The 51,936-nt window shown below is 39.7% G+C and overlaps 1 long non-coding RNA gene across 1 annotated transcript; it reads left to right on the top strand.

Moving 5' to 3' along the window:
- The first annotated feature begins 2,281 nt into the window (after positions 1-2,281).
- LOC120324600 lies at positions 2,282-40,850 on the top strand. Its single transcript, XR_005566039.1, has 3 exons — positions 2,282-2,410; positions 32,238-37,300; positions 39,376-40,850. It is a non-coding gene; the product is annotated as an uncharacterized LOC120324600 (long non-coding RNA).
- The last annotated feature ends 11,086 nt before the right edge of the window (positions 40,851-51,936 follow it).

The following is a 51,936-nucleotide window of genomic DNA, read 5'->3' as shown; positions in this document are numbered from 1 at the left end:
GTGCTTAGATGTAACTTTAATATATCCAAACCATTTTCATACATTGTTAAAGACATATTTCTTTTTGTGATTACTTCTAGGTACAACAAAATTAAAGACTTCTTAAATATAATTGCCTGGAAAAGGGAGTTGTTGATGCACTTTTAAGTAAGTCCCATGACTGACATCTCTAGCATGTTGAAATAAATACACAAATATAGTTAATCGCTACATGGTTTAAGCAGTGAAGGACTTGCCATAACTTTTATATATGACTACATTACAACGTTTAGATAAATTGCCTTATGTAGATCAGTAAAGGGGGACCAATTCATTTTTGTCTGTCTTAAAAAGGGCCTCGGAAAAACATGATTCCTCACCAAACATCCACTGAAAGGACAACTCACTGTAATACACTGAGATAAAAAATGGGTTCAGCAGGGGAACATGCTTATTTATCTGGTGGGTCTATTATCTTAGTTATCCTTGACAGTCAATGAAGAGTCACATAAAGTTTACATTAATTAATTTTGTTGTTAATCTGCTTGAAATTTTGTCAGTCAAAAGGAAAAAAAACACCTGAAAAACACTTAATCACTCACTTTATATAGTGTTTAGCTGTACAAAAATACTGTTCTTCTAGAGATCTGATCACCAGCAAGCTGCAGAATGCTTTGCAAGTTGTACATACACTTTTCTTTAGTCTAAAACCACAGACTGTCTACATTTTGCTTTGCTGCGTCTAACGTTGATGTTTCACCACTATGGGCTGCAATGTTACATTACAGTGGTGCTGACCCCACCCACCCCTAACATCTCTTTGCATGAGGCCATCTCTCAACAGTGCTGGGGATAGCCTGTAACATAACAAAAAAGCTTTCTCAGTACAGGAAGATGCAAACACAGGAGATTTCAGTGCAAAACTACACAAAAAAGACCTTACTATAGTCATGTGTTTCTGTGTGTCTCATTAGCTAAGACAGAAAACTACAGAGTAAAGAAAATCTCTACTCAGAGGAAACTTCATTAGTTTCCCTTATTTCTTTTCTGGCAACTGGTGTTAGAAGTGCTGTGATGACTGAATAAATTCTAACTGATTAACACTTTAACCTCTCTACATATTGCCTTCAATAATACATCCAGATAGTCAGCAGAGTAAGATGTTAGCTGTGTTCTGGAACTGAATATTATCTACTTATAAAAGACTTCAGTGATATAGCATTGCTAATCAGAGGTGGGCAAAATTCTTGATTAAAGTAATTTATTTATCAGAATTTTGCATAAACAATTTTTCTTTTAATTCCACAAATGTAATGAAACTTTTTTTTTGTCTTTAGATGAAACTTCTTTTTTTTCTTGGTTTTTAGAGTCAATCCTAAAAGATCAATCAAGACACTTTTAATTGTGCATTGTTTCTGAATACCTAATACCAGTTTCAGTGAATTTGCAGTGTATACCTAGAGTCAAATTTGCTTATGCTAATTGTCAACAATTTAGGTGATGATCATTTCGTCAACAGCAAACTTGGTTCCTGGGGGTTTGATTTGAAGGGAGAACAATCACTTCTGCCTGCAGATGAAGGTGTTCCACTGTGTTAGCCTCGTGTCAAAATGGGTCAACACAGTGTAACCCATGGCCATAATTGCTACAAGAGTAGCATTTCTAAATGAAAGGTCCTGACAAAGAAAGGGGAATGAAATCCTGTTACAGAAAGCAGCTTTTCTTTGCTCACTCCCATTAAATTACCCAGCTCATCGAGGACAGACGTTCACTGCATGCACACATCTGGCCCAGCCTCTCTTCGTGTAACATCATTCATCATGTCCTGTCATGTTAGCCATGCTGCCCACATTCCCCCAGCACGACACAGAAAACTTTCCTCTCAGCACCTTACATTTCACTCCCTCGTAGGCATCCTTTGTTCATTCTAACAACAAAATGGTGCCATTCAGGAGCTGTAGCAAGATAATTGGTAGTTTAAACAGCACAGTCCTCCGGTCACCAAGAGGTCTGTGAGTGCGTGGTCATGCTAGGATTGCTGCAGTGTCATTCACTGCTCCAAAAAATTGCAAACTAATATTTTTGTGATTCTTTTTGTCTCTGTGATTTCAAGAATGCTTTGTAAGTATTCATTCTCTCCATGTATGTAGTAGGTGAAGCTGGGAAGTATTAAGTCTCTGTGGAATATGAGAGTAAAAAACCATAATTATACTTGTCTCATTGATGCTATATAGATGTTGTGAACACAGGTGGTCAAACCCACTGTTTCTGTTCTTTGAATGTAATTTCAGATTTTTCCACTTTGTACTTCAGCCCTGACAGCAAAGTAGTACAGTGCATTGCAAGTTTATGACTATTGAGACCAGAATCATGGAGATGGAGGTGTCCTGCTGCCCGTGAAATGGAAGGCTGCAAGAGCAATGCCTCCCAGGTATGACCTCCATGGAAGGAGCATGGACAGGACCATCAGGCAACCCATGCCATTGAGAGGTTGGGCCACTCCTCAAAGGCTAATATTTTAACTTTTATTTTTATTGCATTTTGTCTATTGAATACCTGTCTGAGGCTTCCATCACTTATATAGCTCATTATCAGTGAGGACAAGGGGAGAAGTTCCTTACTTGTGTACTTTAATACACAGTCCAATCAGTTCATGGGGAGAAGTTCCTTACTTGTGTACTTTAATACACAGTCCAATCAGTTCATGAATAGATGGATTAGGGAAATGTGAGGTACTTGCAGTGTCCTAGTTCCTTTTTCCCCATTGTGGTTCTTGATGGTTTTGTTTGTTTGTTTTCTTCTATTTCTACACCTGTTTTTCAATTTCATCTTCTCCTACTGCCCCTCAAAGCCTGTTTTTTGCCTCTTGGCTTTATCCAGCACCCTTGCCCCTGCTGCTTTCTCCGCTGCTGGCTCTGGATGACTACATTAGACTGTCATTCTTCAAAACAAAAGTATGTTATTTTTTCCTCTTAATTTTCTCCGTCACATCCCATTTGTCTCTTCAGTCATCTCAACTCTCTTATCAGGCTCAAAACCTTGGCACCATCATTAGGTATTTGCCAGTATCTATTCCACTACTCAGTATTATAGATAACCTTCTCCCAGTACATCTGTTTTCACCTCTTTCATCTTCTTCTCGCTGTTCAAACTGTGGAGTGACTCAGCTTTATGCAGTCTTTTCTTCACATGGTTCTTTTTGTATTTGTTTAATAAGGTTCACCTCAAAAAGTCATTTAAAATTTAGGCATGTAGACAGATAGACCAGTAGGTCTAGCACCCTGTGAATCACCTGGATCACTCTTGGAGTTGAACAAATAGCAATTAACTCAAAAATAATAAGCTGTTGAGATTTACACAGAACCAAACAGTTCTTCCAGCATTACACTGTAGACAAACAGAGCATTGTTTTTTTCATGAACACCAAACTAATCTACATATTTCAGAAGAAAAATTATTTGTTCACGATCTATGTTCTTTCCCCAATATTTGACGTGCAACAATACCGTGTCACCATGCCTTGAATATCTTGCTGCTGGCCTGTGACACAGTCCACGAGGCACAACAGCTATGAAATGTGGATCCTTCTGAGACATTTCATGCTTGTCAGGTTGGCAACAGATTTGTGCTGGTGATGAGACTTGTCTGAGTTGCTGGGCATTGCAGGCCTGTTTCTGTTTACCTTGCCAGCCCATTTGCAGCCAGCTGTTCTCCAGCAGGAGACAATGTTAAAGCAAACACACACATGGAAATTGTCCATAATAATTAAAATCCCAAGGCAGCAAGTCCTTTAAACACGTGCTTAAATATGTTTAATCAGGTGACCAGTCTGAAGCTTCTTCTGAAATGTCTTCTACAGTTGTCCAACCTATTAAAATCTCCTCAAGGTGATAAAAAATTAATTACTTAGGTCTTCCATGCATATGTCATCCAGAAATTCTCACCTGGCTTCAGAGTGGGCATTTTCCTGCAGCTGTTTCAGAAGTTCTTTCGTATTTTTGATTCCTCTCCCCTGTTGATTCTTTGACAGTACTTCTGCTTGCCAAATTCTCAATTTGTTGATAATTTATCTTCTCACTCTTTACACCTTTTGTTATTTAACACTAGAAAGAGACTCTTCATTCATGTTAATAAAACCATTTAAATATGTCTTGTCTCTGCACCCAAAGATACTAAGGCTTATGTGCCTTGTGGAAATAAATGTGCTTAATAATTGTGTTTGAACATTATCATCTTAGTCGTTATCATTAGTACTTAGGAGATGGATTTCCCCATATTTTGGGTGCATGTATTACAAGATAAGGAGTTGTTCATATACAAAAATGGGAGTAGATATCTGTAGCAACTAGTAGTCTTGGAGGAAACCTACCAAACAAATAGATTATAAATCCAGATGTAATAAAAGGTCTTAAGAGACATGACTTATAAAGTAGACAGAGCCAATCACGGACTCCAACATTTTTCTGAGGGACAACCATTGTCAGACCATTTTCTGCTCCGTGTTTTTACAAATTCCCAATTTGGGTCTGCCAGGTGAAGTACTTTGGTAAAACAGTTGCCCCTGTGGAAGAGAAAAGCTCTGGTGGGTTATGAAGCTTCAAGGACGTGGAACAAAAATGTCGGGTCTCCCCAAAAGGGTGTCACTTGTCAGGGACACCAAAACAGAGGGTTGATGTACCTGGGCAAATCTGACCTGCCTGAAATACGAGCAGGTTCACGTGAGCTTTGCTGGAGCTTTTAGCTAGCAAAACCCTGAGCTCTGGGTAGTCTGTTTTCATCTTAAGCAGAGGTAAGAAAGACTATCAGTAGTTTTAGAGGTGGAATTGTCTAAGAGGAAGAGATTTAAGAGTCTGACCAGCCTTTACTGCAAAGCTTTTCTGGACATTACTGCTCTGGATGAAAGTCTATCACAAAGTTAAGGTAAAAAAGCAAATACAACCCTCATGACAAGTTTCTCCACCACATTTAATTCTTACTCAGCCTGCTACACAATATATACACTGAAAACAATCCTTCTCAGGATCTGAATATCAAAAACTTCCTCATCTAAAAGCTTACCTCAGACAGCTGTATGCAAACCAAAATGTCCTGCTTGGTCATTGGCTCCCATGCAAATAGAGAGAAGGTTAGCTGCTCCTTTCCCCTCCTAACAGACTCCCCAAACCTTCCACAGTGGTTTGAGGAAATACCAGAGCAGACATCTCAGCACCACGCCGTGTGCATCTGGAAAAATAACCCATGTCACCAAAAAAAGGAAAGAAATCTCCAGAATCGTTACTGTCAAATGCCATTAACCTGCTATCAACAAAAAACTACACCACTGCATGACAACAAATCAGTGTTTCTGTGTATGATGATGCACAGTGGAGAGATCTGCTCATGATGTGTGGCCTAAATGTTGGGCTGCAAGAGCATCTGAAAAACTTGCTGGACGTTTCTGAATGTCCCATCTCTACTACAGATGTTTCCCCTTGTGTAGTAGTGAGGTGCTGTGCATCTGAGATACCACAGCATTTGCAACTTCTCAATCTCTTTTATGGGTGGTCTTAATCATTTGCAACCACTATTCTTCCCCTCCTGACTGGATGGCATGAGATACTTTACTAGTGGTAGTTCATTGCTACAGTAACTGTCAGAGGGCTTCAGCCTGCTGAAATGTTGCTATCAGAAAAAAAAGGACAATAGTGTTCCAAATACTTCCCTTGAGGGGCTGTAGCAGTGGTGCCACTGTGGCAGCGGAGCAAGAAAAGGTTGCTGATTTCTGTGAGGAAGGTCCATTTGTCCCCCCTTCACCCCCCAAAAAACCACACTGGGGATGGTGCACATTTCTGTAGCTCCACACTCTCCTGCTGCTCAGGGCACTGATCCCTCTTCCTGCCTAAGGGGAATCTCAAAGAGGAATGTGGGGCAAGTCCCCAGAACAAAGAACTGAACAGCTAAGAAACTGAATTTCAATGTTGTGGAGGATATCCCCCCAAAAAAATCATGAAAATTGAATTCTAGAATTAGGAACTCTTAGCCAGCACTTTTAGACATCATGGATGCTTATTATCATGTCCACATTGGAGAGCTTTTGATAATCTATGATGTAATGTAGATATAGTCACAGAGACTTTACCTGCCTGCATTTATCATTCTGGAAAGATCATGTCTATTAATCATAGGTAAGAGCACAGCCTATTGTGTCCCTGACAATTAGAGCTCTCTGCCAAAAGAGCAGACACAAATACCAAGATGAACAAAATGTAAGGGCTCTTTACAGGGTTTGGATTGTTTTGTTTTTTTTTTTCTTCAGAAAACCTTGTACATGCTCTAAGTAGGGTCTTGAATTTTTTGGTGTTCTGTAAGTGAATCTTCAGCAGGGAAGGGAGGGCAAATACCTGTTTCTAACCACCACAGAGATCTGTTGGAACTTTAAATTGGGTTGGAGGTTTTCCTCATCTTTGAGAGCTGTGCTAGAGAGAACTCACAAAACACGGGTTTGAATATACAGGAGCTGACCTGACATCCCAGCACTAAGCACATGCAAGTTCCCTGCATTCGGAGGCAAGGGGAATGACTTGAACGAGGGCAAGAAACCTTTTCTGAACCCCTAAGGCTTATCAAAAATTTGTAAAAGTTAGCTGCTGTGTGCTGGGATAAGACAAAATCACTTTATTTAAAAAAAAAGAAAGAGATAAAAAAAAGGTTAAAAAAAGACAACCTTTGTGGGGAAAAAAAAACACCATTGTAAAATGTGAGTAGAAAGGAGAAACCATAGCAGAAAAAGCAAAAGGAACAAATAAATTGATAAACAGATCATAGATCCATGGTTCTGCAGGTCATGATATGAACTGTTTGAGTGGACTGGGGACAGCAGCCACTTCCAGGCAGATCTCACCTGTTCTGAGTCTGTTACCCTTCTTCTAGGCTGGACCAAGTCTACCTATTCTCTTTTACCCATGTTTGTAACTACAAAACACAGCTAAGAAACTTTTCCTGACAAAGGAAACTTGAAACTTTCCTTTGAAAATCTCTCATTTTGACAAATAAGCATGAACAAATTATCTAATCAGAAAGACCCCAACTACTGAAAACAATCTACCCATTTATGCCTGAGCAAGATCAAACCTGTCAGTATTTGGCTGTGCATTTCACAATTTAAACTTCACTTTGCCTAGATGAATAGTACTACAAAACAGCATTTTGACCAAGGTTTTTTTGTCAGAACTTCACATGGCTTTGCTACCTTCCTAAGTATTAAGCTAATTTAAAAAAAAAGAACAGACAGTGAGCTTGCTACTGAATGACCACAGACAGGGAGACATTTTGAGACTATTTGGTTTTTTGAGTTTTGCACATGTGAAAATAAACATTTATTCTTTGTTGCTATATATCTCCCCTGTATTTATTTTCAAATCAGCTGGGTTCTCTGCAGAAAACAGAACTCTCCTTTTCTTTCCATTTTATAGAAGGATGTATTTATATTTTAATTCAGGAAGGTTGACATCTGGAAAGAGTAGAAGTTCTAGGAGGAATGTTGCATCATGTCATTGGGGTAATTGTGTATATTGTAGCACTAGTCCAGGCAAATATGAGTGTTGGCTTGCTTGTGAATAGAGAAGTCTTTGGCATTCTGGGTTCTGATACAAGTTCTTCTGAAAAACATTAGTCTTGCACACACTATTTTCCCAGTTAAAAATCCGTCCTCTGCTCCTGCGCCTGCTTTCACTGCAACACTCCTTTGGAGTGAATCCACTAGCCAGTGCAGTGGTATGAAGGAGGAATTCAGCTCTGTGGCCCTTGTTACTTGGGGGAGGGACAAGCAGTAGCAAGAGAGACCCCATGTCATGCAGGGAAAGCTCTCACTGGAGACCATGCTGCTGAGGGAGGAGCCAAGTGCTCTGGCAGAAGGGAAAGAGGTGTTCCTATTTAGTTAAAATGGTAAGTAGCAACATTATTACAGCAATGCAGGCAGTAGTTTTCTTCCATAAAGATAAATATTTTGCCCTGCATTTTTAGTTTACCCTTGTATATCAGATTTTATCTCACCAACAAAACCCTGTCATCCCATGAACCAGATCCTGACCAGTCTCAGTATCCCATCAGAACTCTTAAGAAGCTTCTGATATTCATGAAAATTATGGGTTTTATAAGATACTGGTATTTTTTTCATTATTAGGTATCATAAGATGGGTAATTTTAAACTGTTGGGTTTGGAATGAAATTTCTCCCTTCTGACCATTCAGAAAAAATGAAAGGTAAACTGAAAAGTTGATTTTAGCTGCAGCTTATGGATCATTTATAAGATCTAGTCCTCTTTTTTTTTTTTAATTTAGATAATTTACCTTTAAATAAATAATTCTTATATCCAACTGAGCCCTAAATAATCCAGAGCTTTGGAAACGTCCTTTGAAAGAGAAGGATTTCTCTACATCTGAGAAATGCTTTCAAAAATGTCAAGAGTAACAATGAAGTCTCTGGAAAAGGCAAATAAGTGAAAATTTGTTGGAAGAAATAAATAGGGGTTCACAGTTGCTTTCTGGGACTGGGATTGTTTGGGGTCTTGTAAACAGAGCACAGCTCTCTGTCGCTGAGATGAATTGATGTCACCTCAGCAGAGGCTGAAACCCAATTGCAGCTCACATCTGTTAGGAGGCCTGTGCAAAGTGAGCTGTCAGTGTTGATGCAGCCTTTAGCCAATAAGGGTTATCATATGTGTGGCATCCTTCATTGTGTTACACAGGGATTTAGGAACCAATGTGGCTTAACCTGAGTCACATAGAGGGGACAGGAAAGGCGAAGTCAGATGTGGTCTGTGGCTAATCAAAAGGCTCTGAAACTCCTCTAGAGACAGAGCAGATTTGTGTCTGAAAAAGTGTATTAACATTTTTATTAAAATATTCTTTCAGTCTCGTGTTCAGGGACATGTCCACTTGCACAGGCAGATGTGCAACTAAAACATCTGAAAATGCAGCAATAAAATGTCTAGGAATGTGGATTAGTATATATATAAAGACCTCGATTTAAGCATTTTCCCCTGCATATTTCTGCACCCTGTGGTTTTACTCACACTCCTAAAGCTAGACTGAATTGGAAGCCAAAAGGTACCACCCACACAAGCCTTCCTCCACTCAGCATTAGAGACACCAGGAACAAAAGGTAACCCACTCTTCCGAGGACAAAACCTGTTAAATTACATACATGCAACCAGGGCATGTGGAAAGCCAAGCACTGTACTGTGCTCTGGTATATGCTGCAGCTTTGTGAATTTGGCCCATCCTGTCACGATAAGGAATGAAAATACTTTAGAGCCAAGTTAAAGGGATGAATTGCAGATTGAAAGTCCTTGGGTTGTTGATGCTCCTTAGGCCAGATGAAACAAATAATAGAGCTCAATGGAATGGAAATCTCCATAGTCTGCCATACATTGAATTTGTTTACGGTTCACTTGGCACAATTTTTTTTTCTACTTTGGCACTAAATAGACTTTTAAACTGAAAGTTAATTTTTATATTAAAAAAGCTCTGGCTATAAGAAATGGAAAAATTAACAGCAATGAGCACTTTCACACGGGAGAAAATGATTCATTAACTGCTCTTTCGCCATTGTAGAAGAGCCCATTGTTGGCTAGTCCTCAGAGAGTCCAAGGATGCTTATAATACAAGCAACATTTAGAAAAACTTCATTGCACAGAGAAAATTCCAGGCTTCAATTTTCTTCTTCAGAGAGTTCAGTAGTTGCTTTATTCTCCGTGTGTGTGTGTGTTTATAGACAAAATTAGGTTCCAGCAAAGGGAAAGTGCATTTATGCAAAAAGCAATTCATCAACCACTTCTGTGCTCAGAATTCACTGAGGTAATTTAGATACTTTAATGGCAAGGTAGTTTAGTTAAGGTATGCAATAAATATTTCCCCCAACCCCTCCAAACAGTTAGAGTAATGGAAAATGTACTCTCTAAATGAATCTTTTCAGTAAAGTAATTCTCGTTTTAATTATTTATCAGTTAGAAAATATGAAATATAATGACATAGCAAACTTCTCTGGAACCTCTTTTCGTGTTACATTAGCTGGAGTTTTATGCTGGCTGTAACTAAAAGGCTAACATAATGCAGTATGTGGCGCTAATCTGTTTCTCGTAATATTAAATATGCAGCAAGCACCTACTACAGTGAGGAGACCCTTTGGATCTATTGCAATATTTTCACCGTGGCCTTGACCTTAGTGATGTCAGGCATATATTACATCTCCACTTAATTTACTATTGACATCATGGATTAAATTTGTTGTTTCAGCTAATGCAACAGAGCAAGCAAGGTAGATTGTGAAACAAAGCCAGCTGCTGAAATACGAGGGTTGTCAAGTATAAATTTACAAAAGATATTCAGACTGAGCACAGAAGACAAAAATAAATGGACAGAGAAGCTGTTTTTGACAGACTGCAAAGGGCTAGAGACTTAAACTTGAGCATTGTAAATCCAAATGTCACAAAACACTGCTACAGAATGTGAGACATGTCTATTTCTCAGGAATATAAATGGTGATATGAAACCAAACTTTCAAGATGCTGTGCATTTTTGAAAAGTCTATCACTATCTCCTGATAAGAAACTTAGTGATCTTTTCCTCTTAGCTTTAAAAGAAGGAAATTCATCATTTAAATTCAGTGACCAACATAACAACTGTATTTGGGGCAGGTAGATTATAAAAATAGCAAAAAAAGTAAGCTTTGTATAGCTTTCTGGATTTCTAGAAAAATATATTAAACTGGTTAATATGTTCTCTTGGTGAAATGTAGCCAATCACGCCTAACTAATTCTTATTTGGCATTAATATGGATAGATGATGGGCTTCAGCTGTTATGTGTCTGTGGAAGAACAGTACTATATAAAAATAAATTTTTATTTTCATATATGTTATGTCTCATAACTCAGGATTGGTTCTCTTGCCAAGGATTTACTGTGGTTTCTAGGGTGCCATACTACCTGACCACCTGCAGAAAGGACTCAATAAAGCAAGACATACATGGAGCGAGGTGGGCAGCAGTGCTCATGTAGGCCTGCAGCTGAGGCTGGGGAGCATCCTGCAATGGCTTCAGCTTCCAAATTCTCAAATCATGAGATTTGAGAATGGCCAACATGCTGTGCCTCTTTTTTCAGCCTCAGTTACTTGCTTGTAACTGAGGCTGAAAAAAGAGGCACAGCATGTTGGCCAAAGTTTCCACCTTGAAGACTTTCATCTCCATGTTTGACTCAGCAACAAGCATGCTCTTTCTTATTTCTTTACAGCTTGAGGGAATAAGTATAACCTGTGGAAATTAAACCCTGACTCCATGACCTAAATAAGTTGTCAGCACAGATTTAAGAGGAACATATAATAGCCACAGGACCATCAATGAAACAACTGTGGGTTCTACAAAATAACAGAGGGCACTGTTTTGGAATAAACACAGAGATGAGAAAGATACCTTTCTGTGTGACATTTGGAATACCTCCAAACAGATGCATTTTGTGGAACCCTTTCCTCCAGTGCAAATCCAGTTGTGGTCTGAGTGATGGGGTGGCTACCTCTATCACCTCCTCTACCACAGGAGGTGAAATAATGGCTAAAAAGAGCAGGCTTTGTTTCAGAGAAGCACATGGTTTTTTGTTGGGGTTTTTCACTACTCAAAAGTCCTAATTTTAAATAAAAATTGGAATGGGGTAAAACAAGGTTTTGACACATGACTAAAAGCAGTGTTAAGACGAATGGTCTATAGCTTTATCCTGTTGTGGCAAGGATGCTGTGGAAGATGATCAACGTAGGCCAGACACAGAGAGATTCTACACTCCACTCACTGCAAACACCTCTCTGGAGCAGCTCAGATACACAGTGCTGCAAGAGGTAGGAGCAACAGCATGCCACATGAGCTTAGCATTAATTTTGATTCATTTTGCAGGTCAAGCATGAAATGCCTTTTGTAGTGCTCTCTGGTGCTAAACAATTTACACCAGTTTAGAATTTTCCAATCTTAGCATCAATTATTTGTGACAATTTCAGATAGCTATCTAATTTGGCAATGCTGTATTCATACCTAGGACTTCATTCCCTATGTATTGATTTCCTCTAAGCTCTGCTTTTTTGGGAAAACCTTTTACACTTGATACACCTGGCTAGCAGATGTGGCTTAGCTATTATACATGATGCGATTAATCTGGAAGGCTGGCGTCACAGGACTTTCTGTGATGCTGTGGCAGCATTATTGTGATTCATTATTGTCACTTCCTCAGCAAGTTGTAATTGGCAGTGCTATATTGTTTCTGAAAAAAATTAGTCACTGTGGTGGTAGGAAAAAGAATGGCATATTTTCTTTTCTGAGGAAAACAAAGGTTATCCTTGTTTACACTCTAATGTATATGTAAAATGAACAAGCTCCATTCTTAATTTACCTCTTCTACCTCACTGCAAAGCCTAGGTATTAGAGGACAGTGTTGAGATGCATTCACCAGACAAAAAGTGTTTCCTATTATTAATGGCTGGAGGAGCTCTCTGTGTAATCAAAGGGCACAGCTGCAGTGATATACGGCCAGTGACAAACGGAGAGATCTTTCCTTCTCGCTGCTACAAGCTTACCAGCTTGCAGCCAGCAACTTCCAGCGCTGTATATCTGCAAGATAAATAGCATAAGATATGAATATACGCAGTGCTTACAGTCTTGAGAAGTATTGTTATATCCCCCACATACAATCATTCTAAATATGACTCGAGTGCATTTTTCACAATTTCAGAGCTGCTCTTGCTGTTTGTAAATAGATACAGTGTCTGAGCAGAGATGTAAAACCCTCTAACAATGCTGCTTTCGGAGGTCTGATTTGGAAGCAGGCATAGTACAGCTGATGGTGTCAAAAAAGCAGCTTTCATGAGATTCACAGCTCTCTTTTGCAGTGAGAAGCAGCACTGAACTTTTCTGTGAAAGAAATTAGCTAAAGAATGTACAAGAAATCACTTTTTTTTCTTACACACCTATGCCAAAGCAATCTAAGGGAAGAACTCATTCTCTTCAATAAAAATAGGGAGCAACTGCCAGTGAAAAGTGAAGCAAACAAAGGTGCTTGGTAAATAAAAAATTATGTGCCCTTTTGCCTCGTCTGACTTTGTTGCTGTTGGTATAAGTGGGTCCAGATTTCCACAAACACAAAACTAAAGCTGTCAGGGGGAAGGGCCAGCCCTTCCATGTACTCAGCGGCAGGAAGGTGTCCCCACGCACACAGACCCACGTGCAGGCACACAGGCACACGCACACACGGAGGAAGTTGGTGCCGCTCCGCGACCTTTCCGTGAACTTTCTAGGAGATGCAAAGATCAGTCAAGAAGCCAAAGGTCGGCATTCATGGGGGTCACAAGCAAAAATCAGATTTAACCAGTCACTGGAAGAGTGTTTCTGGCCCTTGAGTCATCTCAGTAAAATACTAATAAATGCATTTTTTATAGTGAAAAATTGACTCAGTCAGTGTTTAATGTCTCAGCATGGCTCAGTCTTGCTGCACTCATTTGACAACTTGTTAGAAGCTATGTTCACTTTTCCCCTGTAATATATCTATGCAGGAGAATGATGGAGTTAATATGAAGGAAGTGGCACAATGTGAGAAGAATCTGGGAATTCAGAGTGAACAGTGCTACTGCTGGTGTTTGTGAGACACAAAAGTATGAGCTGAAGAAAGGAAATTACATGTTGATTGCCTATGAAGAAAAACATTGAGTTAAAAGCAAGGCAACAGTAAAGGAAGTCTGCAATTTCAGTTGTAATTGACTTGTCCAGCCTCTTGCACAGTACTTGGTATCAGATTATACCACAGTGGTATCTTTGTTTAAATCAGAGTTTAAAAAAAAGAATCACAATGAAATATACAAGTAATATAATCCTACTTTCAGCAAGTCAGAAGTGAAAACAAATGTGGTGATTTTGTTTCTGCTGTAGCCTGAGGTGGACGTTTGCCCAAGTGACAGCATATGAGATACATTTTAGCACAAAACTCCCATTGACTTCAACAAGACCCTGATCAAACCCAGACACAGCAAGTACTGCATCATAGAAGAAGCACAAACCTCTAACTATATGAGTGTCCTTACTACAGCAGGCTGGGAGGATCTTGTTCTAAGAAATGCGTTATTAGGAACATTATGTTGTTTCCCCTTGCCTTTGCTTTCCTCACTGCACAGTCCAATAAACTAATGCAAACAGTTACGTTCCACTTAGAAAAAACAATGAGTGAAACTCAAGAATTAGAGATGTGAAATTTTGATTATGGATTGGAAAGGATACCTTTTGGTTTTAACAGTGTACTTTAATAATGGCAAGTGGTTCATCAATACACTTTTATCTAACATATTATGAAATTTCTCAATATATTCTTCAACTAAGAAAGTTTTCCAAGTAAAAAAAGTAAAAAACATAAAATATTTTGCCCATGCTAACTTATTGGTGACTTCAATTATTTCTCATGCTAGTTCTTTTTTTGAGTCATCTGGATTATTTTGACCACTTCCCCACATCTTTTAATTCCTAAAACAAATGGTCTTTCGTCAATAATTGCTCACTCGGGGGCTGGTTTTACTGTGATTTCTTTTGTAAACTAAACGAAAAAAAACCCAAAAGGAAACAAAACAAAAGAAGATAAAAAGATCTGGGTTTGTTCTCCAGTTTTTGCAGTAGAATATGAGTGAAAATGTTTCTGCATGAACCAAACACTGCAGCACTTCCTGCCCAGTCACTGAACTGAAGTTCTTTTCAGAACAGGGTCAGGAGCCATCAGGAGCACTGAGGGTGCTTTGTGCCTGCTCGAGCAGTGGCAAGGACACTCCTCATGTCTGGGAGCTGGTGTGTACAGACTCCCATCTGGACCAGAGCTGGGCAGAAGCTTCCAGCTTCTCTGTGAAGGGGTCTGGGGAGTGTGGACTGGGTGGTTACTCCAGATAAGTCTTGGGCCAAGATGGTAAAGCAAGGCATAAATTAGACAAGTTCAGGGCAGGCAGTATTTAATATACATAATACAGGGAGGGCTTACAGCCAGGGCTACTCTTCTGTCTCCATTGCAGAGCAGAATAATGGAAAATCTGATCTTTTAATCTTTCTGCAATATTTTAACTCCTTTTAAAATCCTTCTAATGATAGCATTTACTTCATACTTGCGCCAGCACTTCTACGTGTGGGAGTGCTCATAGATCCTGAAGTGGCTGTGGAGCCTCTTCTTGTCCCATCAGCCAGCAAAGAAATATTACCCAGCAGCAAATAAATGGTACTGGCCAACTTTTAGTTGGGTATGAAGATGTCTTGCCAGGGAACACTCTGATCTGCATACACTGACTTTTTTAAAAAGCTGGAAGAGTCTGAGGGGACTATAAAAGAAGCTAAGGTCATGTTAATGTTTTAGAATCATAAACATGATGACTAATAGACATTCAACCTATTAAGCTGAAAAGAGCCATCATCCCAGTCTTAGAAGCTTAACGGTGGAGACAATCAGTACATAATTAAATGACGGCAGCAGGACATTCATCTTGGCACATTTTCAGGGAAGTTAAGTCTTGTCAGACAAGTCTGGTCTTCGTTTTTTTGATGAAATAGCAAGTTCTGGTGATAAAGTTAAAAACCCCAACAAAGCTACATACTCCCATTGAATGGACTAAACCAAACAGAGAGATGATATTGAGTTACTGGGAACTGAAAGTCACCATCCTCAGTTGAGGCCCCACAGGCAATGGCCATTGTTCCACTCCTATTCCACAGATGAGGGTAACAGCAAGGCAGGGGCAGGGACACACCACCCATACAGGAACAGAGGCAGTCCAGCAATAGTAACAACGGTCAGCCAAAATCCATGCATCCCAGACAAGGGTGGTCTGAGGTCAAGCAAAGAATTCAGGTCAGCAAGGCCAGATGAGGCTCAGCATAGCAGGAGGCTGGCACAGGCACACCTAAAATGTAACTTCAGCATGGACAAAGAGCAAAAGCCTGACCTTAAATGCAGCTTCCAAACCAGTGGACAGAAGCCTTGCAACAAGGCTTTCTCCAGCTCTTTCTCATGCAGCTTTTTCTCACAGTTTAGTTGCTTTCATGGCAGCTCGATACGGGGTTCCACAACTGGAATTAGAGCATGGCATCAGAGCAGCCCTGAAGTGCAGCAGCCAAAGCCATGAGAAGAGCCTGCAGAGCAACTGAGGGCTCATCTGGAGTTTGAAAATAATGGTAGCTAAACAAAGGAACACAGACTTTCAGTACAATATGCAGAGGAGGATGTGAAGATACACAGCCTTAACTGTATTTCAGAAGGGCTTATCATATCTGCAAATAGCATTAGTGAAAATGCTTGTGGGAATATTGGATTGGTTCTTGAAGTACATTATGAAACCAGAAAAAGATTTAAAAAAAACTCAACATACAAAGGAAAAAAGAGTCAGGAAAATATGCCTTAATCTGTTAAGGTTATCCAAGAAGGAGTTAAAAAGTGACTTAATCAAAGTCTGCAGGTATCTACATAAGGAAGAGATTTCTGATAACAAATAGCTATTTAGTCTAACAGAAAAAGGCACAATAAGATCCAATGGTTGGAGGCTGCTGTACTTTCTCTAGCATGGGCCATTAATCATTGGAACAACCTAACACAGGATGTGGTAGATCATTTGAAGTCTTTAAATCAGGACTGCACCTTTAAAAAAGAAATTCCTTCTCTCAAACAGAAAATCTGCATCTGATGCAGAAACTGAATTGCACAAGGATTGATGCAAAAATCCTTGAAATCTATTAAATTAAGGAAAAACAGTTCAGTGGAAAAATACTAAAGACAAATAAGTGGGTTGTTATAGGGAAGCATAAGAGATTCCTGTGCCTTTGTCACTAAAACTCATCTATTTACAAGAATAAACTTATGGAAAAGAAGTAGATAGAGGAAAGGGAAAAGATATTATTTCTAAAATATATGTCTTCTGTCCTTTAAACACAGTGTGAAAAAGACACAGTTTTTCCTTGAAGTTCATCTGGTGGAGTTCTGACTGCACATGGTGATGGGCTCACCAGTTGTTATTTATGAAGCATGGATTCTTGGGCATGGTTAAAATATACCAGTTGTTCTTCTTTGAGTTAAATCCCACTCTTTTGAGGTGAATTTAATCACCTGAAAGAGATCTGTAAAACAGAAGCACTTTTAGTTTCCTACAGAGAAAAAAGGAAGACACCAGCCTGTGGGGTAGAATACAACTCTTATGTCAAAAAGAACCAACGCATAGAGTGCAATTCCACAGCTATACTTTGGAGTTCAGACCAGCTAAGTTTATGGTCAGGGAGGGGAGGGACAGGACTATATGAGAATATTTGCTACTCGTTATAGTTAATAGCACTAAACATTTATGTCATTCTAGTGCTCTGCTTTGATGGGAATGTCTTTGTGCTGAGAGTTGCACAAACAGAAACAAAAAGGCCAGAGACCAGACAATCCAAGCACTGGAAGAGTACTGCAGCCCAAAGCCTCTAGCAGCCTGCACAGAAAACTTGAACTGGTCTTTCAGAGCTGCTGCCATGACAGAAAAAGGGTTCTTGTTCCCTACCTGCTCTAAGCCTGCATGAAAAATCTTTCTCTGAGATTTTAAATATATTTCAGCCTCTGCTATGCAAACACCTGCTGGATTAAAGTGTATATTCCAAGTTCACTGGGCTTTTCATAATCAGAGAGTAACAGTAAAGAGCTGGATACAGAGATTATGCTGGCTTTTGTCCACCTGTCCTTTGGGATCCAGCAGTTATGTCCCTAACCCTCCAGTGACCTGAGCATATGTAATACATGTAGCATGGCTCAAGATGGCGCATGAGGAAATGAAAATGCATAGGGATATACCTGCTAATTTTTTATCGACATGCTGGTGCACATGGCACACAGCTGCATGCACAGGCTGCACGTGTGTGCATGCAGCATGTGGACACCATCCCCCCCACTGGAATATGACAGATTTCTAATTAAAACTGGGGCCTCTGTGGAGTAAGCGGTTCATGCCTGTACTATCCCTGGACAACGACTACAGTACAATTAAAAATTGGTTGCAACAATTCAGTAGAGTTCCTACTGTCAAGTCCTTAAATTCATTAGCCTTTTCACATACTTTGCCATTTACATTGTTAGATCACTTCTTCTCTTTCCATAAACTTATAAAAACAGACAATTAGTTAAGAAAATTTCTATGGCATTTCTCCCCACACAAGTCAATTTTAGTCCTCCTTTTTCTAAAGCCTGCTGTTGACTGAGCAGCATTTTTACCCTTGGGGGGTCTGTGTTTTAGTGATGGTAGCCAGATGAGGCTGCTTCGGGATGACACCAAGTACCATCTCCACAGAGGCTGAGCATTTCTGAATTACCCCCCAGGTGCTGCTGGCTAGAGGAGCCAGGGAGAAGGCAAGAGGCTCAGCTCCTGTTCAGCATATCACAGCACCAATCTGTCAGTCAGCACAGCCCAGATTCCACATGGAAACCTCCATGGGCTTCGAATCAAGCCTTATGCGTTATAGCACTTTGGGCCTGTGTGTGTCCGTGTGTGGTTTCTGGATGTATGTTTTAATTTTGTTTTGGAAATACCAAGTATGCCCTTTGAGACCATTAGAAATTAAGTTTATACAGACATGGTAAAAGACCACTGTAGTCAAGGATAATGAAATATGAAATTATTATGAAAGACATAACAATAGGTTTAAAATAGGAAGTGCTGAGTTTTTCAAGTTCATCAAGAATTACTATTTTTCTCTTTCATTTTCTGAGCACCTGTGAATATATAGGGTCCTAATTTGAGAACTGGAATAAACTGGGTTTGTTTATGAACAAGAAATATAAACCTATCTATCAGACTCATCAGTACATGGGCCAAATCGTAAATTACCATCTCACTCTTGGCTTTAAGAGAACTGCGACACTTTCTTCATGTGAAGATGTGCCCCTTATTTTTGAATCAGGAAAGCTAAGAGTTGCTTCTGGCAAGGGCAACTCTAAAAGGAATCATTCCCAATGCAACCTGTCCTTGAAATAAAGCTCCCTCTCATCTGCATTCACTGTGTCATCTGACATGGGCTTCAAATATAAAATTTTCATTGTTTATATATGACATTGTTGAGATGGGAAAAAAATATTAGCAACATGATTCCTAACAGAATCTGCATGAAGTTGTCACACATTTGACTTCCTGCTAGACATAAATCCATTATCTTACGAACTGTATTTCTCACATGACATTCCTACTAAGCAGCTGCAGCTGATAAAAGCTATTCTGCATAATTTGCTTTGAAGTATCTTTGAGATAGGATTAACCAGATGATGTACTCTTTTTGTTCTCTCCCTCTTTTCCTCTGTCTCTCTTGCTGGTGGTGGTGGTGGTGTTGTCCTCATCATGGTCCTGTTCCTACAGAAAGGCTTGTGGACTACAGATACCCATGTGATATCTGTACACCTTGTGAGCAGGTGTGTTTGTATCTCATCCTGAACATGTTTAAACCTTAATGTTTGGACTACTAGAAATAACAGAGAAATCTGGAACTGCTAAAATCACACAGTAAAAAGCCACTGTAGTTAGCCAGGACAACAGAACTTGACAATACATCTGATTTACCAACAAATTACTGTTTTATCTTTCCATCAACTTGCTTTTAAGTTTACATTGTTTTTCAAACATGTTTTCATTAGCAAGAAAGCTTTTGCATTGTCTGAAAAAAGAGGATAGTTTATTTTTGTATTGAGTGACATCTCTGACTCTGAGACACTGAATTGTTTTGGAGCTCCTTCCAAGAGGTTGTTTTGTTGTGTAGAGAACCACATCTTTGCCCACTTATTTTCTGCATCACTTGTCATACACAATGCAAAGGAAGTAACTATGAAAATGCAAATTAATATCCTCACCTAAGTAGTGCTAATATGATAGCATGCTGTACATCTGAATGGCTCAGAAAATTAATGGGCACCATTCTGAACTGTGGAAACATGAGCCATGGTGAGTGAGAAAGTTAGAATTCAGATTTACTGCTTCTTCCTTCTCATCTTTAATCCTTGAATCAAAGAAAGAAACATTTAAAGGATGCAAGTTTAAGTACCTTAATCTCATCAGTTTGGGCTTAACTTTTTGTTCTTTTGTGTTCAAATGAAGCACCTCATCAAAATTAGATTAAGATGATAAATAAAATCAAGGTCAACTTTTTATTACCTTTTGCTTTTTACCTCCCCTCTGTTTAAACTCGTTGGCTTTGAAATCTCCTGGCTGCAGCCGCTGAGTGTTTAGAGGCAATACTGCAGACTTTTAGGTTTTATGGATTCTACAAGAACAATATAACATGATACTGACAATCATAAACAGATACTAAGTTGTTTCAGTTTGGAAACAATTGCAGCCATATAACCCTTGGTGGGCTCTTTTATATGAAGTTTTATTTTTCTCTGTACAATGGCTAACACGGGAACTATCCCCAGCCCAATAGAGCAGCTTGTATTTGCTCAGGAAATGGTTAAGTTACAGGAGGTCACCCCTGTTACTTCATGGAAATGCTTTGATTTTTCTTCCATACTAAAACAGTTAGAGTCATTTGTTTTACTAACAACTCCCCTCAGAGCAGAACCTCAATACTATCTTAAAGTAAAATTAACTTCACACATGACTTTGTCAAGAAACTTATTTCCATCTCAGGAGAGTTCAAATTTCATGAAATTGGAACACAATGTCATTAGGAGGACAGATTTTGGAAATGTTATTTCCATTCTTTTTTCTGCCCATATTGCCCATTCACCCATGGATTTTTTGGGCAACATAAATGCAACACTTTCCTAAGTGCATAAAATGCCTGTACTTGACCAGGTTACCCATCACAGCCATTGCCAAGAGGGCACTGGGTAAAATACAAGTGGTGCCTCCAACCTGCATTCTGACTTGTTTAAAGCCTAACCTCAAGGACATGTCCACAGCAGCCACACGAAAAAGGCATTTTTTGAAAGCTTCTGATAATTCGTAAAATATTTGGCATATCTAAGAATAGGGAATAATTCTGGACTGGCTCATCATTATCAAAATGGGGAAAATGTAGCTGCAGCCTCCCAGACTGATTGATAAGGCAGCTTAAAGATACAAACAGGAGTAGATGGACAGCAATCATGAGGTTTGTATGTGCCTTACTCCACCCTTCTCTGAGGAGTCGTATGAACATGAAGCTTTTGACCGTAAGGAAAAAAAAAAAAACAACAACAAAACGAAACAAACGAACAAAAAATTATTGCACTTTAATAGTGATAAATCTAGTTTGTCTAGCACATCCAGATCAGTTGAGAACACTTTCTGGACTTGAAATAGAGAAAAGTGAAAGATTTCTTTTTGTTAGAATTTCAAAGCACTTCGCATTCACCACAAACCGCCTGCAAACAGTAAAGTTCAGAATACCAGCTCGTATCAACTCATTAACCTTTTAGGACTCAATCAAAGCAGTGTTGTGTGACATTAATGAATGCTTTAATGTGGTATATAAAAGCTAACAAACATGGAAACTGGCAATGATTCATCAAATTTAATATTCCATCAAACATTTAATTTTGAAGACTGACACTTTTTTAAAAAAATGTAATAGAATACAAGTTCAGAGGAGTGTCTTTAATGAAAGTCATTCCCCTCTTTTTAGGACTTTTTCAAATTGCATTTATATACCCAACAAAAAGAAGAAAAGTGCATAAAAAAACTGAAACAGTTATGCGACCTTCTAAATAACATTTGAACATATTTTATGGAATCTGTTGTGAAGAGTGAAGGAAGTTGTCCATATAAATACACTTGCAGTTTAGGTCACACATTGTCTGCAGTCATTGCTAGGAGGCAAAAGCCCTGTTGTAAAACAGCTGGGCTTCTTGGCTTGGGGCAAAGGCAAATTCCACAGCCAGAAACCTAATTAGACACTCTTGGAATTCACAGCACCCTTTCACGCTATGACCTTTTCCTTTCTGTCTTTCCCTCACTTCTCTACAGCTCAGCCCCATATGTCCTCCTTCCCCCTGCCCCCATGAACATTTGATCCTCTACTTACTAAATATGTTGTTTTTTATTGCATAAATACTGTCTACTGGCCAAATTCAATCCTGCTGGTAATAAGACCAACTTGGAAGTCAACAAGTTTATGTCATTGACAAATTTGTCCCTGTGATCCATTTAACTTGTAAGAAACTCTAAGCTTACCAGTCCTCTAAAAACTTCCAAAAACATGGGCTGCAGAGAAGTGATGTCAAAGAAACAGCTTTATTTGTCTTGGAAAACTTCAGAAGTCCCCAAAGGATCCCCATCTCATCCCGAAAAGAAAAACAAAATAGTCTGACTTTTTTAAAAACCCACCAATGCATGGTCTAACCGTGTCCCATTGCCAGGATACCCATCTGAATGCAGAAAGCCCAGGTTCAAATTCCTGGAGGGACTTGACCCTGGGTCTTCCACATGTGGCAGTTGGATACACCAGCTCCTAGCCTCACACTTCTTTTTGGACTAAAGTAGCAATTCTGTTCTGAACTTGGCTTTTTTCACTGGAAGATTTTGCATATTCACAAAGCATTTTCCATACTGACAGATAGGTGTTTTTCAATGAACAGTGTCTCACCACAAATTTTCTGACCTCCTATATCCTCAGACAAACACATTCAAATCTTTTCTAAAAGGATTATATACTTTAATTTAAATGATATTTGTGTCAAGGGGAAATAATACCCAAAAACTCATAGATACAAGAATCTAGGTGTATAACAAAACAAATGCACAACTGATAGAAATGAAAGGCTATTATATGCCACTGAAGATGTATAATTTACAGTGAGGCTATTATATATAATTTTCTTAAATTGTTTTTATAACATAAGTTGCAATCTTATCCAAACTCATTTCCAGCCAAAGCGCATGTTCCCTAACATGGATTTTTCATTTAAATAAAAATTGCAGGATTCATCCATTAAAAAGAAAAAAAAGTATGATAAATAGGATATTTTAACTGAATTGGGTAATGGAGAACTGCTATGCCACTCCTGAGAAATGTCTATAATTCACTTATGCCTTCTGGTATTTGTATAGCATGTTGACTCATGAATCACAGTGTAGCTATCATAAAAAAAACAATGTCTCCTTGACAAAAAATACATTTAACTCAGCTGAGATTCGCAGTTAAGATTCATGCCTACATTTTTAAAATCACAAATGCTATTACATTACACTTGGGGAACTGTTTTCGTAAACCTGTGCACTTCGGTAGTACATTTCCTGTTGCAAGTCCCAGAAAGCACTAACGAATTGCTTCTCACCATGTTTCTGGAAGGATTATTCTCAGTTTACCAGTGGAAAAACTGAGGCAGAGGGAATCACTATGGTGATCAGGGAGAAGTGAAGCTCAAAGGAGAGGGCAGAAATAAATACTACTTTGGGCAACTGGTGCTAGTTTTCCATGGTTGCCAGCTCCAGCAACAGGGACATCGACTGCCCACCAGCAGCATCTTTCCTCTAGCTGCCCTTTTGGGGAACAAATAGAGTTCTTAGACTTTTTATTTGTTATGGAAAAGCATCTTTTTCACTAGCCAAAGGCGTTCTGATATGACGTTGGTTTGTGAGGAAAGAAACAGGAGGGTTTAGGCAGATTTTGATGAAATACATAGAGCACTTGGGATAGGGGAAGGTGAGAGGTACCCATCATGGGATGTCACTATGCTTTTGTGATAGCTGCAAATGGTGAGAAACAGTTCTTGTCACCGTCACTGGCAATGGGAAAGGGAAGAAAATATCAACAGGGTGTGCAGGGGAAATAGCCAGAGTTGGGTTTTCCTCCAAGGAAAAAGACAGTTCATCTCTCAAGGCTTGTGGGGCAGAGAGTAAATATCAGTTGGTATTTGCAGGTTGCCAGAGGTGCTGGGTGAGAGGAGATCCTGCAGAATAAAGTCCCAATATCAACAGCGAAACAAACAAAAGCCACAGAGCTCCTTATGGCTTCAAACCCACAGAATGTTGCCTCTGCCACTGCAATTAGGGAGGCACAATCCTGGGCTTCTCCGTGTCACAATCAGCAGCTGGGCACCCCGGGCTGACTGCCAGCTCGCCTCAGCCCCATGTCTCCAGCTGAAGGGGTGCAACATCTCCCTCAGCCTGGGCCCTAAAATATCTCATTTCATCTTCCACAACAAGCATGTATCCAGTACATGCAACTGCTCTTTGCATGAGATTAAATATTTCAATCACTGGAAAATACCATCCATTATGACTTGCAAGTATCATTTTAATCATTTTAATCATAAACTAATCCTCAAAGCAACACTAAGCATGCATGATTGCTAACTGGTCAGCATCATCAAGGTCCCCTGGAAAAACTAATTAGTATGTTAGTATATATCTGCATACCTGGGAGATAAATGTTGTTTGCATCCCCTTCCTAGCGACAGAATGGAGACGGTTCAGTAAAACACCCTACCTCTTAATATGCAGGGTTTGTTGTAGCAGCAGCTCAATTCATATTTCCACCAGTTTGATGGTAAGTGAACAGCAGTAGCAATATTAATCTGCAGTAACCTGTCAGTGAACTCTACAGCTAATATGATGTAGTTATGATTTTACCATCAATCAGAACTGAACAGGCCCTGGACAATCCTTACAGCACTGCCTCAAAAAATCTAATTGTGCAAAAGCTTCATCGTTTTCCAACATTTCTTTTTTATCTGTCACAGACTTTTGGCCTACTATACAACCTTTCATTATTGGTCTTATTGCATTAGCTTGCTGGACAAAAAAGAAAAGGCTAAATCTAAGAGTTCCCCTGCATTCCATCATTTGTTACTATGTGGGATCCTATTTGACAGTTCCATATTATTTTAGATTTAGATAAATATTATTAGGACATACGGTATTGCATGAACTTTTGAACCACTGATTGCCAAGGTATAAAAAAGGCTAGCAATATTTTTACCTCTGCATTTGCATGTTCAAATGCATAAGAAATAGATAACAAAAATGGGAGAATAAAGCTGTAACACAGGACTGGATTAGATAAAATGTAAATCCACATTTTTTTCTTTTAATTAATTGTATTCATAGAGCAGAAGAATAGTTGAAAAATTAATTATTAACAGCAAACATGAACTTCTACAAGAGTTAGAGTTCTACTAGTAATTAAGATAACTGTTCATTATTCTTTTCAGGCATTTTTAGTACAACCATCTATTATGTAGTTTTGTAGCTTAAATTAGATGTGTGTGTGTGTAAATATCATAAAAGAAGCACAGACAGGTATTCTCAGCCAGAATCTTTCCTTCAAACACTGGCCCTAAGAAATTACAACCTGCAGTGAGATACATTACAACCATACTATTTTTGGTGAGTTTACTATGCAAGAAGTTCTGGTATAACTTTTGTGATTTTAAACATATAAACCCATCAAGGAAGATGAACTATTAACATTATCTGTTTAGTCATTTTAATCTTTTGCATCTTAAATGTAATCAGGCTTTTCAGAACTGAAATTGCTAATCAGCATGTTGGATAAATGTTTCCATTTTAAAATGTGCACATTTAGACATAACAGCTGGCTGTAAAGAATATATTTATATTTGTGATTTAATGTATCACAAACTTTATATTTGATTTCATTTAGCCTTACCAAGAAACTGAGAAAATTTTTGCTAGCACGATCTGTTTTGACAGTTTTACAGCCACAGAAAAGCATGGAGTAATAAATGAGGTATGCATGCAATGCATTATGTAGTCTTTAAAGCAAGCATGTCTTTTTAATAAAGCAAATTTTTTTACACAGTTTCAAGTAATTTCATCCCTTTCTAACGTGAGCTCAATTCATGCAAAGCAATAGAGATTGTGCATAAACAGAGCACAGACGATAAGCTGTCTTCTATACTACAGTCTGTTCATTAATTTAGCAAACTGAATATGAAACTGAGGGAAAATATTTTTTTACAGAACTCTAACTTCAAAGAAATATTTTTGACTATATGAACATCAAATGAATAGCCTTCAATCAATCATAACGTAAAGTAATTGTAATCTAATAAAAATAGCCATACAAAATAAGGAAATGGCAGTTGCATCCTGTTAAAAACATGCAGGAATGCAGCTTTGGAACTACTGAGAGAACCGAGGTTATAGAAAGACAAAAACAGGATGTTAAATTCTTACGACAATTGGAAGCAACTGATTTTTTTTTAAGCACCTACCACCACCCATGATATTTGTTCAGCAGCCTCTAGGGGGTTCTGTGCGACTGCAGAACCCTGCAATTTTATGAGCACCTAAAAACAGGTTATCAGCGATACAGGCATTTACACCAATGTTGAGAATGCCAAGCTGCTTTGTCATTGCTGCAAATTTGACTGCCACACTAGCGTTAGTGAAAATAGCAAAAGAAAGTTCTTCAGAACTTCAGCCCACTTCAAATTGTGTACTGTCATTATGGTAATAATAGAAAAATTAGTTCTAATTAATATAATTACATTAGACTGCATATATTCATTCCTCAGGCAACTGTATTTGAATGCTAACCACAAATTTATTCACTTCCCTTTATGTTTTTAATGATTATTTAACTTCTTGTTTTAGAAGCTTGTCAGCAAGGAACACTAGTTTTGCTTCATTATTTCATATTCCTGTTTTTGCAAGACGTTAGATCTTTACCACCACGTGCTAATTCTCCTCTGTACTTTATGAATCGACTACAGAACGCTATATAGGATTCTTGCTTAAAAAAAAAAAATCACTAGACTGTTAATAACAGAATGAAAAAAAAATTGAATGTTAGTGTGGTACAATGTGTCATGCCTGGCCAAGCACAAATATAGCAGAACAATTATAAGCTCAGTTGGTTAAAGAACAATAAAACCACATCCATTCAAAAGCATTCAAAGATTAATAACAGTATAATTAAGAAGAAAACCTCAAGCCATTCTTTAATGAATATTTTTACAAGAGTAACAACATTTCGGGATTTTAAAATCTATTAGTACAGATTTTTCAAACATGAGAACATGTAGTCAGAAATCCTGCTTTTCTCCAGAGAAGGTCAGTGAAGAAAAGGCTGAATATTACCAGAGTCTACTAAATTATTCTGTTTTGCTATGATATCTGCAGAGCAGCTCACACATTGCAACAAATCAGTCCTCTCAGTTACCTCACAGGAGGGTAACTCACTCCATACTTTCAGGGAAGTTAATAGAACTATACAGGTAATAGCTATACAGGTAATTCCTATAACAAGGATTTTCCTAACCTTTATTATACATGTGGCCTCACTATTATGTAAAAGGAAAATAAATGAAGGTTCTAACTGTCACAGCTTTAACTGCAAATTATAAAACACCTTTTGCTATTCAGTAATTGGGAGGCCCTATTTCAGCAGAGTACTTAGAGATAAAGGTAATTTTAAAGTCAAACCTAGGCATTCTGTAGAACAGCAACGGATGAGTCCAGGAATCAACACCTGGCTTTGCTGGCCTTATAGTTCACAGCTAGAGGAATACTTGAGAACATTTACTTTTGGGCATGGTCCTACTTGTGATGGACTATCAGGCAGGGATGTCATGCTCTCTTTGCCCTGACACACGTCCCTTCACCCCATCTTTGCTGTCCCACCTCTTTGGAAATCAAGATTTAAATGAGGCTTTTCCAAAACTGAATTAAATACCCTACAGTTTAAGCTGTCTGAGGAACTTAAGGCAAGTTTTGTCCTGATTACAAATCAGTCACAAGCAGCCCCCACTGTAAGTATGCTGTGACTGGGTCAGGCATTTGGTGGTTCCTGTTGCATGGGAAAGCTCTCGGACAATTTCTTGAAAATATGGCCCTGCCTTCCTGTGTATTTATGGCATGGAAATTGAAATAAGATTAGTAAAACCAAAGTGATGGGCTATAAAAAGGATTGCAAAATATACAGTGAAATTTGACATTGCCCAGTTCACAAGAGCATGTTATACTTCAGATAGAATACCAGTTGCCAGTTAGGTCACTATACCTGTACACAGCTTATTTTGCATTATACTGGCACTGCAACGTGAGTTTGAGTGAATAACAGTTACCAGCAAGCAGGGAAGTGGAATTTTAGAAATCGCCAGGTTAGACTGTGACAACACTGACACGTAACAGGTGCAATTTTTTCTCATTTTTAAAAATATTTTTGAAGATGTATATGTGTTTCAAGACAGTTAAAAACAACTTTTTCTTAGACTACCAACTACTACCTTTTTCACCTCCCAAAATAGGTACTTGAAAGCAGGTGACCTGGACAGCATCTTCCCAGCTTATCCTAATCAAGAGATGGTGTAACAAGTCCAGGATGTTCTGAATACCCCAAAAGGATACATTTAGGATTTATTTTTTCCAAAATGTCATTCAGGGATAGGTAACATGCAAACAGGATATGTGGGCTATCTCAAAGCCAATTCAAGAAAGAGGCAATGTGAGTAATGAATGTCTGTTACTTTATGGTCAGTCGTGGGAGACCTCACTAAAAGTACAGTCAGGCTATCTACTCCAAATACATTTTTCTCAGAGTCTGTATAACTATGAACAAGTCAAGAAAAGCTTCCTCGTGTTAGAAGAATATAAGATATCAAAATCCACAAAATTGAACATGAAGTGGGTGACAGTGAATCAAACATGTCCTTATTAATTTTAAAATATTAATTTCAAAATATTTCCCTTCTAATCATTTAAGTTTGTATTGAGTTAGCCCGAGTTTCAAAGGAAAATATTACTTCAAACAATTTTTGTTTTCCATTAAGAAAATGTTGACACAAGTCTTTTCAAAACTAAAAAATTTTCCCACTACTTTCTAAATCAAACAATTTTGAAACTGTGATCCTTCCTTGAAATCATTTTGGTGGCAATGACTCACTGGTTTTATGAGAAAACATACCACTGTGACAACATGTGACTTCCTATCCCCTTGTGAAATCCCAGAGAGAGAGGATTCCCATCTTATCACACATTTGGGTCTGTTGCTTAATATTTCTGTGAAGTGGGTAGACAGTTTGGGAGTATTTTAATTCTTCCTTTAGAAATAAAGAAAAAAATATTTGTGTTGTGTGCATAATGCAATAAGAGATTAATATCAAACTTAGAAGGAAAATTAACGATAAAATTCATAGTCAGCGTATGAAAGCTCTTGAAACTAGCTGCTCCACTGGCTATTTTCTGATACATTGACCTTATGTACACAGTGAGGGCAGTGAACACAAGCCTGTTCTCCATTCCCACCAGAGCTCAGGGGAATGCTTACAATCAAGCCCATCATGCAGCCTCTCTGCTTTTATTCTAAGCCAAGAGGCCAATAGTTTCCTCTGTAATTGAGCTGAAGGATATTTAAAAATAATTAATAGAATTTGATGCAAGTAGTATTATTTGTTGTGATGTGTACCTTCTAAGTTCTTATTGTCTGCTTCCAGAGCTTAAAGACTTTTCTTTGGAAAGGTTGAATAATGACTGTTCTGAAAGTAGTCCCAAGGCAAGGCAGAATATAAATAGTTTTGCAAGCACAACAAGCTGAAGGCTCCAAAGAGGCTAAAGTACACCAAGTAATTAAAAAATACTGAATTATATAAGTAGGGAATAGCCCTTTACAGTTGCAGACCATATATATTAAAATACTATCAGGATCTGAGTTGCTTTTAACTGCCATGCTGATGGGATCAATGCATAAACAGGAAGAGTAAATGCACAAGGGGAGCAGTCTGCTCCACATGCAGAATCCCTGAGGCAGGGCCACCTTCCCCACTTCCTCTCAAGGAAGGAACAGACTATTGTCACCCCTCTGAAGAGCACATAAACCATGTTCCCCCTTCCTACAGCTGCAGATCCACCAGCACCACACGCCTTGGCCTTCCAGCGCCATGCTGCTCTCCCCTTCTGCAGTCTCCCTCCAGAGGACCAAGAGCAGCCAAAACAATGGGCATGGGGTGGACACGTAGATAGGGTCCCCACCATAACCCTCTTAAGTGTTTATTTATTTATTTACTAGTCATGGTGCTACCTACACCATGACTGCTTTATTTTCAAAGGATCTGGTTTCTCCATACTCTCATGGTATCCACAGGTGATGCAGACCCAACCACATGAACCAGCCCTCTGCAACAGCAGCCAGGCTTGATGTGAAGCAGCTATCTGACTGCACAATAGAAAGCTGTGATTTAATTTGCTTTTTCTTGGGCCTTTCAAACTGGGTTTGACTTTTCTCCACAGGAAGTCCTACATGTAACCAATGCACGAGGCCTTCCAAAGTCTCACGAGCCAATGAAGAGGGGGCTAAGCAGGGCCCTACCTGACACTGAAGCACCAGCCATCATGTCAGCAGCTCCATAGCCCTGGGAACATGATTTGTTAGTTAACATAGCCTTTGTTATCTCACTCTCCAGTAGTATACGCCCATGGAGATCTACAGCTTTCAGAAAATTTCCAACAATAGACAAGAAGGGACTTAGCAACTAGGCCAGGTCCAAACTACACACAGATTTGAATCAATCAGAAGTGTGCCCAAAAGTATTTATTTATTATCCAGATGGTGTTCCCTACCATAGAATCTGAGGCGGGTTATCTTCTCAATTAAAATGAGATTGACACCCCTTAAATCTAGTTTTCATCTGCTTTTAAACATATGCAAGGGCTAGGAGCCCTAAACACAAACCTTATGCATGTGGCCTTTTCCCTGTTGTTGTTTATCCCTTCATTCATAAATACAGGAGCAAACATATATGCAGCAAAAATATTCTAACAACTACTGGTGGTGCACTGCACGTTGCATCAGAGGAATAAAGAAGAGAGCTGACGGAACAGGGAGGGTAATTTACTGTGTGCTGGTCTCAGCTGCCAGTGATTGCAAAGGGAACTCAGCAGATGTTTTTTTGATAAAGGTTATTTCTTGTTGCAGCAGCAGCAGCAAAATCCATAGCATTTTTCTGTAGGACTTTACACATCGTGATTCTGCCATTTCAGTTAGTCTTAACAGCTGGAGGATAAAAAAAATGTTCCACTGCACTATTTGAAATTTGTCATGTTGATTTAGTTTCATTACTGTTATTAAATTTTATTCTGGAATGGTTTACATATCAAGAATACATAATGGGTTTCTGTGTGGCCTGGGATTTATTTCTTGAATGAGGAAAGGACTCTACTGTGACAAAGTCATAAAGCCTTATTGACTTGATCCTTTGCCATAAACATAGGATTCAGGGAGTTAGACTGAATATTAAATTGATACGATGGTTGTATTTTCATCAGGACAATAACTCCTTCCAAAAGAGAACCTCACAGTAAGTCCAGATCTATGGAATTATTTTAGAAATCTGATATTACCAGGCACAAATAGGAAAATATTCTCCTAATTAGGCAATAAGGATGGAGACAACCAACACAAATATGCATATTTAACATACTGTTCAAATCTTGAAGGAAAGTAAAATAAGATAAAAAATGTAACAAAAATTAAAAGTGCATAGACATATGGAAGGATTTAAATATGTGAGAGGGTGTTTCTAAAGAAAGAAGTACTGAACACAAAAAAGTCTTTCAAAAATGTAAGTTCTATTGAAAGACGAGATGAGTGAACAAATTGAAATTACAGCGGATAGTCCAGTTTGATTCAAATTCAGCTTTTGGATGTCTTCTTTTCTAATGGGACCACTCACAAATCTAAAAAACTTCTGAGTTGGCTCTAAATTTTGTGTTACAAGCCAGCACTTAAATGTGAGTGACTGCCATTTTGTCACATTCCTGGAGGGCAATTTGCACACAGGAGAAAGTTGACATGTCATATAATGTAAATTACTCAAGATCACATGTCACCTCAGAGAGATATACTCTTGCTGATTTGTAAATTAAAGACAAGCCACAAAAGTTCCTAATTCCTTCACAACATAACTACTCATGAGTTTCTGCTGAAAGACTGCCATCAAAAGGCAATAAATCTTCAGTAAATAATATCACAATGCTAACTCATGACTTTTTCCCAACTTTCTCTGGAATATTTCTTCCAAAAGAAGGCAGATGGCAAAATACTCAGTGGGTCAACTTTTGTGTTCAAATGCTCCCAGGGGCTTCCATTGAGTTGTCTCCACACAGACATAGACAACAACAGAAATAGCTGCCCACCCTTCCTTAAGAACACCCCATTTTTCCTTGCTTCACTATCAGAAGCATCATTTGAAACCAGTGTTGCTGTTCAATGCATTCTGGATGCAGAAGCATAAGACAAAATGTGAAATAATGTTTCTTGCTGAATTGGATTTGCAGATCCAGGACATGCCTGACTCCAACCCAAATCCATCCTTCTCCTGGTGAAGCCCTTGGACAGAGGAACTGACCTTGCTGCTCCTCTGCCCACCCAGCTACCCAACTGGGCAAAACCAGGTCTTCTCTGAAAGTCACACACCACTGCTGAGCTGAAGCGTCTCAATAAGCTAAATCACTATAGAGCACCAGATTTATTTATTTACTGGTTTGCCAGGGAAAAACAAATTCCTTAGAGGACAGATCTTCAGAAGAATTCAGTGCTGACCTCATTGTGTCACTATTGATGTCAGTGAAACCCGCCGAAACAAAATAAAGCCAATGATGGACGAGTTTGAAAATTGTACATGCTGTAAACCACGAGGAAGTTCACAGCAACTTCATTAGCTGCATTGCTGCTAATGAACAAAGCCCGGCTCGGGACAAGGGCTTGCTGGCAGCCAGTGAGGGAGCATGTCGGGCCACACGGCCCCCCGGGGTGGTGTCCACAGCTGGGTGGGCGCCGGAGACGTGCACTCTTGCGCGGGGAGCCACCATCCATCGTGTTTGTGCCGAGGTTCCGGGTGTTGCCAGGGGTTACAGCGCACACAGCAAGGGACAGGGGCCGCACAACACGGGGAAAAGTTTCAGGCCAAAAAAGGAAAACATCAGCTACAGAAATGTAACAGCAGAGGCAAAACACCAGAGATAATCAAATGTTAATATAACCACATTCTTCTTCAGTGTAATGAAAAAAACATCAGAAAGCACGAAGAACATGTTTCAAGTAACAGAGGGGGTTTTCTAACAATAAATTCAGACAACTCATATTCAACTGCACAAAGACTAGAAGAGGAGACCCACAAAATCAGCTTGGCGCACCCTCGTGAGAGCTGTGCTGCTGGGCCAGGGCCGGACAGAACCTCCTCGCTGTGCCCCCAGCTGCTCCCGGTGCCCACAGCCACCACCAACTCCATCCCAGCAGAGAACGAGGGTCGAGCTGAAATATTGCTGCTGGCACCGACCAACCACGAGGTTCAATCAGTCCACAACTGGGAGGCATTAAACCTTTATGACTCTGCATGCACCAATGGCATCTCCTGAGCAGCTGTGCAGGGGAAAGGGAAAGGAGCCCCACACGACACCTATTCTGAGTGAAGGCAGCCAGCAAAACAGCCAACACTTCAATGTTGCCTGCTCCATCTTCAGACCACACACATTTGCTGTTAGTCACCTAAATGCAGACTATTCTTCAGGTGCTTTCATTTCTCAAGCTTGCACACTGTGAGGAAACAATACTCAGCTAGTCCAAGGTTAAAAAAAAAAAAAAGAAAAGCTTTAAATTTTAACAAGAGCACAAAGCTGTTAGCTTGAGAGTCCTGTTTTCCATAAAACTCACATTCATAACAAGCAATAAAGATGGAATTTTGCTGCAATATAACTCATGAGTCTGCCTAAAACTTAGATCTGAAGAGATCTCCATTAAAGGTAAAATGTAGTATAGGCTTCATGCCAGACCAGTCTTTTGTTTCTTTTCAATAAGAGAAAGAGTGCCAACTATGATAAAGTTTTACAAGGAAGTCACCTATTTTCTAAAAACATGACTGCAACTAGCCATTCATTTCATGCAGGCTCTGAACAGCCAGTACAATTAATTGACATCGCTTTCCTTCTTATCTCTGAGTAAGCCAAGAATACTTTTTTTAAATTCTATTTCTATCAACATTGATATTTACTGCATTCCATATAAAATCAGACATTCCTCTGTTTAAAAGGATAGAATCAAAAGAAAGCCAGAGACCTGACTTGCTTGGTATGGTGCTTTTCACAATTTTATCCATTTCTTTGATAAGATTTACATTTAAGGCACAAGATTGTAGCAGAACATCATATGACAGACGCAAAAAAAAAAAAAAACAAAACACGCGCTGCTTTCAGTCCATTCAGCATAAGCATGATGGATTCATAGCACATTTAAATCAACAGCAGACTTGGTATAGACAGTATTGAACTTTAGCTGCATCCAGCAGTATGGGGAAAGGACAACATACAGTGGGGTGAAACAATGGTTCTGTCAATTAACCTGGCTACAGTGCACTGCTAGCATATCTGAGGGGGCTACAGACAATCACTATAGCATATTCCAAGGAAATTCTGGCAGAGTAAGCCCTACATGTAATCAAATTAGTCACTGTAAAAATATTCCTAATAACTTAAATGCCGATAGAACCAGCCAGCTTCTCAAAAAATTGCTCTATCCAGGAATATAACTCAGAATGTTAAGTATTAAAAATATGAATTATTAGATTGGTCTCATGTCCTTCTCCTAACAATGCAACATTATTTCTTAGTGCTTTTGTGTGCTTGTTATTTTTTTTAAAATACCGAATTGCAATGGCAAAGTAGGTTGGGTAAAGAGAACAAGAAAGAGGTTATTTTACCTCACTATAGGTCTTGTTCATGCCACATGCTTGGTTTGCCTCACTGCCATCACTTCGCTTTCCCATCTTTAATAAGAGAAATAGTAATATCTGTCTATTCCTCAAGACATTTATGCTGATTACTTATCACTTACCAAAATCTTTCAAACCAAAAGAAGTGTCAGAGAGGCAAAATGAGACATAAATTCGTCTTTCACTATGTTTCTTACTTCCTTTTTGTGTTGAGAGCCAAGACTCGTTTCTGATAGCTATCATGTTCTGCTCCTTTTCTCATCAATTATTTGAAGAAGTTACTGTCATCCAAGGCTACGTTTTTAATGATTTTTTTAGTTGTGTAATTTAAGGAGTGCAAAATCACTCAATTACATCTTATTCTGGAGATCACTAACTGTAATTATACATGGAAATGATGAAATGAAGAAAAACTAGATATACTCTAATCCACTTCCAGGGTCTAGCATAAGAAATCCAGGTCAGTTATGCTAATTTCAAACAGTGTAAATTCACCAGTGCTTCAGCACAATAAGACTGGTAACAAATTATGGGGCAAAATTTTGTTCACAACAAAGATTTCATTTTCCCTACAGAAATGGTGGAGCAATATAAAAATAAAAATTATTCTCCTCTTACTATTTGGTTAACCAAGAATTGCAAGCCAAATATAAACGCACCTAAGAATCAATTCCCTGCCCAAAAGACAGCCTTCCCCAAAACATCCAATCCTCCCAAACCAACTGAAAAAACATATTGCAAAACTCCATGTTAACCAAAGAGTTCAAGGAGATTGACCCTGGCGCTTTCAAATACTTTAATAAGTATTCTTTGAAGGAAAGAAATGCTAGTGAGAACCAACCCTTTCACACATGAAGAGAATAAACAAAAGATTCAGTAATGGCTCTGACATCAAGTTCCTTTTCAAGTATTTTGTCGGTAGGGAAAACCAAGAAGAAATGCCTGGAGCACTGAGGGAGGGTGGGATGAAGATCCTTTAAAGGAAACTAGGAAACTGCAACAACTGATAAAGGACATATAGGGAAACACATTAAGGAAATGTGAAGAAATAAAAAAATCTGGACAACCTGCATCATACAGAACTTAAAAGAATTACCTAAACTCCTTTATGCTCACTGTGCATAAGCCAGATAACTGAAAAAGGAAAATATTAACATTACCAACTTAAACAGCAAGGGTACTGCAGACAGACTCTCTCTCATAAATCCACTTTATGTTCCCACTGGTCACTCTTGTCTTCAGTGAGCCTTGGGTACATGGCCCTTAGCAAGGATAGGGGACTATCACAAGACCAGATAAGCTTTAATAGTGGCGTGATGTTATGTCTCACAGGATCTTAGCTGAAAAAGTAATTCACATTGGTTTGGCCATTTCCATGTGCTTTTCAAGTTGCTGAGGTAATGAAATTACAGGAAATAAGCTGCAGTGTAGCGAGATGGTAGGAAGTGTCTCCTGGCTACCATGTGGATGACTGCTAGGAACAGTCTGTCAGACTTCTTTATTGATAAACTGGAAATGAAAGTGCACAGCACTTTGCTGAAACTTGCATACACTCTGTAAGAAAGACAGTGTACAAGGAAAATAATAGAGAATGTCCTAAAGAAGACAGAACCGTGGAAAGAAAATAACTAAAGGAGACTCAACTTGGAACAAATGCAGGCTGGGAAAGCACCTGAGGAGGAATAACAGGAAGGAGAAATCTCAGATGCAATAATGATGAAAGAAATGTAGGGAGATAGCTCACACTAAATTACATGAATTGGTAATGTGCTACGGCATGCAAAGGCCAGTATGGTATTGAACAGAGTAAATAGTGTCACATCCCTGAGGAAGGAACAAATAGCCACTTTCTGCATGGTGCTGGTACCGTCCGATCTGGAATATTATATGCATTTCTGGATATTGACAAATTTGAGAGTTCAGAGAAGAGAAGCAAACATGATCCAAAGACTAAGAGGATTGATTTATGAGGAGAGATTAGAAGAGTTAAATATATAAATTGCTTGACAAAGAAATGATTAATGGGGGACATGATAACAGCCTACAAATATTTGAAGAAGACCACCGGTGAAGGAAAGGTGTTTTTCAGAAGGATTCACAGAGAACAGCAGAGTCCAGAGAGTGACTGAGAAGCAAAAACATGTTCTGAGTATCAAGAAATGCTTCCTGACCATGAATTATGATAACCTGTGGAATAATTTCCTCAGTGGAAGAGGCAGGGATCTTTTACTTGTGGCTTTTAAACACAGACTTGAAGAATCTCTTAAGAAACCAAGGTGCCCACAACTGCAAACGTTTGGACTCAGTGACCTCTCTGATCCCTTCCAGTTTAGCAGAGCTAGGTGCAGCCAACAATTCCCCCTTCTCCAAGATGATTTGGGCATAGGAGAAATTACTGTATTTGTAAAGATGTTACATTCTTATTTGTGTTTTTCCCAGTGCTGCTTGCTACCCTGGCATTCATCAAACTGAAACAAACAATAGCTGCTGTTAGAGAACTACTTCTGTTACTTGAGGGTCATGGTGAAAGTCTCAGCACCTGTCTTACCACTGCATGCAAATAACAAATCAGCAGTCTGATACCCACAGAGCCTTTCAGCAACTCAGTTGGATTCTTGATGAGCTGCATTCAAGGTAAATATTATATGCAAGTACTTCTTCTTTCTTTTTAAGGTGAAAAAGTAACTGTATAGCAAAGCCTGACTACTCTGGTTATGTCAGGAAGCTCATGATTGGTCAATAACACTGGAGAAACAATATAAGCCTGGCAAGGCAGAGAGCTGGAAGGTAATTGGAATCCTCCTTCATCCAGCCACAGGGTGTTACCCAGGGAGACACAACACCATAACACGTGTCATGCAGCAGCAACAGAAGTTTTAAATCTTGCAGCTCCCTTAGCTAGATATATCTCCCAAAGTTAGATTAATTGTGAGTCTTTCATCTTCAGCCATCTTTGAAAGGCCTTATCTTTATCTCTGCTTTCAGAGGTCCATAAATTTCTCTGTGTTCAAAGGCTTCATCCCTTCCCCCAGTTCCTCTCTAGTTCAGATATCCTCAGACTCCAGCACGAATGGCAAGTCTCTCTGTATTTAATCCCTTTAAATTATCTCCCCTTTCATACTTCCTTCCATGTCTTTCACCAACTTCCTTCCAATGCTTCACCTGTTCAGTTCATTCTTTCTGAACCCTTCTGCTGGCAACCTCCTTTCTACCAAAAAGTTTCCCATCATGGAAATCAACATTGCCGCTTCCTTTTTTTTTCCTGCTATGTCTTTCCCTGTTACTCGAAATCTAAAGTATTTAAAGGCAGTAAATCCATGAATTTTGTTTGAATGTTTTCACTTTTTCCATGGACATCTCCTCCTCTCCAGAGGCAAAATTATCCATAAACTGTTGCCAATGGCTATGCTTAAAGCATTCACCGAAAAACCTAGTGTGAAATATATTCAACTTTGGCACTTGCTTTCTGTTAGGTAAAGGGATTTAAATCCCTAAACAAAAATGGATTTAATGTATAAGCAGGCAGCTATGTTTTCGATGTAATTTTTATTCATGTTTTTCTACATCAGATATGATCAATTCAGGTGGATCAGTCCCTGTACACTAGGTTACCATAATTATGCACTATACCCATTTTAAAATTAGTTCCAGCTAGTTAGCTTCACTGCAAGACAATTTACACTTCCAACTGAGAATTTAACCTAGTTTGATGACGGATACATATCAACAGCAAAATCTATTATTTATACAGCGTAGGAAATAAACTCTCTGGCTGGCCATTTTAGATGGTTAGAAATTTTAAACTGAAGCAGCTTTTAATCAACATACCATGGAAAACAAATTTCAGCAGTTGCATTTCTTATTCAGCAATGGTACAATGTAACTGAAAATAGAAGCTCCAAAAGCTTGATGGTCTATTACTCAACATGTGCTTATAATAAATTAGATGTAAATAGTGGGTTTTGTGTATTAAGGAAAACAAGAAAAGACAACCAGTTTCAATAAACTGAAGGGGCTGAGAAGAGGGCCATTTCCGTCCTACTGTTCTGAAATAATTCCTATAATTCAAGCACTCGCATGTAACATTGTCTTCCATTATTATCAAGTTACAGGAGCATCTAGATGCTCAAGGCCCGTATTCTTAAAATAGTTTTTAAAAAGCTAACACCAGTTACATACAACTAGACACTGTTATACTTCAGCATTGACAGCAAGGCCCAAGCCAGCTCTTGGCTGAGGAGGAGCTGTAGGAAGTGTGCAGAGGGGGGGTTAGTGCTGAGGAGCACCCTCAATGCAAGCATCACACACAGGGTGAGGGCACCCTCCTGCAGAGCTGGGCTTTCCCAAGCCTGTGAGGGCCCCTGTGATGCTCTGCTGTGGGCACCAGGCACTGAACAGAGCGGGGCTGCAGCACATTAGCTGCAGTGTCACACCTCAGATCTTCCAGCAGTGGTGGGTGCCTTAATCCCAGTGGAACCAAGGTGTATAAAGACCATTTATATTTGGGCTTAAACAGCCATGGTTACACAAGTAAAAGGTAATCAAGAAAGTGGTCAGCCTGAAGCAGTGGAGCAATGAGCAGCTCCCTACACATACAGATTTACTGAAATCAAGGGAATTCTCTTCTCCCTGCAAGTAAAAGGAAAACAAGCTGTTTTTATTTCTGGCTCTGGATTTCTATACTCATAACAACTTTCCTTTAACTCTAGGTGAAGGTGGATAATTATGAACCACATGCACAGACAGTGACGACTGCACACCCCACCAAGTGACCAAGACACAGGCTACAGTTTTTCACACTAATGTTATAAGAAGAAAGTGTTATAAAAATCAGTCATGGATTCACCATGTGTAGTGATGGCCTCCATCACCCCCCTCCATGAACCCCTATCCTGCATCCTGGTGCTGCAGTTCTGGAACCCCATCATTAGAGCCTTGACATGGCCCTCTTTAGCTCCTCAACTCAGGGTGCTGGTTGGAGGGAGCTGGGTCCTGCAAAAAGCAAACACATCCCAGAGACCTGCCTATGTAAGGCTGTGAGGGCAAACTTGTTCTCTTTGACTGTGCATCCTTCTGAGGGAAATGACAAAAGTTTGTTGCAAATATTTGTGACAATTTACTATAGAGCCATTTTGGTCTGTAGATCACCGGTAAGACTTCGGGATTACTAACTGGAACAAAAATCTCAGTGAAATAGTTTAAGAATCATTTAATTTTTTTAACTACTGTTATGAAGAAAAACAGAACACCTCATCCAAAGGCAATTTTACAGGAGTGATTGTTCTGACACAAGCAGCAGGCAGCAAGGGAGGTGCCAGCCCAGGGAAAATGTGCATGGGGCCATTGGCAGGACACCTATGGGAAGGTAAAAACTAAAAATCCACGTGAACTCTTCAGAATATCAGTAGACAGTATTGCAGCTGATGGCAATAAAGTTCCCACCCTAATACTTCAGTAGGAAACGGTGCAAATTAATAGAGAGCTTATTGAAAAGCACCTGAAGTCAGACCCTGATCCATATTTAGAACAACTAAGTTCTGGAGAGTGCATGGAGCTGTCACCTGAGGACGCTTTTTCCAATAGAAAACCGAAACCAAGACTAACTGCATTGTTAGACACTGGGGATTTGTAGGAATGGAGAGTGGGATAGCAAAGCAAACTCCTCAGTTAAACTCAGTGCTCTCAAATCCATCTCATCCCAGCATAGGGATGAGAGTTGGTACTGAACTTCATGGGGATTCTGAGCTTCCTGGAAACTGCAGATGTGCATTTTTTACAGTAATTGCTGTATAAGTGATTCTTTCAATTTCTTCCATACATCCTCTTCGTACCCTCTGCAGACCCATCAGCATTCACTGGTTATTGTCCCTGACCTGATCCATTCGGTCAACTTGTATTAAATCACTGGTCTTTGGTATGCATGAAAGACAATTATTTTATTTTGTATTACACGAACAGGGTCAGGCCCACATTTAATGCAAAGCTGAAATGTGCACTGCTTCAGGGTCCTTTCAGGTACTGCATTATGCAAAACTATCTATTTGGAATATGAAATCTGCTATGTATTCAGAGTGTTCAACTTAAATACAGCAGCTCTTTTATTTTTTCAAGTATGATTTCAGAGTTTTTATATTTACATTGTTATATCAATAAACAGTTAATCAGATGGTTGAGCAGATACTGAGATTTTGTCTAGATTGTGTTTTCATTCTTAGAAATATCCAACTGTAAACATATTTTTGTTGGGCAAAATATACAAATATCTAAGCAGATAAAGAAAAATAATCTTTATATTAATGACAAAGGCTTTCACAATCCCTAACAGAGAATATTGAAATTGTCAGCTGAATGCACAGAATTGCAAAAAGCACAGAAAAGAATCATTTGATTATCACATTGTCATGGCTCACCACCTACTGCACTTGAAAACAGCAGATTATGATGGGGCCAAACTTTTTAGCAGGGCCTGTTGCAACAGAACAAGGGCTAAATTAAAGGAGGGTCGATTTAGACCAGATGTAAGGAAGTTGTTTTTACAATGACAGTGGTAAAACAGTGGGACAGGTTGGCCAGAGGTGGTGGATGCTCCATCCCTGGGACAGATCCCTCAAGGTCAAGGTTGGACGGGGCTCTGACCTAGAGGAAGGTAGAGGAGGGTTGGAGTAGAGGACCTTTAAAGGTCCCTTTTAAGTCAAATCATTTCGTGACTCAATGATCACGGGCCCTCGCAGTGTTCTTCTCCAGTGCTCAGTGACTGAGGGATGGACCTGCTGCTCCGCCGTGACAGGAGCGGAGCACCTGGCTCTCACGGATGGCTGCCGTGAGTCACACCGACTCCTTAAACGCCGGGGGACAAGGCCACGCCAAATCTCCCCGCCGCACCGAGCGCGCTGAGCCCCGCAGAGGCCGTGAGGGGCGGAGCGCGGCGGGGCCGGCCCGGCGGGCGCTGGTGTGGCGAGGGCGGGCGGGGACGGCGGGCCCGAGGCGCCGCTGGGTGTCGCTGTTTCCGGGCGGGGCCACAGCCCGGTACAAAGCCCGGCGGTGCGAGGAGCGCCCGCCGCCATGTTGGCGGCCCCACCCGGCGAGTGCGCTTCCATGAGCGTGGCGGGGCCGAGCGGAGCTCGCAGCCTGCGGGGCAGCCGGCGCTGTGTTCCATTGCCGGCAGGCCTGGCCTGGCAGCCCCCTCGCGGAAGGGGCGGGCCGCCGCCGTCGTGTGACCCGCGGCTCCTCGCTGAGGGAGGGGGCGGGCGGCGCTGGTCGCGGAGAGCGGCGTGTGCCACAAAGGAACGCAGCCCGCTGTCTGCGCTCGCGGGAGGCTTGCGAGCAGCTGGGATAATTTGCTGGGAAATTGAATTTGGGGGGGGCAAATAGGAAATCAAATCAAGGACAGATAAGTGATAAGAATGCTGAACAAGGGCTTGTCCTGGAAATAACGGATGAAGATGGATTCGCAGCCGTAGAAATGGCTGAGCACACCAAGCTCCCTGACATTCAGGAGCAGGAGGAGCTGGGGAGGTGGTGTAAGGTGGAGGTGCCCAGCAGTTGCATTTGGTTCTTATCTGTCCCTTAAACCTGAAGTCAGATTTAAGAGAGAAGTCAGAGCTGGGGAAATGAACATCCTTTTCTGATCCCTTCCAAGGAAGGACCCATAGAGGGACATTTTCAGCATGTAACTTAGGCTTCTCTCCACTTGATCGCTGAATTTGGTCCCTGGAGATGGGTTTAGGCCATGCTGTTCATGTACAACTTTGATGGCATTGCCTGGTCCCAAGTGGAAAATTTTCCATCCCCAGGGCAGCCCTAAGTGACAGGGTAACATTCCCGTGCTAGGGACCCTCCACTGGAAGGGGGACAAGGACAATGCCCACAGCAGCACCCAGGTGGGTTCATCACAGCACCATGTGTCACGCTTGGCTATCTCTCTTCAGGAATATACCAGAATCACAGTGAAAGGAGCCTTTCTGGCCAGGACCACTGTTCAGCAACAGGCCACATTTCAGATGGATCCCTATAGCACTGCCACTTGAAACCACTCTCGTGTGCAAGAGTAGTCTGAACACTTAATAAAAGAAGGTGAAGAAAAATGGAAATTAGGAGATGATAAGCTTATCGTGACAACTGTGTGCAAAAGTGAAAGATTCTCAATGCCTTAGGCAAGGCCCGGTAATAGTCTAACACGAGCATACTCAATGCAAAGCAGCACAGAATCAAGCTTTTTGTCTGTTACAGGAAAATTACTCAATCTAAATGAGGGCATGAGGAAGAATTAGACATTGTCTTTTTCTGACATTCTGTGATTGTGTGAAAATTACTGAACACCTACAGCAAATCCACATAGTTCGGCTCAAACAGTGTTTTGAGACAGGCTAACACCTTTGTTATGTGGGATTTTTTTCTCTGGGGATGCTACCACCATTAAAGGGCAAGAAAGGGAAAGGTCGTTGAATTTACACTCTTCCTTCTTCCAAAACTGAGGTGGAGAGGAGCAGAATGCAGCCCCTCATTCACGCTCTTGAAGTTTCTTACACAGCCACAGCTGTCACCAGCCCGACACCACAGGGCTGCTGGTCTGTGATGCCTTAGCAAGTTGTAAAAGGAACTAGTGGCAGTTTGTTGCTACAATATGAACAAGAACATGTTCCTTTTGTGCCCATGTCCTTTCCTCTTTAGTCCATTAACTTTCCAAAAGAGCTGACTATGGCACTTCACCTGAGTTTACAGGGATAGGAATCTTGTCTCCCTAGTAAAACAAGATATTCCAAGAGAACGGAAAATCCCCTTTGGACTGGGTGGACCTTTGGAACTCTTCTTGTCACAGCAAAGTGCTTTGTAAATTCAGGTTTAAAATTTCGCAGTTCAGATGACAAATCTACACCCATCAATACCGGCAGCACTGATGCCAGAAGCATTGGCAGTCTATGAGAGTAGAGCAGCAGGGACAGATTGGGAGCCAGTTGTTTTGTTTGGTTTTTCCTCCTCATACACACACCGGGGCACACACACTCAGTACAGTCTACCCTGGCAGCAGATCACTGACAAGTGTGTGAGGACAGTAATTTCTAGACAGGCTTAAGTGATCTCTCATTGCTTTACCTGTGCACTTCTCATCTAAAGTAGGAAATTTACCAGTTCCAGCTAGAATTCAGCTGGAATATCCACGAGTCAAAAATATTTTTATAAAACAAAGAAAACAACCTATTAAGCCTGCCAACCTTTGCTAAAAGCTCTTGGCAGCTAGACTGAGCATCTTTTGCTGCTTAACACAAATCAGAAAGTGCAGATAGCTCTGACAGGTTTTGGGAAAGACATCAAATGAGTACCAGAAGGAATTAATGAATACAGGGTTTTTCTTTTATGTGTTGGCTAATCTACTATATTTAACAGCTTTACTAATTTCCTTGATTTAGGAATGAGCAATCTTGTGTTTTATGGACATTCTAAACCCTGCTATAGGAAAGGTGTCGGGTCCCGAAACCTGCTGTGTGCAGTTCATGTCATAGCCTGACATCAATAAAGACATAAAGAACAAAAGAGATCTTGATACTACTGCAAAAGGGGACATATTGAAGCCAATCCCCACCCCCAAGAATGTATGTTTCTCTACTAGGCAGATTAGATTGGAGTTCATCAGGGAGTTACTCTCTTTCTTACAAGTGTTAATTCCAACCCTGTTTGTGAATTTATTCATAGAATAAATAGAACATGAACGGTAACACTGTGAATATACACCCAAGGTGTGTCCATCCTGAAGAAAAATACCCACCACCCGTGGCAGGGGTGCTCTCCTCTGCTAACACTGCCAGTAAGGTATACTGGTGACAGCAGTCTGCCTGGAGGAGAATCTCCATTGCAGCTTCTTTTATGTGGGTGACCATCAGGTGATCACACTTACCTGTCCTTTTTGGACTGCTGAACTGAATTTGAGCAGGCAAATGAGATTTCTGTGCCTGTCAACCAGAAATTGTAATAATTGTCCTAGGCACAGTTGTTCTAAATAAAACCACAGATTTTGACGTCTCTCTCTGTTTTGCTGCTGGTAGCAGAACACAGCTTGCTGCAGATGATTTTCTGGTGCTTTCAAGCTGGTTTTGAGGGCCATATAAAAATAAGTTGTTTGCTTAACCCCAAGTAAGCACGCAAGAAGGAAATCTTTTGCACAAATGGCGAAGATCCTCAATACAGTCCCTTGAATGTAGCAGAAAGGAGTCATAAAAGTCCCATTTCTGCAGCAAAAGGATTCCTTTGTAGAGAATGTGCAATAATCTTCATAGAGGTCTTCCTAACTTCAGTGTGCGGTATCTGTGCTGAGAAGCAGGGGTCCTATAGGGAGGTGCTGTGGAGTCCAAGCAGCATCCTGGCCCCTGGAATGACTTAGGGGGGTGGGGGGAGGCATGAGCAATTTTGACAGTCCTCCACATGATTTCAGTTGCTCAGCAGGCTTACCAGAGGCTTCAGAATAACTCAAACTCTGGGCACCAGGGAAATTTTTCAAGCCACTTTACACCTAACTTTCCAATCCCCTCCCAATAATTTCATATGTATTACCTAGGGGTGGCAAAAATCAGGGCATCACCCGTGTTCCTGGAGTAATTGCAGTTCATTCATACAGAAACCCTTACAGGAACAAGTAGACTTCAAATGATCTATGTTGCTTGCTTGCTTTTTCAATTTTATTCAGTTTGTGTTCAGTGCAGCTATTCTGGGATATTTATAATTGTTTTCATTCCTGGTTCTCATCTGCTGGCTTTGTGTTTCCAGTGAACAGGAAGGAATTCTATGTGTTTCTTTGAATAAAAGATTTTTTCCAAAATTTGAAGTGTAACATATCCTTTTCTAAACTCACAGGTAAAATGCAGCATGCAGGAAGGCAGCAGCCCAACCTCCCTTATCCTTGAAACCATCTACCCAAATCTTTACTGAACCAAGACCACGTGGGCAAAGGGCAGATCAGGAACTCATGGAGATGTTCACAAGTGGCAGGTGACAAGAGGTCCTGGATGTCCTACTAGTCCACTCAGTAGGGCTCAAATAGGCTGGGCCATTCTGTCTCTCCCTCCCATTACTGAGGATTCAGATTGATCAGTAACTCTGATTAGTCCTGGTTATAATCCCAACATGAAAACAGCACTCAGGCCAAAGGAGACAGAACTCCTTAGAGAACTGAGGCCATATGTAAGACAGCAGAGGAGCACTAGGACTTTAATATGAATCATTACCATGTCTAAAATCTGATGAGATGCATGTTTGTGGCTCAATTCTGACCCTACACCCACCAACCCCCCTTCACATTAATTTTTTGAGAGCTTTTCCTTACATTAGCAAGCATGTTCAAATTCTAAATTGCCTGCCAGCTGGAACTGGCCTGCTTCAGCTTCTACAAAGAGGTAGCTGCAAAAGCATGTGTTTTCCACTCACACCAGGACTCCAGCTTCAAACATGATGGGCTTTTTTCTTTTCCTCTGTCTTCTGCTTCTCCAACAGTAGAACATTTCACAGAAATAACTTTTTCTATGTGAATTTGTGTGACATCATGTTCCCTGAACCAATTGGCCCTGGACCATAATGAAGGGTATAGAGAGGGTCCCTGAGATAGGGAGGGTTCATTTTATAAGCAATAATGAAAAATAACCATTTAATTCCATAGAAAAATTTACATAACAAATTAATTTCCATTCGTGCTGCACAGTAATGGCCGTATCACAGAATTTGTAAGACTGCAAAACACAAAGCATCAAACCCTTTTTTATAATTTTTATTAAATATACTGTTTTGTGCCAGTGATAGAAAGGACAAGAGGAAAAAAGACCTCCATCAATCTGTGCTTCCTGGTGTATTTAGTGTATATTCAAGTGCTTCCTGGTACATTTAGAAACAACCAAATGACAGAAGATATGGTTTGTAGTTAAAATCCCGTATTAACACTTTGTCTGAGTGCAGAGTAGGGAAATACACAACATTCTGCAATGAATAAATGAATATTTAACAAATCTGAATGAAGATAAATTGAGGAAATCCTGTTATAAAGACAAACAAATACATCTTTATTCTTTACTGTATAGGCAATAGCTCCACATTGCACATGACAAGGTATGCTTTATGTAATAGGGTGAATAGGTATTGCAAATTGTGTGGAATACAGTTGAATTGAGAAAATATATTTTTAAATTTCCATAATGGAGAAAGGCAGCATGTCTGAGGTTACTCACATTTTAGATTATTATTACTGAAGACATTTTTTACATCATTAGTTTTTAATATAGATGCTGTTTGCTTCCACTGTACAATTTACTCTGGTTTGTAGACTGAAGATATAACATGTGGTTGCCTGGAATGTAGGTTCTGTTAGAACTAAGCAGGTTTTTTACTGAATTTTACACATGTATATCTAGCAGAATAACAGTTTCCTACATTTTTCATTAAATATCCCATCTGTTCCTGTCTTTTTTCCGTGTTTAAAAAAAAAAAAAAAAGAAAAAAAAAGGGGGCGTTTCTTCCTCTCTCCTTCCTGCGCCCATAGGGATTCCCAGTTTTTCGCGGAGGAAGTGTGTAACTCTGCAGACGTGCTGTTGCATAAAGCTGCTTGTCCGCTAGGTGGTCCGTAAAGACACATTTGAGAACGTTGGTTCAGGTTTTCAGTCTCCCTATTTACGTACACACAAATCAGTGCAAGTATCTATTTTAATATCAGAATAGACATCTATGGCTAAAACGACTGCAATTATTTTTCTTCCTCCTCCTATATTCAGTATGTATTCATCAAAGATAAATAATCTGAACAACATTTCATGTAAGATTCTACTGTGTATGTAAGCCTCCAGAATTCTTAAAAAGCAAGTAATTCAAGTGGTTCCAGTGGGGTTACTCACAGAAGCCAATCCTTTTTATGTGAAGAAAACCTCATTTGCAGCTCACATACTCCATTTATATTCCAGGGATGCCAAACACTTGGAAGTAATGCATTACATTCGCATTGTAGTGATGTTGTACGAAAAAAAACATTGGCATAGCTGTAAACAACAATATCTGACATTGACAGGAAAAAAGATTCCAAGCACAGGGCTCGTTTTGCTTTGAGACAAGTTGAGGTTCAATCTGAGACTCTACCATATACCTAAATCCACCTATAGGAGGTGGAATGCCATCAGAACTCTGCTGATGTGGAGCCATTGTGAGGTGTGTGCAGCAAGAGACTTCTCTAGACGAGTAGAGCCACTTAATCCTCTGTTTGTTATTCCCAAACTTGAAAGAAGCATCATCATTACAGATGGCACGTGCAACTGAAGTAAACCCCACTCCACAAACGTAATCAGAAGACATTCTAGCAATATCCACTATCAAAAAAACTGATATGTATAAACAGTAATAATTTTTTTCTCACACTTTGATCTTTAAAGATGACAAAATTAGAAGAAAAAATATAGTAATTTACACCCACTGAACAGGCAGCGACTATGAGAACCAGGTAAAAATAGTGATGTCTGTTTCTCAAATAAGCCAAATGGTCTCAGTATTAAAACTTTGTCATTATGCAATAGACATATTATGCATGAGTTTAGTAACAAAACACAAGAAATTAAACTTTTCATTCTTAAAAGTTATAGTCTGTGATGAAAAGGGAAACTATGAGTCCATTAAATAGATTTGCAAACATTATATGGATCTTTTTTATTATGTTGCTGTAGTTTTTGGTGCAGTAATGGTAAACTTCTAAATACATTGTAATAATTTCCATATTCATTTTTTACTTAGTTCTTATTTCAAGTGTGTAAAGTATGATTTCATTAGTCTTCATTAATTCATAGACAATGTGACATGGACTGTGTCTTTTTATTAAGGAAAGGAAAAATAAGAATGAAGATATAGGTTGTGATGAGGTTTGGAAATTAGTTTGCTTCATCTTACAGCAGTTCTGGAGCAAATTATTACAAGACTGGCAATTCTAAGCTGTGTTGTGTATTGCTTGTAATACAAACTATGCCTAATGAAAAAAATTATGTAATCAAAAACTGTAGAAAGATAAGAGACTCAGTATTCCTCTCTACCTTATGAGCAGGGCTTCTAGTGAATCTACTTAGGTATTGAAAGAAAGACATTACCACTGTAATAGAGACATTGATATTATTCAGAGGGTAAGAGCGGGGAAGAACAGGTATTTCCTTCTTGTTGCTTCTTCTGATATCACATGAGTTTAAAAGTTCAATCTAGTTACAGTATTTTCCCAAAGTGCTTCACAAACTGAAAGATAGAAATCCCTGCTTGCTCCAGTGACCTTTAATAGTCTAAACCAGCTGTTTGATAGGCTGTAGAAATTTAATACAAGTATTTGGATAGCAAGCATGCTATGTGATCCTGTGGGTAAAGTTTGCATTGGGAGAACTATTTAAATTGGCACAAATTCAAGGCTGAAACCTTCATAGGAATTAGAAAATATATTAATTTTCATAATTTGCGGTTTATGACAAATGACTGTTTAAAGGAAGACGCATAAAAATTGGGCAAATAATTGGAAAGTTAAATCCAACAAAACCAGTTTCAACTCTCAGTATCCTGGTAATACACATTCAAAGCAAAAGTGTTATAGTAAGGAAAAAAAAGGCATAAGCCACAGGAAAAATAAATAAAAATTCTTTCCCCCTTTTTTCCATGCAACAGTGACAATACTTTGTATTTGTTCAAATCTTTATGTAGTAGAAACAAATACAGCCTTTAATACAACAGTCTTTTCACATTAAGCTTCTGAACAGGGAATTATCCTCCTACTCTAGCTTCTAATTTCCTCTTCCTGTCCCATATACAAAACAGCTGGGTGCGGTTGTCTGATGAGACCAGCTGCCTTGGTCTCCCAAGCTATTTTACCTCTTCCTGCCTGTTGCATGAGCTCTGCTCAATTTAGGAGAGGAGGAGGGTGGTGAGTAATTTTTGGTCTGGTTTTTCATGTCTGTTTTAATCTCGATGTTTCTAAGCCCTTAGAAGACAAATGAGCACTGTATTTGTGGAATCAGAAAATTTGGGAAAAAAATGCAGTAAGGAAGGAGCAGCAACTCAAAAGATGCTTAAAGAGAAACCCCAGAGCTGAAGCTAGAAGAAGGTTCTTTATAATTTGCTTTGCCTTAGAGTGAGGCAAAGCTACCTAAGTTTGATGAAGAAAGAAGGATTTTCAGCCAAACTGCAAAGGGCTATGGGGAGTTTCGGATGTGAAAATTAGACCTGATCTGAATGTGAAGACTAAAGAGCTCAAGGCAAAGAGAATCTTCTTAAATTTGTGACACAAAGGGACTAGTAATCATGTGGTGTAGTTCATTGTGATTGGGATCCAAGAGGCCGGTGGGAAAATGCTTAAAATAGAGGAAGGAGGAAGAGTATGCTGAAGTTATGCTGGGTTTTAGCTGGTGGCTGTGTATACATTAGGTTTCAGTGATGCTGATAAAGATTCCTGCTTTGAACATGGGGAGTCAACAAACAAGTCTTAAATCTTGAAATGAGGCCAAAATAAGTTAAAGAATAGCATAACTTGATGTAGTACAAATAAGAAGTCCCACAGAAAATGGAGGAAAAAATGGGAGAGTCTTTCTAAAAGATCAGTTGAAGAAATAAGACAATTGGAATATGATGATGTCACTGAAATTAGAGGTGTGAGGATGTAAATATTTATTTGAACATATGTACTGGAGAGTGTTAAAAATATTGATACATTGAGGGAATGAAAATGGAACAAGTGGTTGTGAGATTTATCTAGGAAACAACCTCTTGAAACTCTAATGACAGCATCTTTATTGAAATGTGAGGAGGAAAGCCACACTAGATCTTGGCTGTAAGGGGTGTGAAAAGACCCCTATGTAATGGTATTGACATCACAGAATGAGCTTAGAGATGAAAGAAGTCAGTTGCTGTGTTTCTATGTGGTTGGGGTTTTTTGTGTATACATTTTAGGAGGAAGAGTTTGTTCTATTTTTTAGTTTTAAAAGAGTAAAAAAGAATGCAGCCAGAGCCTGAGGGGGAGGTTCAGAAGGTGGTCATGGGCTGGATGTAGGAAAATAGATGAGAAATTTGTGCACCTGCAGTAGAGACCATGAGGAAGGCATGTGGGGGTAGTCACTAAAGGCAAGGGTAAACTAGTGAGAAGACCAAGTCATGATCTGCTAAGCTGCTTTTGAGAGATTGCCACAGCCCTGTGCAGTGAAGAGGGAAGGAGAGCAAGGCAAAAAAGATCTGAATTGACATCACTAGAAGTTGCAATCCAGAGACTTATTTGTGCCGGGAGAGGTGTTCTGCTGGGGCGAGACCATAAGAGGGAAGAATAGGCTTCTGGAGGGGAAAGTCATTCTAGTCACAGGCTTTTGCCAGATACATTCTTGAGCACAAGAACAGGGGTGGAGGAAGCAGATGTTTGAGGGACTTGGCAAAGTGGACAAAAATGTTGAGGCACAGAAGAATTAGAAGAGGGGGAAGGATGCAGTGAGAATCAACGGCAATAGGAGGGGGGCTTGAGAACAGATGTAGAGTTGTCTGCCCTTTGCTGATACTAGGCAGGTCCTGCCCTTGAGAAATGTGATTTAGTAAATAATAAGAATGAGTCCAAATAGAACACAACTTAGCAGCATCTGCTTGGAAAAATAATTGGAATCAGAAGGGTAACTTTACAACTGTCAGTGCAACTCATTATACCGTCAGCAAAGAGCCACGTTAGGGTGTGTGGGAAGAGAATCCCGAAAACATTTATTCATTCCTGTGCTCCCCAGAAGACTCCCAATGCCTGAATTTGCCAAAGGGGCAGAGACAAGAGTAGGAAGCCCTTGCAGCTGAAGGTAGAACAGAATGGTCATTTTGAAATATTAAACAAAACAAAAAAAAAGGCAGCCCATAAAAGAGCACCCAGTTTTCCTAGGGGAAATAGTCTGTTATTCTTGCACCTAGTGAAGCATCCAACTGAGACAGGGTGCCCAAGATGTGGAAAAAGCTAAATAAATAGGGTTGCAGCTGCTTCCCCCCCCTCTAATTTTGTAGAGGTAAACAACAGTCTCCAATGACATCATATAACTTTTCTTCACTTTTTTTTCCTGTTTTACAACATGATGATATTTCTTAGCATTGTGTTTCCCATCAAACATGGATTCCCATTTTATGACCTCTCCCACATTTTACTGAGAGAAACAAGATTTGGAAAGAGTTTTTAGCAGAAAAGCTAGTACTGTCAAACACATCTGTAAACATTCAGTTCTGCTTCACACAAGAGTTTCATCTGTGAATGCTGCATCTAGGAGTCAAATGCA

Source organism: Pipra filicauda, unplaced genomic scaffold (assembly GCF_003945595.2).
Source record: "Pipra filicauda isolate LSUMZ 115617 unplaced genomic scaffold, ASM394559v2 scaffold5_size6683894_pilon, whole genome shotgun sequence".
NCBI classification, from domain to species: Eukaryota; Metazoa; Chordata; class Aves; order Passeriformes; family Pipridae; genus Pipra; species Pipra filicauda.
The sequence above is the reverse complement of the archived record's forward strand: the minus strand, read 5'-3'. Positions and strand labels throughout refer to the sequence as shown.